This window comes from Apium graveolens, chromosome 11 (assembly GCF_009905375.1).
Source record: "Apium graveolens cultivar Ventura chromosome 11, ASM990537v1, whole genome shotgun sequence".
Lineage (NCBI taxonomy): Eukaryota > Viridiplantae > Streptophyta > Magnoliopsida > Apiales > Apiaceae > Apium > Apium graveolens.
Genome location: NC_133657.1, coordinates 190,486,093 through 190,558,181, shown reverse-complemented (window position 1 = coordinate 190,558,181; position 72,089 = coordinate 190,486,093). Strand labels below are relative to the sequence as shown.

The window sequence follows — 72,089 nt, the reverse complement described above, 5'->3', positions numbered from 1 at the left end:
CAGGTGTCGTGATTAGACTCTTCTTCAATGTCTCAAACACTGCAAGGCACTTGTCATCAAATTTAAAAGGAACATCTTTTAATAGTAAACTGCACAAAGGCTTTGAAATTTTTGAGAAGTCCTTGATGAACGCTTGTAGAAACCCGCGTGACCAAGAAAACTGTGAATTCCCTTGACAGAAATAGGTGGGGGAAGATTCTCAATGACCCCCACCTTGGCCTTATCCACCTCAAGACCTTTACTAGAAACCTTGTGCCCGAGAATTATGCCTTGACGTACCATAAAGTGACATTTCTCCCTATTGAGAACTAAATTGGTTTCGACGCACCTCTTGAGAACATGTCCGAGATTTTGCGAGCATTCATCAAAAGAATCACCAAAGACTGAGAAGTCATCCATGAACACTTCCACATTCTGGCCAATCATATCAGAAAAGATGGCCATCATACATCATTGAAATGTGGTTGGTGCACCACAAAGACCAAAAGAAACTCGTCTAAAGGCGAACGTACCGAATGGACAAGTGAAGGTAGTTTTCTCCTGATCTTCTAGAGCGATACAAATCGGATTATAACCCGAATAACCATCCAGAAGACAATAGTACTTATGACCATCCAACCTGTCAAGCGTCTGATCAATGAAGGGTAAGGGAAAGTGATCCTTCCTAGTGGCCTTGTTTAGCTTCTTGTAGTTCATACAGACTCTCCACCCCGTGACTGTCCGTGTAGGAATAAGCTCATTCTTCTCATTTGCTACCACAGTGATACCACATTTCTTTGGTACACATTAAACCGGGCTTACCCATGAACTGTCAGAGATAGGATAAATGATCCCTGCATCTAGCCACTTCAGAATTTCCTTCTTTACTACATCCTTCATGATTGGATTAAGTCTTCTTTGCTGCTCGACTGTAGGTTTGCTACCTTCTTCTAGCAGAATTTTATGCATGCAGTAAGAAGGGATGATTCGCTTGATATCTGCTATAGTCCATCCAATTATCGATTTGAACTCTCTCAGAATTCTCAAAAGCTTTTTCTCATCGCTACCTGAAAGGTCAGATGCAATAATAACAGGCATAGTAGATGTATCACCTAAAAAAACATACCTCAAATGTTCAGATAAAGGCTTAAGCTCAAGAGTGAGAGCTTCCTCAATAGAAGGCTTGAGGCGTTTAGGAGCTTTGTTCAATTCTTCCATTCCAAGAGATTCAAAAGGCATATCGATCTTCCTTTTCCAAGGAGAAGCATTCAAATACTGCAGTTGCTCATCACCTTCGTCATCTTCACTGTCTGAATTTCCCAACAAGGCTTTTTCTAAGGCATCAGAACTTAGCATTTGATCAAGTTCTGATGTGACCACCGAATCGACCAACTTGACTTTTAAGTACTCCACATTATCAGTAGGAAATTTCATAGCATTGAACACATTGAAAGTCACATCCTGATCCAACACTCACATTATAAGCTCACCCCTTCTGTGCATCAATCAAGGTTCTACCAGTTGCCAAGAAAGGCCTTCCCAAGATTATAGGAATCTTCTTGTCCTCCTCGAAATCAAGAATGACGAAATCAGCAGGGAAGATGAGTTTATCCACCTTGACCAAGACATCCTCCACAATACCTCTCGGATATGTAATAGAACGATCGGCCAATTGCAAGGTCATGTAAGTTGGTTTGGGATCAGGTAAGTCCAATTGCTTGAAAATTGACAAAGGCATCAGATTGATGCTAGCTCCCAAGTCACACAAGCATCTGTCGAAAGATACTTTTCCAATAGTACATGGAATAGTGAAACTTCCTGGATCTTTAAGCTTCGGAGGCAACTTCTGCTGCAGCACAGCACTGCATTCCTCCATGAGAGCGATAGTCTCTAGATCATTTAGCTTCACCTTCCGTGAGAGAATACCTTTCATAAACTTTGCATAACTAGGCATCTTCCTGAGAGCCTCAGCGAAAGGTATGTTTATATGAAGTTTCTTGAACACCTCCAGAAACTTCTCAAATTGCTTGTCCAGCTTTTTCTTCTGCAGGCTCTTAGGAAAAGGCGGTGGAGGATAGATCTGTTTCTCCCCTGTATTACCCTCAGGAGGAGTGTGCTCAACAGTAGTCTTCCTTAGTTCCACTTCTTCATCCTGCTGCTCTACTTTTTTCTCAGCTCCAGCTTTTTCAGTCAACTCTTGAGTTTGTTCGGGATTAGCAACCTTTCCGGACCTCAAAGTGATTGCATTTACCTGCTCCTTAACTTCCTTCTTTCCTGGCACTTTAGTGTTACTAGGTAGTGTACCAGGTTGACGATTTAGCAAGGCATTGGCAATTTGCCCAATTTGATTTTCCAAAGTCTTGATATAAACCGCTTGGCTCTTACACATAAGCTTCAACTCCTCTAGTTCAGATTTTTTATTAGCTGGTTACAGCTAGAGTGTTGGATTTTTAAACGCAGCGGGGCATGGAAAAACACTTTTACACATACAAAATCCAAATAAAAGCATATAAATCGTGAATAAAAATTCGAGGGATCGAATCTAACCTTTAAAAATAATTCGGAGACAATGATCAGAGATCCTTAGCAGTTGCTCCTCAAGTGTGAAGCACTCCACCGGTATCCACCAAGAAAATGACTTTTAGGAGGAGGAGGTGGAGAGAATTTGGTTTTCTAAAACTTTTGGGTTTCTAGGGTTCAAATAAAATAGGGTCTATAATAGTGTATTTATAGGCAAAATTTTCAGCTGAAATTTTCCCATAAATAATATTATTATTATCCCATTTATTATTCTCATTAATAATTAAAACACCTTTTAATTATTAATCCTTTTTCTAAACACTTTAGAAATAATTCCCTCTCTTGATTTAATTTCCAAAAATTAAATCCTTTAATTAATAATATTAAGAACTTTTCTTAATTAATTTATAATCAATTAAATCTCATTTAATTAATTATTAAATTTGCCAATTAATTATTTATTTAACAAATAAATAATTATTAGCCATTATTAATTAATTCCTCCACCAATAAATCATTCTCTTTTTATGGTGTGACCCTGTAGGTTCAATATTAAGTCGGTAGTAGAAATAAATAATAATAAAACTATTTTATCATTATTTATATAAATTCTCTAATTTATTAAATATGATTAATTAATTAATCACATTTATTCTACATCGTGAGTGATGCTTTTCAACATATCGCGACTATCCGGATAATATGAATTCACTGCTTAGAATACCAAGAACCTGTCAGTGAATAGTTACCGTACAATAAACTCCTTCTACCCTACAATGTCCCGATTAAATACAAGGCATGGATCTCGTGTCAAGCCTATCTAATTCAATCACTTGCTTACCATCTATTATGCGTAGTTCTATGCAAATTAGAAACTCCTTTCTAATTTCATTTACTCTGGCCAGAGATTCCTGAACTAGCATAAGTGGATCAGCCTTGAACATTCGCTTCCTTCACTGGAAGGGGTAGATCCTTTATTGATCATACACTATCTTCGTGTACAAATTCCTATACCCAGAAGAGCCCTAATAATTGTCCCTGGAGACTAAGAACTAAACCAAAGCATAGTTCAGTGTACACAAGATGACTATGATGACCTCAAGTCTAAGGATACTTGTACAACTATCACTAAGCGAACAACTGCTGACACGTGAGTGAACTCCATCAGTTGTTCAGCTGGGCGAGTCATGTTCAGTGAACTTATTCCATAATAAGCACCTACATACTAGCTATAGTGTCACCACACAAATGTCTATGAGAACAGACATCCTTCATAATGAAGCAAGCATAGTATGTACCGATCTTTGCGGATTATTAATTACCAGTTAGTAATCCTATGACCAGGAACTATTTAAGTTTAGAGTTATCATCTTTTTAGGTCTCACTATTATGATCTCATCATAATCCATAAAAAACTTTACTCTAACTATGGTATATCTTATTTAAACACTTAAATAGATAAAGCCCGTAATAAAAACAAAACAAGTCTTTATTAATATCAATGAAATCAAAACAGATTATATAAAGAGTTATTCCTAAATCCTAATACCTGATTGGACTTAGGACATATTCCTTTCAATCTCCCACTAGTACTAAAGCCAATCACTCTGGTATCTAATACCCATCTTGACGATCAAAGTGACTTTCATAAAGTAGCTTTGTGAGTGGGTCTGCTATGTTGTTATGTGTGTCAACTCTAATTCAATACAATATAAGAAATGTTACCGCGCTCCCACTAACCCTTTTGTAGACGCATGGTTCATCTACGTTTTTGATAAAATCAAACTCTTTGATTATCTCATCAAAACGAATGTTCCATCTTTCGACAAGCTTGCTTTAAACCACATTAATCGCAAGCAAAATCCGAACTGATTTTAACAGGGCTACATGTAAAAGGTTTCATCAAAGTCAATCCATTGCCTTTGTTTGAATCCTTTTCCCAAAAGCCTGGCCTTATAGGTCTCCACCTGGCCATCTGCTATAATCTATATTTTGTATACCGTATACATAGATTCCATTCTGGATTTCATGGCACTATGCCATTTCTCTGAGTCAACACTACTCCTAGCCTCATTATAGGTCACAGGGTCATCATCATCAATGATCGACGACTCATTGTCATTCTCAATGACAAGGCCATAATACCTCTCAGGTTGGCGAGACACTCTCCCTGATCTATGAATGGGCTATTCCACAAAAGGTTGTTCAGTCAGAACAGGTGTTTCCACTTGATCTGTAGTAGTTTGTGCTTCTTGAACTTCATCAAGTTCAATTTTGCTCCCACTGTTTCCTTCAAGGATAAACTCCTTTTCCAAGAAGGTAGCATGTCTGGAGACAAACACCCGATGATCGGTGTAAAAGTGATACCCTAAAATCTCTTTAGGATATCCCACAAAACTACATTTTACGGATCGAGATTCCAGCTTATCTGGGTCAACTTACTTGACATAAGCTGGACATCCCCAAATCTTAACGTGTTTAAGACTCGGTTTCCTTTCTTTCCATATCTCATACGAAGTTTGAGGAACAGATTTGGAAAGCACCTTATTTAGTAAATATGCTGAGGTTTCCAATGCATAACCCCATAGGAATACTGGAAGATTTGCATAGCTCATCATGGACCGAACTATGTCTAACAAAGTTCGATTTCTCCTTTCAGATACCAATCTGAAGGAGTCCAGTGGGAGACTATACCATTTACTTAGAGATAATCTAGAAACACTCCATTAAAGTATTTACCACCTCAATCTGATCGAAGAGTTATAATACTATGTTTGGTTGTTTCTCCACTTCATACTTATATTCTTTGAACTTTTCAAAGGCCTCAGACTTGTGTTTCATCAAACACATATCCGAATCCAGATCTATCATCTATGAAAGTAATGAAGTATGAAAATCCACCCATGGCTTGCGTAGACATTGGTCCACATACATCTGTGTGTACCTTTTCTTTTATTAGTTTGTTCAATCTGAAGTAAATTATGTCACATATATACAGACCATTATTTAAAGCACCACATCCATAAAGAATATTATCTCTAAGAATAGAACATTCATTATTCTCAATAATAAATGAAAAATCCACCCAAGTCTAACATGGGAATAATATTCCTCACAATCGAGGGAACAAAATAACAATTATTTCAAACAATAGTCTTGCCCGTAGGCCTATGTAAATGAAATGATTCTACATCTTCAGCAGCAACTCTTGCTCCATTTCACATCAGTAGAATCACCTCCTCTTCCTCAAGAGTCCTACTTCTCCTTGGTCCCTGCAACAAATTGCAGATTTGAGAACAACAGGCGGTATCGAATACCCAAGTAGAAATGATATATTCACTTCTATCATGAACATACCTGAATCAGAAGCGGTAGTCTCACTACCCTTCTTCTTCAATTCTGCAAGGTAAACCTTGCAGTTCCACTTCCAGTGCCCCACCTTTTTACAGTGAAAGCAAACAACTTTGCTCTTGGGGTCTTCGGCTTTTGGTGGAACCGGCGTTTTCTCACCTACTTTCTTCTTCTTGGAAGAGTTCCTCTTCCTTTTCTTAGGATTGGAACCTTCACCAATTAGAAGAACAGAACTCTTCTTAGGGGAAAAATTCGATTCCGCAGTCTTCAACATGTTGTGGAGTCCAGGCAGGCTGACATCCAACTTATTCATGTGAAAGTTCACAACAAACTGCGAGAACGAACTCGGAAGCGATTGCAAGACCAAGTCTTGGCTCAGCTCCCCATCCATGGCAAAACCAAGTTGTCCAAGACGTTCAATCAAATTGATCATCTTAAGTACATGGTCATTCACAGATGATCCCTCAGACATCCTACAACCGAACAACTCCTTCGATATCTCATATCGAGCTGTCCTCCCTGCCACATCATACAACTCTTGTAGATGCATTAGGATAGTGTGAGCATCCATATGCTCATGTTGCTTCTGTAGCTCAATGTTCATGGAAGCTAGCATGATGCATTGAGCAACATTTGCATCATCTATCCACTTACGATACACAACGTGTTCATCATTATGTGCATCACTAGCAGGTTCAGTAGGCTTAGGTGAGTCAATCACGTATTCCAGCTTCTCAATCCTGAGAATAATTCTCAAGTTTCGAAGCCAGTCAGCATAATTAGGACCAGTCAATTTGTGAGCATCTAGTATGCTCCTGAGTGATAGTGCAGAAGACATAACGTACAAAGTAAATCTGTAAATGATAAACACATAACAACACTTAGCAAATATTCGATTTCATTTTAAAACACTATATGAATCGGGTCTTTATTCATAAGTGGCTCCCACTAGTTTATCTAATTTATTCAACCCTCTACGTGAAAAATTAAGCATTCATAATGCTAGTGGGAATAGGGATCCTACATTCCATTACACGACCCCGGCTGTAGCACGAACCGCCATGCAATGTTCAATAGGCAGACAACTCTTGTCAATTACATCTCATGTTATTCCCTAATCAAACTTTAGCCTCTTGAATAATTGAGTCTCGGCTGTAGCACGACAAACTCAATATTCTAAGTCAAGTCTAACCCAACATTCCGTACAGTTGAATCAGTCCCCAAAGGCCCACGGCTGTAGTACGTACCGACCTTTAGATTCTTATTCAATGTACACATCTCTATGTAATAGACAAGTATTTCTTATTTCGAAATCAAAGCCCTCGACTGTAGCACGAACCGACAATGATTCAAAAATAAGAACTACTTTTCTATCATGTTGGAAGGCTATGACCGACACAAGCCCGTTGTGTCATTGGCCAATTACTACTTGATATTATTTAATTTTAGAGGGATTATATTACGTTACAATCATAATCATATTATAAAGAGATTCTTCCTTTTAAATTAAATATTTCAAATCAATAATCAATAATCAGACGATTCCCAGATCGGGTGGAGCATTGTCAAGAGGCGTCACTTAATAACCCTTTCTTACAGATAGAAATCTGTTGTTGACAGAATCATCCTTTCTCTCATATCGAAAATTCATATTCAATTACGTGTTTCATAAACATAAGAATCTCATGATTGTATTCATAATATTATTATTTAGGTTATGAAACAATTTCACTATACTAGGTTGTCTAACAAACGCCTTATGTTTATTCAAGTTCACCTAAATCTATCATCGCATGATAAACTAAGCATATATCACATATATAAACATGAATAAACATCAAGGTAGGCATGTTACATCATCTAGCACATTCGTCTAAGCAATATACATCTCTATGTATCACATGAAGTATTTAAAAGCAATTTAAACAGTTAAAAAACAACTTTAAAACACTTCATGGAAATATAAACAGTTCAAAACTTTTATATAAACTAAAATTGATCACTCCATTAGACCCGTCTCGAAAAAACGAATCCAACGGTATATTGCACGCCTAAAACGGAGTTACGAAACTCCCAGAAAATCAATTTTAAAATCAACAGAGGGCTGTAACGCATTCCAGTGATGCGTTACACCCCTTTTAAGCCATTAAAGGGTGTAACGCATTCCGTGAATGCGCCACAGGTGTGTAACGCATTCCCGGAATGCGTTACACCCCTATATATATTTTTTTTTTATTCAGCAGCCGCCATTCTTCTCGATTAACGTGCGTGACATCTCCTGACAGCCGCCTGACATGTCTGTCTTGTTTGTTTTCTCCGTGCACCAGCAGTCAGATAATATAAACACAGCAGATGTATATAAACATATATATATACTATATATACATATATTTACTTATTTAATTACGAATTTAATTGTAAGAACTTCAAAAATTCATAATAAAAAATCTATACATCCTAAAATTATGAAAAAAATACCCAGACGATCTACAACACTTGTAGAACCCAGATCAACATTCAAAATTATTATGAGAAACGATTTCTCATCAGACAAAATTTATCCATGATATAACTTGTAAAAATCATAATTAATTCATACAAGCACATAAAATTCTGAAATTTTTACCACATATCTATATGCATACAACCTATGCTCTGATACCATTGTTGGATTTTTAAACGCAGCGGGGCGTGGAAAAACACTTTTACACATACAAAATCCAAATAAAAGCATATAAATCGTGAATAAAAATTCGAGGGATCGAATCTAACCTTTAAAAATAATTCGGAGACAACGATCAGAGATCCTTAGCAGTTGCTCCTCAAGTGTGAAGCACTCCACCGGTATCCACCAAGAAAACGACTTTTAGGAGGAGGAGGAGGTGGAGAGAATTTGGTTTTCTAAAACTTTTGGGTTTCTAGGGTTCAAATAAAATAGGGTCTATAATAGTGTATTTATAGGCAAAATTTTCAGCTGAAATTTTCCCATAAATAATATTATTATTATCCCATTTATTATTCTCATTAATAATTAAAACACCTTTTAATTATTAATACTTTTTCTAAACACTTTAGAAATAATTCCCTCTCTTGATTTAATTTCCAAAAATTAAATCCTTTAATTAATAATATTAAGAACTTTTCTTAATTAATTTATAATCAATTAAATCTCATTTAATTAATTATTAAATTTGCCAATTAATTATTTATTTAACAAATAAATAATTATTAGCCATTATTAATTAATTCCTCCACCAATAAATCATTCTCTTTTTATGGTGTGACCCTGTAGATTCAATATTAAGCCGGTAGTAGAAATAAATAATAATAAAACTATTTTATCATTATTTTTATAAATTCTCTAATTTATTAAATATGATTAATTAATTAATCACATTTATTCTACATCGTGAGTGATGCTTTTCAATATATCGCGACTATCCGGATAATATGAATTCACTGCTTAGAATACCAAGAACCTGTCAGTGAATAGTTACCGTACAATAAACTCCTTCTACCCTACAATGTCCTGATTAAATACAAGGCATGGATCTCGTGTCAAGCCTATCTAATTCAATCACTTGCTTACCATCTATTATGCGTAGTTCTATGCAAATTAGAAACTCCTTTCTAATTTCATTTACTCTGGCCAGAGATTCCTGAACTAGCATAAGTGGATCAGCCTTGAACATTCGCTTCCTTCACTGGAAGGGGTAGATCCTTTATTGATCATACACTATCTTCGTGTACAAATTCCTATACCCAGAAGAGCCCTAATAATTGTCCCTGGAGACTAAGAACTAAACCAAAGCATAGTTCAGTGTACACAAGATGACTATGATGACCTCAAGTCTAAGGATACTTGTACAACTATCACTAAGCGAACAACTGCTGACACATGAGTGAACTCCATCAGTTGTTCAGCTGGGCGAGTCATGTTCAGTGAACTTATTCCATAATAAGCACCTACATACTAGCTATAGTGTCACCACACAAATGTCTATGAGAACAGACATCCTTCATAATGAAGCAAGCATAGTATGTACCGATCTTTGCGGATTATTAATTACCAGTTAGTAATCCTATGACCAGGAACTATTTAAGTTTAGAGTTATCATCTTTTTAGGTCTCACTATTATGATCTCATCATAATCCATAAAAAACTTTACTCTAACTATGGTATATCTTATTTAAACACTTAAATAGATAAAGCCCGTAATAAAAACAAAACAAGTCTTTATTAATATCAATGAAATCAAAACAGATTATATAAAGAGTTATTCCTAAATCCTAATACCTGATTGGACTTAGGACATATTCCTTTCATAGAGTTGTTGTTTTGGTGCATACTGCGGTTGCTGAAAACCAGGGGGTTATACTGTTTAGCTGAATACTGATGATAAGGATGTTGAACCGCATTCTGAGCATTGCTCCAACTGAAATTAGGATGATTGCGGTTGTTTGGATGATAGGTGGCTGGCACAGGTTGCTGCGATCGCTGGAAGTTGCTCACGAACTGAGCTGATTCATTCGAAATTGCGCACTGATCAGTCTCATGGGCACCAGCACAAAGCTCACAGACACTAGTGATTTGATTAACTCCATAATTAGCCAAAGTGTCGACATTCATTGTCAAAGCCTTAAGTTGGGCAGCTATAGCAGTTGCTGCATCCAACTCCAGAATTCCTGCAACTTTTCCCTGAGTCAGTCTCTGGGAAGGATTCTGGTACTCATTAGCAGCCATCAGTTCAATAAGTTCGTACCTTCATCATAGCTCTTAGCCCACAAGGCTCCTCCTGATGCTGCATCAAGCATAGGCCTAGAAGTAGGACCCAATCCATTGTAAAAACAGTTGATAATCATCCAATCAGACATGCCATGGTGTGGGCACTTCCTTAGCATCTCCTTATATCGATCACAAGCCTCACACAGAGATTTTCCAGTTTGCTGCGCAAACTAGATAAGAGCAATCCTGATTGCTGCATTCTTCGCCATGGGAAAAACTTTAGTGAGAAATTTTTGAGCAAGATCTTCTCAAGTTGTGATAGACCCTGCCGGTAGAGAGTGTAACCAGCACTTAGCTTTGTCCCTCAAAGAGAATGGGAAGAGTCGCAGCTTGATAGCATCTTTAGTCACACCATTGAACTTGAAAGTGTCGCAGATCTCGATGAAATCCCTGATGTGATGTTGGGGTCTTCGGTAGGAGAACCCCCAAACTGAACTGAGTTCTGTATCATCTGGATCGTGCTTGACTTGATCTCAAAAGTGTTAGCCACGATGGCTGGTCTAATGATGTTAGACTGAATGTCATTAATCTTAGGCTTAGAAGTCCATCAAAGCCTTCGGATTTTCTGCTTGATCACCCATAGCTACTACAATTGGCTCTTTAACTTTCTCTTCTTCTTCTACCTTCTTTTCTTCCTCAAAAACTTCCCTACGAACTACCACAAGTTCTTCCTCGGCTTTATCCAGTGTTCTCTTACGAGTACGCGAATGCGTATGCATACACCCTCACTAAATCACCTGAAATAAAACAAGAAAACAAATAAGTAACAATGTTCGAGTCAATGAACTTTAACGACCACTGATGGAAAGCACATAAACTAGTAATTAACACTGCAGTCCCCGACAGCGGGGCCAAAAACTTGTTAGTCGCTAAACACGCGCTAATATTACACGCAAGTATACGAGTTCGCAAGTAGTATAAGATATAAATCAAATTCGATCCCACAGAGACTATATTGGTTAACTATCTAAATTACGCACCTAAGCAACAATGTATGGTTATTATTCAATGATAAGACGATAACAAATTGAGAATATTTATAACTAAGAATTACGCTAGCTATTATAACTACGAGAATAAGATAGACTGAGTTAATATATATGACAAACATGAGATCCTAACTATATTAAATACTTCATTTAATAGCCTTATTATTCTCAACCATAACATGCAATGGTGATGACTCTAATCAGACAACACGAAACTGATAAACGTCAACTTTCGTTGCATGAGTACCATTCTACCAGACATCCACAAAAGAGATAGAAGCTGAATAGGCACCAATTATATTGAGGCCCTATATGTCTATAAAATTTGACAACATAACGTGTTAAGCACAAGTTATCTATCTTGATTACATAGGGCAAGTACGATGGTCAAAATTACCTACGAATCATGCATAAATATACATGAACCTATGCTAGCATGGCAAGTTCTAAATCCTTAAATTCACTTTCGCTTCATTAAGAATTAAAATACTATCTTATAAGTTCGCGACGCTCACAAGACGAATAAGCACAACCAATACTAGGATATCATAAAATCACCACATACTAAGGCATCAAACAATTTAACTAAAGAAATCCATAAATAAATCCGCTAGAACCCCACGATAACGATTAGCCCATAATCGAACTCATCGCCAACGTGGGTTCCAATGAAAACATGATATAGCAAACGTAGTCTTTATACAAATAAATAAAACAAAGTACACACACGAATATAGGTTCAGCAAAACAAGAAACAAGCATCCAAATTACAACTCAAAACAAAGATTCACAAGAATAAACTAGTTCGTCTTCGCCTTTGTTGAATTATGCCAAAAGGTCTCTTGCCATCCTCTCCTTCCTTGATGTCTTAAAACTCTGAATATCTGAATATATATATATTGAAAAAACGACCTAAGTTATGTTTATATAGCAGTCCATGCATCCCAGGAGTCCAGAATTCGAATTGTAAAAGAATCAGGATTTCTTTTATCCCACGCGGGGGCGTGCTGACTTTCTGTTTCCCCGGCGCGGCCGCGCGCAATACCAGCGTGGGCGAGCCTGCCTTCTGCCAAAATTTTATTTTTTTCTTCTTCTTTATTCCTTGCAGCTTCGAGCCAATCTTTCAAGCTATTATTTCAATACATCCTAAACACCATATTAGCATCAAAATAATGCTAATTCACCTGATTCACAAAGTAAAGCCTGAAATACAAAAACACTTGAAACACGTTAAAACACAAATAACTTAAGTACAAATACACCAACTCAAAGCTTATTAGAGCATAAATAAGTGTCATAAATGCCACTTAACAGTAAGCAGAAGCAAAAATAGTCTTTACCTGATGCTTGTAAATATTTAAACTCTATAAATCTCCTAATGTATAAAAGTTATAATTGTGTCAATTTTTATGTATTAATATTATTTTCCATTATAACTTGGGGTTAGTCTTGTTAACAGGCATGAATTTGTGTTAAGCAATCTTCTCACAAATTGGGGGAGATTGTTGTGCAAGACATGCATGTACAACAACAAGACTAAGTCAAATTAACCCTAAGTAAGTTGTATTGTAATCTTAGTTTGAATTTTGTATTATAACATTTAAAGTCTGTAAAAATATCAAAGAGTAGACTAGAGTTTTTTTCTTTAAACAATATCAAATCTAAGAATTCTATCTGGAAGAAGATCAAGAAGATCATGCCTCAGAAGAATTATGAAGAAGCTTGGAGTTGAATGAATCTGTTTTGAGAAAAATATTCTAAGTCAAGATCTCTACAAGTCACAGATTTAGTGTTATAGAGAAGTCATTCGAGAACTCCAGAATGATTTATAGAGAAGTCAGGAAAACTACTAGAGAACTCTGAGATATCAACAAGCCAAATTGAAGACATGAAGATTGGAGATATCGACAAGTCATTTCTTCACTAGAGAACTCAGAGATATCGACACGTCAAATATCATTAGAGAACTCTGAGATATTGATAAGTCAACTATCACTAGAGAACTCTGAGATATCGACAAGTCAAATATCACTGGAGAACTCTGAGTTATCGACAAGTCAATTAGTCACTAGAGAACTCAGAGATGTCTATAAGCCAAAGTGAAGACATGAAGTAGAGAGATCTCGACAAGCTAAATTCTCTTATAGAGAATTCAGAGACCTCTACATGTCAAATAAACTATAGAGTAATGAGAGATCTTGTTAGGTAATGAATCACACACAGAGGGGGAGTGAATTTGTTTTTTCTGATTTTAGGCTTTTCTTGAAAGATAATGGTTGAACAGTAAATTAAATCTTGTATAAAAAGGTGTTCATGCAGAAATAAAACTTGCATAAAATAAAGAACACAGATCTTCAAAACTCACTTAATTTTTGTATTAAAAATTAAGATGTTTTGCTATAAAATTTCTAAGCTCTTTGAAGTTAAAGAGCTCAGCTTCTTCTCGAGAGTGTTACAAGAATTTTTGATCTAAATTGTTACTTCTAACTAGAGGACCAGTGTTAACTTTATAGCTCAGTTAACTGCTGGTTTACAGTGGATAATAAATATGCTATTAGCTTTTCTAAACTGTCACTTGTCATTTCTATTTATAGAAAAGCAAATCTTCCATTTCTGGCTTAGCATATCTTTAGCATCCCGTGTTTACTTTAATCCTCATCTGTCATTTAATTTTTGTCATTGATCTTGCACATACTTCAAGCTGCTTTTTGTAGACTTGTCAATCCAGCTGTTGGATTATTTGTTAGTTGTTTATCTAGGATATTAAACTGATCTGCAATTCTGTACTTTGAGACTATACTTCGAGATCTCCAGTTTGATTCATTTGAACACTTGATATCTCGATAAGTACAAAGGCTTATCGAGATCTCTAGTACTCCATGATGAGTTTGGCTTGTAGAGGTCTTCAGCTCATCGAGATCTCTAGTCTTCATAACTTCACTTGACTTTTAGATATCTCTGAGTTCTCGAATGGATATAGACTTGTCGATAACTCTGAGTTCTCTAGTGAAGGAATGACTTATCGATATATTTTTGAGTTCTCGAGTAGCTTTCCTGACTTTTCTACTCCCGGTGGATATTGCTTATCCGTTGAGTAGATATTGCTCATCCGTCGAGTAGATGTATAGCTTATCCGTCGAGTAGATATTGCTCATCCATCGAGTAGATGTTATTTATCCATCGAGTGGATATATAGCTCATCCATCAAGTAGATATTTCTTATCCGTCGGTACTCTCTGGAGTTTGAATGACTTCTCGATAAGTCATTCTGGAGTTCTCGAATGACTTCTCTATAACATTAAATTTGTGACTTGTAGAGATCTTGAATTAGAACATTTTTCTCCAAACAGATGTATTCAACTCCAAGCTTCTTCAAAATTCTTCTGAGGCATGATCTTCTTGATCTTCTTCCAGATAGAATCTTTAGGCTTGATACTGTTTTAGGAAAAAGACTTCAGTCTGCTCCTTTGAATTTTTACAGACTTTAAGTGTTACAAGTACAGAATACAAATTTAGATAACAATACAACTTACTCAGGGTTAACAAGTTATCTTAGTCTTGTTAAAGTACATGCATGTCTTTTACAACAATCTCCCCCAATTTGTGAGAAGATTGCTTCACACAAATTCATGCCTATTAACAAGACTAACCCCAAGTTTAAAACTGATGGAAGATAAGATTAAAACATAAAGCTTGATAAAATTACAACTTGTACAACATAAGATTCACCAAGTTCCAGGATTATATGAATCAGGTAAAGACAGTTTTTACATCTGCTTCCTCTCTAAGTTTATCCTTCAAGTGAAGAATTTCAAGTTCTTTTATGATGAGTGTTCCACTTAGAGCTTCCATAAGTTTTTGCCTTGCTGCCTTAGGGTACCCTTCGTCCAGATACTCTAAATTGAATCTTGAGAATCCACCAACTTTAATGTTTAGAAATCTACCATCTTTAGAAATTCTGCTCATTCCTTTTGCTTTCAACTCTTCTGATCTTTTTATAAACATATCTATTTCTTCATCATGTTTCCTTATTCTTTCTTCAGCTTCGGCCTTATCTCTTTTCTTTGTTTCCTCCCTTTCAATCAACCATTCAGCCACAGATGATCTCCAAGTCCTTGTAACAGTGTCATTGCCTTTTAACAAACTTAGCACTCTCTTAATTTCTGCAGGAGTCAAAGAATCCATTAAGTCTTTGTTTAGAAGAGTGAATGTACCATCCTTAAAATACACTCTAACTTCTCTCAGTGATACAACCCAGACTTTGACACTTTCCTCAGCTGAAGTTTGGAAATGATCTTCATCTGTGATGCACCAATTTAGAAGTAGAAAGTTAGATTTTTTGAAGCAATTCCAGATGGCCCTTTCAGTGACTTCCACTTCCTTTACAGGCTTGACTTTCTTAGGCTTTCTTCCCACAGATTTGAGATTGAATTTTAGTGAAGGTTTGGCTAAAGGTAGGGTTGTTATTTTCTTGAAGTTTGTGAGGCTTGAGGTGATTGGAATTTTTAGGAAGGAGTTGGCAGTTTATTTGTAAAGAAATTTTGGATTAGGTGTTTGGGAAGATTTGATGTTAGAGACAGTTGATGTTGTGAGTTGAGCTGAGGTTTGAGGTGGTTGTGTCTGGATATTTAGGGTTGTTTGAGTTTTTGAGTCATCATGAGGTTTTCTGCTCTTCCTTTCCCTTTTTCTCCTCGTGTCTTCATCTTTCTTGTCATCATCCTTCTTCTTTACATCCCTGTTTCCAGATGGCTTAGTAGACTGACTTCAATTTAAGCCATAAAATTTTGATCATCTTTCTTCTGCTCATCATCGTCCAAATCATCCTTGTTGATTTTTGTTTTAGGCAAGTTTGCTTCTGCATTATCCAGATATCTTCTCAACAGTTTTATCATCTCCTCATCTTCAACAGTCTTGTTCCTTTTTACTTTCAGCTCAGTTTCAAGAGTCATGATGAGCCTTTTATTTGCCATGACACATTGTTTAGGAACTTGAAATTGTTTGAAATGTTTGGTAGTAGAACAAATGTATGTCACTCCCTTGCTAGGCTGTAGATAAGCCTCTGGGAAAGCAACTACTTGTGCATTCTTCAATTCTGTTAGCAAGAGTATCTTCATGAATCACAATTTTGACTTTGCTTATCAAAACATCTAATTCAGATTCCCTCCTAGAGATAAGATAGTTACGGGACACCTGCATACATCTGTCTACCCCTGAGTTATTGATGTTGACCACTATCCTTCTTTCCTTGAAATTGTCTTTAGTTACCAAGATCACTCTTATTGAGTTTATTGTCCTGTCCAATGCTTTCTTGTAGGTGAAGAAATTGTTATTGAGAGAAATCTAGGTGCCTTAAGCAGTTCATCAAATTCTCTGCTTTGACCGGGACCCTCGGCTGCTTTAAAAAGTCTCTCCATTCCAATATCAATTTTTCGATTTAAACTCTCTTCAGTACTTTGGACTTGTTGAGATCACCTTGACTGTGCCAACCTAGCCTCTATCTCCCCATTAGTCTTGTTGACAGGTATGAGAAAGGGAGTAGGGATTTCAGGTCTTACTTGTTTAGGCAAACAAGGTAGTGGTATGTTGAGTTTACCCATGATGGCTCCTAAAGCTATGGAATTTTGCATTTGAAGATGCTTATGGGAGTCCACCAGAGTTTAGATGTCTGTTTGTTGGCCCTTGACAAGATATGTCAAAACCTGAACTTATGCAGTGAGAGAGGAGTTGGAGTCTTGCAATGCTGTGACTTGATCCTATAGAGACTGAATGTGCAGATTTGTTGAGATGGATCCAGGCTGATAAGAGCTACTAGAGGTGCCAAAGTGTTATTCTATATCCTCTTTGATCCCTTTCATCAGCAATGCTGAAGGCTTATATCTGCTTGGTGAAGTTGATCCAGCTGGACTTTGGTCTCATTTGTGTGAGTAATTTGTTGCTAGATCACTGTATGAAGATTTGTGAAGGATAGTTTGAGATTTTTGACTTCCCTCTCAATAGAGGCAAGATCCATCCTAGCAATTTGCTCATAAAAATGCTTGAATTTCGAAGAGTTCTGCTCTAGAGATGGTATGATCTTGTCCATTTTCTCATTCACCAGTTTTATGATTCTGTCTTCATGACCAGTGAGCTTGATTTCAAGAGCCTTACCAAACAGATGAAATGCTTTGAGCTGAGCTTTGTATACATCTGTAATGGCATCATAGACAGCTCCTGGACTCAAGTCTTTTGCATTGCTGCCCAGAATAGTAACATACTCTTCTCTAAATTTGGCCAAAACTTGATTTATCTCCAAGGCAAAGTCCTCAGACAGCCATGCATCCACATTCCCATCTAGCTCAGCATCATTGACAATTTTCTCCTTTTGCTCCTCAACTTCTTCGTTATAAGCAAGCATAATGGCTTGATAATCTTGGTTGCTCATGTTTGAAGTTAAAAGATGTTGTGAGATGTTAGCCAATCCAGAGATCTGCTCTACCATTAGATCATCTACAGGCGTTGGTTGAGAGGCAGATTCGTGTAGCCACTGAGAGAGTATGTGAGGCTGTTGAGATTGAGAGCTTGATGGTTCATCAGAAACTCCTGTGACTGAAATCATAGTTTGCCACATATTTCTCTGTGGTTATGACAGTAGGTTATCCTCCACTTGTAGTGGGAACCTCCAATTGAATTGGAGGGGATTTGACTGGGTTACTGCCATGTGCACCAGCCTCAAACCATTGTGTGTCTTGCAACACACTGGCACTTGAATGTGCTAAGCTTGCCTTCCCTATGACAGGAACATGGGTAATTGTACTCCTAGCTTCAACTATAGAGGCAATTTCTGCTAGGGTTGTGAGGGGAGTTGTTCCTTCATAAGGAACCTCCAATTGAATTGGAGAGGATTTAGATAGCTCCCCCTCAGGAGTACTACCCTCAAACCTTTCAGTCTGTGAGGACTGTTTTGCACATGAAGGTGCATTAGAGATATCCATGGAGTCTTCAGTAAAGACTGATGAACCCCCCATGTTTGTGATGGTATCATCAAGGTCTACCCCAGCATGTAGCCTTTCACCATCTGAATGAGGTGTCTGGGTGGTGAGCAAAGCTTCTTGAGCTAAGTCACTTGATTTTTGGTGCACTTGAGAAATGGAGTCAAATGAATTGGAATAGAAGTAATATTAGATAGAAGAAATTGTTGCTCAGTTGTGAGTGTTGGAAGCTCCCCCTGAATAGATGAGGGAGCTTCAAAAGATGTGCTCTCACAGTGAGTGCCTTCCTTATTTCTCCTACCATACACTTGAATTTCTTCTTGTGCAGGCTGTGCAGACTCACTCCTGGTTATTTTTACAACTGCATCATGTTGGGAGGATGTAGAGGAAGATAGAGTGGTCAGCTCAGTTTGTTTACTTCTTTTGGATCTTTTGACCAGAGTGGTACTCTTTCAGCTTTCTCCTCACCACTCTCATTTATCGCAGCTAGGTTTATCCCCTTTCTCTTCTTTTTACTGGCCTCACCTTTTTGAGAAGATGAGGTAGTTGGTTTCCTAGCTTCTAAAGGTTGTGAAAGAATGATTGCAGCTTGGGAAGATCCCTGTTGGTGATCATGTGTTTGTACTTCCATAGGTTCGGGAATCATAGCTGTACTAGATTGTGCATTTGATCTTATGTCAGGCATAGGATAAGGATAAGTCCTAAATCTTTCCAAAATAAATGGAGTGATTTTCAGACTTACACTGACCTTATTCTTTGTAGTAAGTGAGCCAAATATTATCTTGGATACTTGCTTACAATTGCCTATCTTAGTACTATCTATACCATTCAACAGATGTATGTTAGCTACTTTATTATTTAAAGTGGACATAATAAATCTAGGAAAGAATATTTCCTTACCTCTAGTTGTTAGGGGCATAATCAGCCTGATTGCAAGTTCTTCCAAGATCAGTAGACCAACATTCAGGTGTCTGTTGTGGGCAATTGAATACACCAGCTTTTGCACAACACTTAAGATATTGTCATATCCAGTTTTTCTGCAAGTAAATGCCATTACTACAGAGTCAAAGATGAATGACCACTCTTTCCTTGGATTGGTTTTTTTTAAGCTTGACAGGTTGATTCTCCCACCATAATTGATGAAGTCCATAAACTCAGTCAGCTCATCGGGAGTTGGCACATCCACTAGTTTCTCAATTGGCAGCCCCAAAGCTCTATTCACATCTTGATCATTGAATTCTATTTATTGGCCTCCAATTGTGCATGTCACCACCAGAGAGAGAGAATCGTTGTTACATCAGTCCTCACTACAGCTGTAGTCCAGAAATCATGCAGCACATCTAGATACAGTACTAGATTTGCAGTCAAGGCACCTGCAAGATAGGATTCAGACAGCAGTTTTACAAACCCCTTGAAACTATCAGGAGCTTGGTTTGCATCAGTGAAAGCAAGATAATTAGTTCCTTTCTCTTATATAGATGCCCTAGCAACATTTTGAGCCATAGTTGATTGATGAGAATGAAAGGGTAGGAAAGATTTCTGAGAAAGAGTGAAAAATGAGAGAGAACACAGTTATGGATTGAAAACTAGGTCACTTTAGATATCGAAAGCTGTAAGTAAGTATGTATCGAGAAGTCTGGGTATTTATAGTAAAAGAAGATGACTTGTCGAGAACTCAAAAATAGATATATGGAGTTTGTCTATCGAGAAGTCATTTAGAGAAGTGAAGTACATATCGAGAAGTTATTTTAATTCACTCTTAAAGAGAACTCAAATTTAACTGATCGAAATGTCAAATAAATACCCAGTTTGTCCCTAAAAGTGGACTGAATTAATTCTAACTTTTACTTGAATAAATTCAAAATAAAATTAGAATACATTTTCCAAAAGTATTTTACTAAAATAATTTATCAATTTAAATTATCTCAGTTCTGAGTTATTGATTAGTTAAAGTTTGTACTCATAGAGAACTCTGTGAATGAATACTACTAGAGAACTCTATAAGGACTTATCGATAAGTCATTTTGAACCTATCGAGAAATCACTCGAGAAGTCAGTAAGTTGACTTATCGAAGACTCACTCGAGAATTCCTAAAATGACTTGTCGAGAAGTTACTTTATACTTATCGAGAACTCAGTTCTCTAGATACTTTTGGTTATTGTAATTATGCCTTGAGTTAATTTTACATATTAAGGATGTAAATTAACACCTAAGCAGTTTACTCAGAATTTGAAAAATTCCAAGTTAAATGAATTTGAAAGACAAAGATATAAAGAATTCTGAAATATTTATAATTCATATTTCAGTTAATTTCCAATTTAATCAAATTAATTTTGATTTACTGGAGATTAATCTGTTGCACAACATTAGCTGAGTTCTTGCCTTAGGATGAAAAATTGAGCAAACCAATTTCATTTACAAGTTTAGTGAAAGTTTCTTCATCCAAAGGTTTAGTAAAAATGTCAGCTAGTTGTTTTTCTGTTGGTGCAAGAAGTTTTAATGCTAAATCAGGATACATGTCTTAGAAAGACAGAATTTATATCTTTGAAACCAACAGCTCCATAAATGATTCCCTTGGAATGTCATAATTCCAAGTTGAGCTTCCTTCCAGTATCTGAAGATCCCCTTTCTCCCCTTGAGGCTGTGCAATCAAACTCAGGTGTATGAGATGAGCTTCAATTTGCCATGATTATCTTGTTGGGTAGTTTCGTCATTTTCTTAGTATGACAAACTTTACAAACTTCAACTTGAGCAAGCTTGTTTATTTCTCCTGATACCTCAGTGTAGAAGCAACAAATACCATTCTTATTTATTGAGTCAAAATCTTCAACAAACAAGCTTCCTTTCCTTGCTCCCCTAAGAGCAACTTCACCAGTTTTCTTGCTGATAACAGTGCATTCTCCTTGTAGAATAAGACTTGAGACCATTGTCTATAATATGCTAATTCTGAAAAGACTCACTTCAAGATCAGCTACCAGTGCTACATTAATCAAAGATAACATTTTCAAAACATTATTGCCATATCCCATTTTGAATCCTTTGATGTTATCTCCAAAGGTCACAAATGGGCCAACTTTCTCCTCAAATTGTGATAGCAAGGCTTTATCACCAGTCATATGCCTGGAACATCCACTATCTATGATCCAGATGAATTTCTTCACTTGCCCTGCACACAATAAGTCTTAAGTGTATTTGGAAACCCAAGCAATGTTGGGTAGTTTCTTCTTAGTAACTTTTTCAGGAGAAGTAGAATGAGTAATTTTAGAATAAACAGAATTCAGTGATTGTTGTGCATGTTTTCCTTCTGATGTAGACTCATTTCTTGATTCTTTAAGATCTACTCTCAGTTTATGGCAACTCTTCATTACCTTCATGTTGCAAGGAATGCAGCCAAACTTGTCATATAATGAATAGGGATCATTAGCATTAGCTTCATTGTATTTGCAAGCTCTTTCAGTTGGCTTTCTAACAACCTTTTTACAAAGGTGAGTTAGATGATTTGAAGAGCCACATTTTTCACACTTCTTTCTAGGAGCATTTGCAATATAGGAAAAATTATTTCTTTTGTTTATCCCTATTTTTCCATTTCTATTTCTCTTTTTCTTTCTTGCATCTACAGCTTTGGTTTCTTGAACAGGAGTCTTGGAACTGTGTTTGTTCATGAGCTTCTCTTCAGTTTTTGAAGTCTGAACTGATTCTTCAGTTTTCTTTTCTTTATCTACATCAGCAATTTCTTGCTTGATTATCAATTCTTCTTCACTGAAGTTGACTACACATGCTTTGAATGTAGGTGCATTAACCTCTTTGAAAAAGGTTGGAGCATTCTCAGTCTTCTTGGCTTTCCCTTTGTCACCTACAGTCATCTTTTTGTCACTCATGTCTTCATAGTCGAGGCCAATAGCAATGTTTGCACATGGCTTATTCTTCTCATGATACTGTTCAACCAGTTCAGATGCATTTCTGAAAGATTTCATCTTTACTTCATTCTTTTCTAGTTTCTCCCTTAACTCTGCTTCAATTTCATTTGCACACTTGAGCTTGTTCTTGAGATAGGCATTTTCTTATTTTAAAGCTTCAAGCTCAACCATCAACAATTCAGTTTCTTGCTTCTCACTCTCAAGCTTCTTATTTATCTTTGTTAATCTGATAACTTCTTCATTAGCAGCAACCATGCTTGTGTGAATGTGAAATATTTCTGTGCTCATCTTTTCAACAGTTTCCTTGTATTGATTTACATTTAAATCAATAGTGGTAAGAATTGGTGTTTGTCCTTTTGATGAGGATGATTCACCTTGCTCCAAGGCCATTAGAGCATAGTTTCCAACTTCCTCATCTTCATCATTATCTGAATCATCCCAACTCCTTCCCTCTGCAATGTAAGATTTGCTCTGTTGCTTTTTCAGAAGAGCTTCATACTTTGCTTCCAGTTCAAGATAAGCTTTGTCTTTCTTTGCCTTTTTGGGTTTCCAGCATTCTGTAGCAAAGTGGCCTAGTTCATTGAAGCACCTTATATTAGATCTGTCAACAGATCCAGTTTTGTAACCACTCTTGCTGTCAGAATTGTACTTCCCCTTCTCTTTCCAGCTATTGTCTTTGTTGAAGGATTGTCCTTTATTCCTGAAGTACCTTGGCTTCTTTACTCTAATGTTAGAGAATTTTCTAGCTAGATAAGCCATAGACTGATCTAGCTCCTCCAGTTCTTCAAGAGTGTAAAACTCATCATTTTCCAACTCTAAGATGACTTGCTCTTGTGAATCATTTGCTCTTTGCTCACTTGATAAGGCATTTAAAGTTTGGTATCTTAGTTCATTATTTAATGAGTGGCTTTCATTAAAAATTAAAGCACATGAGGCATCCACCACATGTCATTGACCAGACTTCGGCGATTGCCTTTAAATCATCTCTAGTTCATATGTTTTAAGAAACCCATACAGAACTTCCAGAGTTATTCTGCTCAAGTCTCTTCCTTCCCTGATTGCTGAGATCTTTTGTTCCAAATGGTCAGGGAGAGTAAGCAAGAACTTTAGATTCACTTCTTCAGCTTCGTAGTATTTGTCATGAAGCTGCAAGTCATTTATCAGTTTGTTGAATCTTTAAAACACACCAGTAATGCTTTCCTTAGGCTTAGCCATGAAACCCTCATATTATGAAATCAGTATCCTTCTTTGATTTGATCTAACCTTCTCAGTTCCTTCACACAGTATCTCAATCTTTTCCCATATCTACTTGGAAGTATCACAGTTGATAATATTGTTGTACATCACATTGTCAAGTGACTCAATCAATATCATTTGCAAGCTGCTATCCAGGGAAACTTTCTCCTTTTCAGGATCTGTATACTCAGCAGGATCTTTTGGAGCATAATGAGCTGGTATGATAATGTCTCCATATGTAGATTCCTTAACTCTTACCACAGGAATGAAGGGTCCATTCTCGAGGATCTGAATGTAGAATGGATTTGTCATCCTGATAAACAGCATCATTTTCTTTTTCCAAATATTGTAGTTAGCTTTATCAAAGGTAGGAATTTTGATGCTACTGATTTTCTGTGTATTCATTCTTCCAAGATCTTGAATTTGTTTGCTTTCAGATTTTGCTCTTATACCACTTGTTAGGTAATGAAACACACACAGAGGAGGGGGGGGTGCATGTGTTTTTCTAATTTTAGGCTTTTCTTGAAAGATAATGGTTGAACAAAGTAAATTAAATCTTGTATAGAATGGTGTTCATGTAAAAATTAAACTTGCATAAAATAAAGAACATGGATCTTCAAAACTCACTTAATTTTTGTATTAAAAATTAAGATGTTTTGCTACAAAATTTCTAAACTCTTTGAAGTTAAAGAGCTCAGCTTCTTCTCGAGAGTGTTACAAGAATTTTTGATCTAAATTGTTACTTCTAACTAGAGGACAGTGTTAACTTTATATCTCAGTTTTGTGCTGGTTTACACAGAGAATAATAAATATGCTATTAGTTTTTCTAAACTGTCACTTGTCATTTCTATTTATAAAAAAACAAATCTTCCATTTATGGCTTAGCATATCTTTAGCATCCCGTGTTTACTTTAATCCTCCTCTGTCAGTTAATATTTGCCATTGATCTTACACACACTTCAAGCTGCTTTTTGTAGACTTGTCAATCCAGCTGTTGGATTGTTTATTGATTGTTTATCTTGGATATTAAACTGATCTGCAATTCTGTACTTTGAGACTGTACTTCGAGATCTCCAGTTTGATTCATTTGAACACTTGATATCTCGATAAGTACAAAGGCTTATCGAGATCTCTAGTACTCCATGATGAGTTTGGCTTGTAGAGGTCTTCAACTCATCGGGATCTCTAGTCTTTATAACTTCACTTGACTTGTAGATATCTCCGAGTTCTCGAATGAATATAGACTTGTCGAAAACTCTGAGTTCTCTAGTGAAGGAATGACTTGTCGATATATTTTTGAGTTCTTGAGTAGCTTTCCTGACTTCTCTACTCCCGGTGGATATTGCTTATCCGTTGAGTAGATATTGCTCATCCGTCGAGTAGATGTATGGCTTATCCGTCGAGTAGATATTGCTCATCTATCGGGTAGATGTTATTCATTCATGGAGTGGATATATAGCTCATCCGTCAAGTAGATATTGCTTATCCGATGGTACTCTCTGGAGTTTGAATGACTTCTCGATAAGTCATTCTGGAGTTCTCGAATGACTTCTCTATAACATTAAATCTGTGACTTGTAGAGATCTTGACTTAGTACATTTTTCTCCAAACAGATTTATTCAACTCCAAGCTTCTTCAAAATTCTTCTGAGGCATGATCTTCTTGATCTTCTTCCAGATAGAATCTTTAGGCTTGATACTGTTTTAGGAAAAAAACTCCAGTCTGCTCCTTTGCATTTTTATAGACTTTAAGTGTTACAAGTACAAAATACAAATTTAGATAACAATACAACTTACTTAGGGTTGACAAGTTGTCTTAGTCTTGTTAAAGTACAGGCATGTCTTTTACAACAGATTTCGATAAGCCATTATATTTATCGAGATGTCAAGTTCTCTATATACCAAACTAGAGATCTCGAGGCAAAACTCAAAGTACAAAGTGCAGATATGTTCAATATCCAAGACTAACAATCAACAAACAATCCAACCAGTTAGATTGACAAGTCTATAAAAAGCAGCTTGAAGAGTGTGCAAGATCAAAGGTGAAGATTAACTAACAAAGGAAGATCAAAGTTAACACAGTATGCAAAGATATGCTAAGCCAGAAATGGAAGATATACTTTTCCTAAAATGGAATGATTAGTGACAGTTTACTAAAGTGAATAGCATCTCTTATTATACACTGTGTAAACCATTAGTTAACTATTATATAAAGTTAACACTGGCCCTTTATTAGAAGTAACAATTTTAGATCAGAAAAATCTTGTATTCTCTCAGGAAGTAGGTAAGCTCTTTATCAACAAAGAGCCTAGAAATTTTGTAGCAAAATATTCTTAATTTTAATATAAAATTAAGTGAGTTTTGAAAGATATGTGTTCCTTACTGTTATTTTTTAATTTCAGTCTTAACATATTTCACTACAAGATTTGATTTATTTTGTTCACAACCATAAATACTTCAATAAAAGCAGAAAAACATAAAAACACATTTAACCCCCCCCCCTTATGTGTAATTCATTATCTAACAGGAATCAAGCCAAAGTAGTTCTTGGAGAACATGAAATCTAATAGGCTTAGATTTTTCATCCCGAGACCTAGTAGAAAACCTATTGGAAACCGTCTTCTACTAGCTTTAGGAATGTCCGCCGATGAGGCTTAACCACAAAAGTCCAAGACTCGTTGCAGTTTTGAGACTTCGCGAATAAGGTATCTCCCCGGGTGAGGTTAACCCCTCACTACCAGCTGTTTATCTAGTTAGTGGACGCATGTAGAGTTTACCCAAAATATTGAACGCATCCTTGTCCCCCGAATAATGAGCCTCTACCGGATTGCAGGACAAGTGATCCCAAGATTTCGGGTGCAAAGTACAGTGTACTCCAAAGTCTCCCAACGAGGACACTCGTTGACTACAGAGACAAAACTCTCAAAGCACACACCAGACTTCATCTCACATCCCTAACGAGGACACGCATTTACTACATGAGGAGGCCTTCCGTCCAGGCATAACACTGGAGGTCCCTGACCACGGACACCGCCTTCTTGTGGTTGCATTATAGGAAGGAGTTCTTCAATAGAATACATACAGAAGATATGTTAGTAATAATAATTGATTTTCTTCTTGAAGTATCCAAAGAATTCGTCCAAGAAGCATGTTGAAGTTCCATTCAAAAACCATGTTCATCATCAGGGCGGGCCCTAACCTTTGTATAGGTTGGGGTGCCCTTAACTACATAAGGCGCGCCCTAACTTCTTGGGAAGATAATCACGGGGTTTTAAATTAGTGTGAGTCTCTAAATCTTATGATTGATATTAATTGAATATTATTATGACAATGTGAATAGTTGATATGTGTTTGATATGTGGAGTAATAAGGAATAACTAATATTGCACCTCTCTTTCTTTCTGTGATTCCGAGGACGGAATTCGCTTAAGGAGGGTAGATTATAATGACCCGGAATTTTTAAAATTTGTTGATTATTATAAAATTAATTTCCCTAAAAAAAGAAAGGAATAAAATTTAATATTTTATTCCAGCTTAAATAGTTTTCAAAAAATTATATTTAAATTTCGGGTTATTGTGTTGTTGATGTGTAAATTTCTTTCTAAACTAAATTTTATATATTGTCTCTAAAGATCCAGATATTGGTTATGTGAGTATAATAATTATTTGATTAAGCGGTATGTGTGGATTGATCGTATAATTAGTTAGGGTAATTTATGAAGATTATATAAGTATATGGGAGTTTCTGTGAAATTATATGTTAAGTGATTTTCCATAATTGCGGCTTATATGTGCCACAATTGTGAAATTTGATTATTAATATTCTAGGAATGAGTCATATATTATTTAGATATTTTTAAGTGAAATATTAATTGTTATATGATGTTATAAATGATTTGCGGAATTATTTGATAATTTTTCTAATTAATTATTAATTATTTGTGATTATTTGGAAACTCGTAATTTCAATGGTGTAGGAAATCTACAACCCAGAATATTTCCAAAAAATGATTACTATACTAATTTGGTAATTCCGAGCACTTTTCGTGTTTGGAATTTTTCGATCCGGAGTACGGTTTTATCTGCAAAGATTCCGGGTCGGTTTTGCGGGTATTAATATATTATTTTTATCGTCTCGATATACATGAAATCTGGGTATTATCGTTATCCGAGATATTTTTATTAAAATACTATCTTATCTTCTCGTTGTACATGCAATACTATCTTATCTTCTCGTAGTACGTGCAATACTATCTTATCCTCTCGTAGTACGTGTAACCAAAAGCGTTGAGCCCCATCACTGTATTTAAAAGCCCGGTTTTCATGTTTATCCTAAAACGGGGACCGTTTGGATCAGTTTTTATTTATTCTTAGCTATTAAGTATTGGATTTTTATATTGACATGATCCAACGGGGTTCTAATTTCTCATAAATATAAATAGCCTTCATAGTATTGTATTTTATACAAATAAACATAATTATACAGTAGAATTTCATAATTATCCATATAAATGAACAGTGTTCTTCATGTTCTTCATAATCAAACGAGGATTTGTAGACTTTACTGGAATCCGATAGAGGCGTATAAATAGTCAAATTGAAGCTCTCGACGAGACGGTCGTATCCGTATCAGAATCATCGTATAAGGTCTTATTTATCCATTTCGTATTTTCATTTTTTGTTTATTAAAATTTAAATTCATTTTTTTATTTATAGCGGTTGTTTGGTTGTTTTGTTGATTGATTAACATTCCTGAGATCTGCAGGATTGATTTCATATATAAACTTGTTGATTTTGGTTTAATATTGAATGAAACCGAGTTCTTGGATTTTTGAAAAATTTCAAATCAATTTTTCAGAGTATTCTTGAGTTATTGATGATTGTTCATTACCTGAATAGATTGTAGAGATTGCATGCTTTAATTTGGTGTATAGAACGTTTGATTTGGTTAAGAAATAAAGAAAATCGTATTGTTGGCCGAATTATGGTTGAAGGTCGCCGGAGTTGGGCCGATTTCGGCTGGAGAAGTCGACTGAAGAATCATTTGATGTCGGTTATTGTTTGAATGAACTCCTGAAAGGCTATGGAATCATTTCCAGCAAAAAGGAGGTTCATTTGGAAACCCAGTTGTTCTTCCCAAACCGAATTCTGACCCATTTTAGACCCGAGTTTGATCCTTCAAAACCCAAAATCCCTTTCTGAAAACTATTTTTTACATTTTTCTTTTAAAAATAAATCAAAATTCTATTTTAAATTTATAAAATCATTTTTAATTCCTAAACTAATTTGGTTAATTATTTTAATAATTAACCGATTTATTTTAATTCCGGAAAATTATTTTCTTTATTATTTTCAAAAATTCAAAATTTTGATTTAATTATTTATAATTTATTTTAGTTAATTATTTATTGATTTAATCAATTGATTAATTTATTTAATCAATTATATTTATCTATAAATAGTTAAATAAAATGTAATTATTTATAATTAAGCCAAATAATGATTTAAAAATCATTTTGTGCTTTTAAAAATTTTATATAAAGGTATTTAAATTCAATTAATATTATTATTAATTAAATTATTCTTATTTTATTCGTAATAAATAGACCGTTCATCCGTTTAATACGAAACGAAAGCTTCTAAACTCATAAAAAAATTCCGCTTCTATTAAAAATACTTTCGAGACATAAAATCTTCGTTTCGAAAGGTCGCTTGATTTTGTTAACATTTCTGAGTCGCATAAATATCAAAAAACTGTATTTTGACTCGATTTCAGTTTTAAACATACTGAGTCGGATGTTGTAATAAACTGAGTCATATGTTATATGAATTATGTGATACATGAATTAAGTGTTTGCATATTATATGAATTATGTGCTGATGAGAGTGTCTGGTTTAATCGTAACTTCTGATCCGTAATTCGGATTCAGACGAAACGAAAAGTGATTAGAAACTTATATTGTCTATTTTAATATTTTTGTAATAAAATGATTGAGTCGGAGGTGTGAGTACATGTCATTGGATATGCATAATATGATTATATGTGATCTGATTATGTATTAATTGATGAGTATGTGAAGTAGATGTTTATTTCTTGTGTTAAGAACGTGATAAGTGAATTGAGTAACATAACGTAGTGTCCAGTTTGATGTTGGAATTCAGTTTGATTGATTGATTGTTGATTGAAATAGAATTATAGGGTGATAGTCTAATAAATGGACGAGATAATGTCAGATTTTTGATATGATTTGTACTCGTATTGATAGAATAGTTGTGATAGAGTCAAAGCATCATTATGTGTTAAGTAATATTTGATAAGCTCAAAAGAGTTATATGAACTGAGTTATGTTTATGTATTAGCTAATAATTGATAAGTCGGAAGGGTTATATAGGTTGACTTGTGATTATGTGTTAAGTGATTATGTGTTAAGTGTTTATAGGTATACCTGATAAGTATATGCGAAGGGTTACAGATATGAGGTTTGATAGTTATAAGTGAAATTCGATCGACTGTTTAATGATTATAGTATGGTGTTATTCTCGTAAAAGATCTGGATGAGATGTGCAATATCGAAGACGTACAGAAGGTCAAATGGTGTCGCAAAGCGAACAAGGAATAAGTCAAGAAAGCAATAATGTGTAGTGAATAGAGTATAGTCAGAGGCTATCTGTGAGTTACGATATGCATAGATTATGAAATTGGAAAGATAAGATTGAGCTGTGAGTTTGGAATCGGATTTAAGGAAAGTTCCTAAATCATTTCTTATATATGTTGCAAAGATTTGCTATTTCTTTCATGATTATGACATTATGCTTTATGCGGAGAACCACACCTGGTAAACCTTTAATTCTGAGAAATAAATTCATGATTTCTTTCTACCTTCAAGTTCTGAAAAGCCAGACACTTTATCATATCCTTTGAACACATACCCAACGATACTACTTTAAAATCACCAAATACCTTTCATTCGATGAATACACACCCTTGTATACCTGATTTCTCCTCACACATACCAAACATTTGTTATTACAAAGTCGAAACTCTTTCATAAAGGAATTAGTTATCAAATGCAATGTTGTTTTAGTTAAATATTTTTACAACTGTGGATTATGATTCAGTTTATGAATGTGAATGTTTTTATTGAATTGAATTATTAGAATTGGATTTTTTTTATAAAATATGTAGACCAGATTCGTGGTTAGACCAGATTCGTGGTCAAATGTAGGCAAATGCGTGCCTTGGATCCATTATAAAGAATAGGGTTGTGTGCCATATTCGGGGTTAGTGTCTGACTGATCAACAGCCTAACCTTCGGTTTTTAGTAAAATGGTGTAAGTCCAATTCAATAATTCATCTGAATGATTAAATTTCCCAGTTTTCAATTGATACAAAGATTGATGAATCTTTTTATATACTACCCTGAGATTGTGAACACTTGTTAAACTATTTCAAATTATTGTTGCTATATTGGTACTTGTTGAGCATTGTTGCTCACCCTTCCTTTTCTTATAATCATTTCAGAAAGGCTTAAAGATTAGTTGCTCGAGTTCAATAGCAACTACGGCTAAGGCTAGGCAAAGAATATGAGTGGTTAAGTTATCCAGAGGTCATAGAAGGTATCCAGAGAATCTGATGAGGAAGAAGGTTCACATTAGAGTTATTTATTGAGATTCAAGTATAAATATTGTTTGTAAATAAAGCAGTAGTGATTCTTCTTATCGAAGATGACTTGAGATTGTAAAAGATGTTTTTTATTAATAATAGTAGTTGATTCTAATTTCAATGTTGTAACCTGTATGCGATCCTGTTTTTAGGGGGTTAAACTATTTCCTTTGAAATTCTTTTCAAATATTCAGGTTTTTGAATTCTTTGATTTCTATTATCTTTTCACAAATACAGGTTTACAAAAGTATTTTAAAAATGGTTTTCGTGTGACGACGTCAAATCCAGACCCCCGAATTTGAGGGACGTCACATATAGGGCTCTCCCTATTTTGTCACCATGAAGAAGCGCCCAATCCGTAGGTTGGCGCCACCTTAGCCAACAATCTTTTAAATAATTTTTTTTAGATCCTTCGTGTCCTTAGGCAGCGCCCTAATATTTAGGATGATTGTATTGTATATTCTGTCAATGGCGCGTCCTTTCTTTTCAGGTTATAGAGCTTGCTCTATTTTGTCTAATTCTTGATAATCCTGCGCGCATTCTATCCAATTGACCCTACTTTTACCTAGATAATTATTTTACAAATTTTGGGCATAAAAAATATGGTCATTATATATACTAGCCTATGACGCGTGCGATGCATGAATTGCTTTTAACATTTAAATAATTATTTATAATAATTTTATGTTAAAATTATTTATATTTTGATATATATTTTCAGTAGTTGGAAAATAAATTTAAGAACATAATAAGTTAAGTTTTGTGATAATTTGAGAATTGACTGAAAATAAATAATATAAAATGTTATTGACGGGACTCAAGCCTGAACCTGTAAAAATTGTTAAAATAAAAAAATATAAAAGTTTAAATATAATAAGCTGTTGATGGGGTTCGAATCATGAATTCATGAAAACACTTTAAATATTAATATAATATTATTTTATTATTGTATTCAACGGTGTTCATTTATCCGACTTTAAATCTGACAGTTATTATTTATCGTAACAAATAACTTGTTATCGTATCACACAACTGTATCTAATAACCGATCAATAATTACTGAATAGAGGGTGTCGTGGTTATATCGATATTATAATTTTTTACAAAACTGAGTTTTGCTAGACATATCAATGATATGATATCAAGGATGGCGTATGTTTTGCATGCTAACAACTAGTCAAGAGAAAAGTGGATGGCTGTTTCCTCTAGTCAAAAGGAGTAATGGGGTACAAATTTACCGGAAATGAAAGCGCAAAGACCATCGAATGATTCATACCACATTTTGCAGTCGTAACACGTTATATGATATTGAGGGCTGCTGCCTTAAATGGCCCCCCTTATCGCCAGTCCATCTCCACCTCAAATATTTGTTTTGTGGTCGTACAAATAATGTAGTTTGATAATTTAAATTATTATTATTTTGTATAAAAATAAATTTTCTATAAATGATATCAGTTATTAAGATAATTTTTTTGGTTAATATTACTCAATTGAAGTTATATTTAAAAAATGAGGAACAATTAACACATGATATTTAACATTAAAAATAATTTCAGGAGCGATACGTATGATAAGTTAAAATTGAAAATTTGATAAATTAATACAAAAGTCTCAACAATTATTTTTTTTAAAAGGTAATTACAGTAACGACGAAATATATATGATAAGTTGAAATCGGAAATTTGACAAGATTTAACAATAATTTAGTTTATGATTTATAAAATAAAATTATTTACGTTCTTGCTGATTTTCAAAATAATTAAACTGAAATCAAAAATTACATTTCAAATAAAGTTGGGATCGATTTGAATCTAAATGGTGACACATGATTTCAAGTTTTCTTCTCACAATTTTTTCTCACTAACTTCTTTTTCTGTTATGCAGTGAAGATTCTAAGCTAGTGTTTGAAAAACTGACTTGAAAAGATTATTAATTCAAAGAATAGAAAGTCTCCGCAGCCTTTCCCACTTGAAAATCTCATGTATTTGAACATTGTTTGGTTTAACTAACTACGCGTCTAGTGTCTAACGTACTACGTACATGGAGACGGTTGACTATTATGATCCATGAATTATTTTATGAAATTATTTACTTTGTTTATTCGGCCTTAACAGATAACAAAAATTGTCAAAGCTGACCTACAGAGTGTTAGCAGGGTTGCTTTAGCTAAATTATACCATTAAATTTCCATGATTTAATATTTTAAAGAATTGTATTCATTTATTAAAATTAAATATACTGTGTTTTTTTGTTAAATTAAAATCAATATTTTACCCTAATTTAATCAATTGATTGTTAGGAAACTGGAACCATGTTTTAAAATTCAAGCCGTTACTATCTATTATTGGAAGGAAAGTGCTAAATTCATAAAATATAAAATTTTACGAAAAATAATATGTGTTATGTTTTGATTGGAATGATCCCATATATTTTGCATTAATTTTATGCACATACCACTGCTATAGAATCAATAATTTCCATTTGTAGCTTATGTTGATAATAATATGAGTGGTGCTAGGTGTACATAATTTTGTACAAAAAAAATTATACAGAATGACATGGCACTAAATGTGGCGTATTTTAATTGGTGTTGTTGATTTGAATGCAAGGACTCATTCCAATTAAAATCCACCCCATATTTTTATGTACAAAATTTGGTACACAGCTCTGTATATCAAACATTTTCTTTATAATATATATTGTCAGTCGTTAGACTAGCTAGCAAGTTTTCTTTTTGCTCCTATAATTTTCCATGGAAGTGTTGGTTGAATTGCTTGGAAATAACTTTAGGAAGACATAATGACCCCAGTTTATTTGTTTTTCCACAAATCGAGCCCTACCAAAAGTACTATAAAAACACACCAATATCTCACTCTACATATCATTACCATCAAACTCAAACTCCTATCATTACACAAAACCTCTGCTCTGCTCATACAAAGAAAACTCTGCTCTCACTTTACAAATATGGTCCACGAGAAGAAAATAGTTGAGGAAGTCTCTGGCTGGCTCAGAGTTTACGACGATGGCTCTGTCGACAGGACATGGACCGGCCCACCCGAGGTCAGTTTTATGGCTCAACCGGTCATGTCTCATGAAAAATTTATCGACGGAGTTGCTGTCAAGGACGTAGATACGGACTCTGGAGTTCGAGTCCGTATCTACTTACCAGAAAAAAATACTACAGATTCCGAAACTTTGCCTATTGTCCTCCATTTCCACGGAGGCGGCTTTTGCATTAGCGAAGCCAGTTGGTACATGTACTATGCTGTGTACACTAGACTAGCTCGTACCTCACGCTCCATAATCGTCTCGGTTTATCTCCCGAGAGCTCCAGAGCATCGTCTCCCTGCAGCTTCCAATGAAAGCTACTTTGCACTCCTCTGGCTCCGTTCTTTAGCCAGAGGAAAGCTACAAGAGCCCTGGCTCAATGCACATGCAGATTTCACCAGAGTGTACCTAATTGGAGACAGCTCTGGTGGGAATCTTGTGCACGAAGTTGCAGCTCGTGCAGGGACCGAGGATCTTAGTCCCCTGCGTCTAGCAGGAGGAATCCCGATTCATCCGGGATTCGTCCGTGCTACGAGAAGCAAATCTGAATTAGAGCAGCCACAATCTCCATTCTTGACACTAGACATGCTGGACAAATTCTTGAATTTCGCATTGCCACTTGGATCGACGAAGGACCACCCGATTACGTGTCCAATGGGGGACGCTGCGCCCCCCATCAGTAGCCTAAAAATGCCGCCAATGATGCTATGCATTGCGGAAACTGATCTGATCATAGACACTGAGATGGAATATTATGAGGCCATGAAAAAAGCAGGGAAAGATGTGGAATTGTTCCTTAGTGGTGGAGTGGGTCACAGTTTCTACTTGAACAAACTTGCAGTTGATTTTGATCCATCAACAGCTGCAAGGACTGAAGAGTTGTTTGTAGCCATAACTGAGTTCATTAAAAGGCACTAAGTGAAGCGATATGTGTAATGTGTGCATTAGATTGTTGTCAATCTAAGTATAGCTTGCAAGTTGCAACTACATTGTTGTTGCATCTTTTATCAGGTGTTTGGATAATAATCATCTTTGTTTCAATATAAATTATGATATAAGTAGTTTCAAGAAAAGTTAAAATACTACTCGTACTTTTGTGATGACTGATGAAATACAGCCTAGCTTCAAGAAAGATTGTCGTAAAATTGAGCCTTACATCAGAGTTCTCAAAATTAATTTACGTGTAAAATATGTGTCGTGCTTTTGAAACTTCGGTGCCCATTATATGGTAACGCAACGCCTGGCTGCCTAGAGCTTTTTATTTTCTCTCTTGACAACGTTGTTAACAACGTATCTTATTCTCGTTATTTTTTGATGTCTTTTGATGGTTACTTCAACAGTTCAATAGATATTTATCATTCTAAACGCATTTAAAAACACCTTTATCTTGACTTTTAATTTAAATTTAAGAACAGATCAAATAAATATGAGGTTGTGTACTCTGGTTATTGCTTTCTTGTTTTTTTGAGAAGTACAATATGGGCTAGCCATGAACTTTGGTCGAAATTAGCTTATAGTATTCTCGTGTATATATACTAGTTTAAAATTCGTGTTATGCACGGGTTAACTTTTAATAATATGTAGTTTTTTTAATTTAATTTAAAATATTTTTTTTGAGAAATAAATTTTATTTATTAACATTTTAAATATATATGATTGATAATAATTATAATTGAGCGCGCGCATATATATATATATATATAAGTTAGTAATATTTTTGTAATCACTCATTTTCAAAAAATAATATTAACAATTGAAATATATATTTTTATTGATATTTATAGGGGTGTCCATTTGACTTTTGATCGGTCAACTTGACTAAAGTTTACATAGACTATGTAATTGAGAAAAATAAAAAAATATATATATCATTAGAAAGTACATTTAGTCTAGTTTAAAATGTAACTTTCAGATTTAGAAAAAAATGATCGATAATTTTTAATAAAGAGTAAAAAATTGGTCAATCTGACTTATAGAAAAGCAAAATGGACATGTAATTCGGGACAGAATGAGTAAACGGTAAATTTTAGCTCATATCAACAGTAAACAGATTATTTTATTTTGAATCCCATCTTATTTTAGTCTGTATCAATTGTATATAATATTTTTTTATTTTCCTAAGCCCAATTATACCAACCAAATCCAATTAATTATATTCATATTAATTTATTTTAGTTTAATTTTTTAAATTACGGGTCAATGGTAAAATTTTTATGTTAGCCCGGATATAATTACAAATTATAGTTGGTCTAATTATTTTATGTTTTTAATTTTTCTTTATCATGGATCAGTTATATGAATTTTGTTAGCCCCGGTGAATAATATGTATTGATTTGTTTTAGTACAACGCTGCTATTAATAGAGAATAAAATAAACCCCGATTGCATAATTAATATCGCATTAATTACACACAATTTGGGCTGCACATAAGGCCCGTGTAGAAAAGCCCAAAATCCCTGAATATTGATTATTTTCGTAATTGATAGATATGGGAAGCTAATAAATAGAGTCCAAATAAGGATATAATTCCATGAAAATTGGCCTTCAAGAGACCTCATGGGATAAGTAATCAATTTTCTACATTCTAGGACTCCAAAGTCCATTCTAAATCTGAGACTTGTTCACCAAGTCTCCTAATCCTAGTCTACTTCAAGGCATCTTATGCCTACATAAGGGGTCTCACCCCACCAACCAAGAACTGCATTTTTGACTTGATCCTTAGCACACAGCAAGGTACATAGGCATCTTGTGAAGACAGAATTGAGTTACGAAACACGAGAGCAGTCAAATAGAGGCTTGAATCTCACGAACCCTAGTAATAAATACACCTTAGTTTTTTATCCATAACATTTGACTCCATTTGTGGGAAAGCAATAACAAGCATGGTGAACACACGGAGCAGAAACAACAATGGAACTGGTGATCCTATCCAATCGCAAACGATCTCATAGGTGGTGGAGATACCCCCGCACTCAACATATGCATCCACTCAAGGAGGGATCTCAGTAGGGGCGTCTGAAGCCCAACCTCAAGGGACAAATCCCCCAATCCAAGATCCGCCCCAATGAACGAATCCCCAATTCTAGTAGCTGCATGCGAGCATAAACCATCGGCCTGTTAATTATGGATACTCGACGATCGTAAGCTCTGGAACCACCAACCCACCTTATGGGATGCCTATATATCCCGAGATTGAAGGAGGTGGACCCTCTAATCAAGCTAAAGGATCACTACGGGCACCTTTATATGTCTGTGGTTTAGAACCTAGTTCTGAGAATCCTGAGTTCTTAGAGCCTTATTCTGCTAGAGATTCTAACTCATCGGATGACGACGTAGCTCCAAGGAGGAGACGTGCTGGTAAGGAACCGGTGTTTGGCAACTATCAACAGCCCATGAACACTCAAAGAATGATTTCCCAAGACGTACAAGAAAGGATCAGGGCATATGAAGCTGGGATTCAAAACTAAAGTGCGATTTAGAGATACACTTAACATCGAGACCTCCCTCGATGGCAAGAAAAAGGAATCCTCCTCCTGTTATACACTTGTAAGGTCTGACACCAAGAAGGAGGGCTCTAGTGCCAAGAGCTGATTCTAGTGATTTGATGCCTTTAGGAGATTCTGATGATCCAACTCCACCATTCACTGAAAAGATAATGAATGCCCACATCTCAAGAAAATTTAAGATGCCCACCATCAAAGCATATGATTGTACTGGTGACCCGGCTAATCATGTCAGGACTTTCTCTAACGCCCTGTTGTTACAGCCCGTGAATGATGCTATCAATTGTGTTGTGAATGTGTCGTGAACTTGATGATTTCATTAACAAAACACCTTAGTAGATTTTACTTAGTGAGGAATGTAGCACTCGATGGATAAGAAATATAGACCCGATGGATGACTCAATATAGTCCTGACGGATGATAATTTATTATCCATCGAATGAGTAGCTTGTATAATAATGAGTCTGTAGCACATTTCTGCATACACCTTGTTTAGATTCTGTAGTAGCATATAAGTCATGTTGACTTTAATTAGATATGCAGAATAGGTTCATTAATTGTACATAGATGATGTCTTGTAATTTTGCATAAATGAAATGAAGTCAAGTGCCAAATAGCTACCCGACGGATAAACAACAATGCTACTCGACGGATGATCAACAAGGCAACCCGACAGATAATTAATTCAAACATCTGTTGACAGTGACAACACAGTCACATGCGTCGAGTGTATGCAAAAGGAATATGGAAGTCTATTCAACTGGTTTTTGAGAACAAAGAAGCATTACCATTTCCATGCCATTATGAAGATATTCAAAGATGTTGGAATAGAGTAATGAAGCAACATAGTATTAGACTTGATAGGTTTTGTTTTATTATCTTGTCTTATTGTTGTGTAATCTTGGTGATATATAAACCAAGAGTAGCAATTAAAACAACAAGAAGACTAAGCAAGAAAACTCTCAGAGAAACATTTATAAGCTGTATTCTTAGCATTTCTCTGTAAGTTTAGTTGTTCTCATTTGTAAGCAACTGTGAGCTACTCAAGCTTCACAGAGTTCTCTCGATATATATATATATATATATATAGGGTTAAGTTCTATGGAGACCGCTTTTTTTTGGAGACCTTGGAGACCACTTATGTTCTGCAAGTTAAATATTGCATAAAAACATTACAACATATATTATTTTACGAATCATGTTCTACAAATATCCTTATTTAATTCAAAATCTTCAATATCATATATGTACTGCATGTAAAATATACAAAAAATATTTTATTCTGCAAAACATGTTAAGTTCGTAGAATATTTGTTCAGCTTGCAGAACATATACATTCTACTTATTAAACTTAAATGATCTTCAATAATTTTAATGAATTAGTTATACTCGTAAAACATACTTCGCAAAATAATATATTTTATAGTGTTTTGATTGCAGAACATATGTGGTCTCCAAGGTCTCCGATGAAAATGTGGTCTCCATAGAACTTTCTTCATATATATTTATATATATATATATATGAAAGGCATATATCATAGCCTATTTGTTTATTCGAGGATTTAACTCAACTCAAATAAGAATGTAACAAGTAAATAGTGGTTCTATCGTCAAAGAGATCTCTCTAAGTAACATCTGTCAAAGGATTAAGAAACAAGGTTCATCTACAGACTTGAGGAATTACTTCACTGGAAGAAGTTCAAGAAATTGATCAAGCCTCAGTGATATAAATCAAGATTATGGATTTAATCAAGTGACAGAGATCTTGCCAGGGTATCAGATAATTACAGGGATTTAATCTGAAGAAAATCAAGATTATCAAAGTCAAGACATGAAGAAACGTCACGAAAGTTAGTCACTCATGAACCAGACAGTACATCGAGTGTCAACATTGAAGTGGTGGAATTGATTCATAATTGTCAGTGATTTCAAGAAGATTTTCAGAAGAATGGTTGTTGTTGAAGAGTAGTATTAATTCTCTATTAATTAATTAAGTCATATAGTTTAATTAAGAAAATAAATTATATCTACAAAGATTAATTTATTGATTAATTGAATTAATTGATTAATTAATTCTGAATTAATATCATGATTTTTCAGAATTGATTTTGAATTTATATTCAATATTAATTCAGCAAGACAGTCATTTGAACTGGTATGACAATCAATTGTCATACCGAAAGTCATACAAGTTCATTCAATAGTCTTGCCGAAAGTCATGCTAGTTCAGGAGATAGTCATACCGATTGTCTTCCTAGTATAAATGATTGTCATGCCGATTGTCATGGTAGTACAACAGATTGTCTCACCGAAAGTTCTATCAGCTGTGGGATCGTCATGCCAGTTTATTTCAGTTCTGTTGATTATTGTTTAAAAGAGAGAAGCAGCAGACAGTCATTATTATTCACAACAGAAATCAACCAACCAAGAACAGCAGCCGCAGAACAAATATTTCATCTCTCTGCTGAATTCAAGATCATTCATTTCTAGTTTTAAAGTTAAATCCAAACAACTAGAAATCATTCTCTTGTTCTTGTGTAACTATCTAGCGGATCAAAATCCCTAGAACTTAATCTTAAATTGCGTTTAGCATTTGATTCTTTTTATTGCAAAAATAGAAAAAGTTCATGTCGAATTTATTCTAGATTTGTGATAATTAATTTGAGATTAATCCCTTGTAATCGATACAGTTGTTGTAACACCTTTCAAGTTTAATAATATTTTTATTTAACTTGAAATTTGTTTCAATTTTTTATTCCACACTAAATTCAATTAAACGGTATAGTTTGTTTTTAACCCCCCTTCTACAAACATATTGGGGCCTAACAATTGGTATCAGAGCCTTTTGATTAACGAACAAATCAAGATCCTAGACTTTTGTGATTTTTCAACTCCTTGAATTTTTATTTATTCAAAAATTCATAATGACTTCACAAAAAGTTGGAACCGTTAAAATTCCACTATTTGATAAAGAAAATTATATTATGTGGAAGAAGAAGATGCTCTTGTTTTTACAAGTTGCAAATCCTAAATATCTGAACTTGTTAAAGAAAGGTCCAAAAATTCTGATGGTTATTGAACCAGAGGTGATAGAAGATGATGTTGTACTTACCAAGGCTAGAACCTATGCAAAAGAGCCTGAGGATTTTACTCCTGCTGAAAAGGAAGAAGCCTCCTTGGATGCCAGCCTTCAATTAATTTTAGTTGATTCCCTTGATTTCTTGATGAACAGACATGTGATGAACTGTAAATATTCCAAACACATCTGGGAAACTATTGAGGTTATTAATGAAGGTACAGAGGAAGTTAGGGAGAACAAGTTAGAGATCCTAACCTCTGAGTATGAACATTTTAAATCCAATCCAGGAGAAGGAATTACTGAAGTATTTGAGAGGTACAATGCATTGATCAACAACCTGAACATAAATGGAAAATATTATTCAATGAGGGAGGTCAACAAAAAGTTCCTTTTAACACTGTCAACTCATCTTGAACATAGAATCACTGCCATAAGAGAAGCTAGAGATCTGAGTGAGATTTCTTTGGATAGACTCTATGGTGTGTTAAAAACCTATGAGTTGGAGCAGATTCAGCAAAAGGAAGTCTATGGGAAAGATAGAGTGGTCAGCACATCTACTGCTCTAGTAGCTGAAGGTCAACAACAACAACAACAATCTCAACAGTCAGAGAGAATGGTACAGTATTCCAAGGCTGAGGAAAATGTATTAGTAGCAGAATATGATCCTCCTACTACAAATCAATCCAGTGATGATTTTTACTCCTTGGAAGAGCTGGAGCAATTGGAAGATGAGTCAATGGCCCAGATTGTCAAGAGATTCTCCAATGTCATATTCAAGAGAAATCCCAAGTTCAAGCACAAGTCCAACTACAACAGATTCCAGACAGGTGGATCTTCATCATCTAACACCAGTAGTGGTGGATACAAAACATGGATGGTTGATCGGAGCACCATTAGATGCTATAACTGCAATGAGTTGGGACACTTTGCCACAGAATGCAGGAAGCCAAAGCAAGTAAGGAAGAACTCTTATGATTCAAATCAGAAGAGTAACTCTGAAAGGGCTTATCTGGCAAAGGGAAGAAGCTGGGATGATACTGATAGTGAATATGAAGAAGAAGGGAATCTTGCTCTTATGGCATTGATGGAAATACTTCATCATCAAGAAAAGAGGTAAAATTTACTGATGCTGAATTAGTTTATCATCTAGGAGGTTCCTTAGATTGTGCTCGTCATGATAATGAACTGTTAAGTCAGCAGATCAAAGACCTTGAAAAAGAGGTCAATGAATTAAGACTTCTGCACATTAATCAAGACAAATTAAAAGAACAAGTATCTTTTCTAGAGAATAGAGTTAACTGTTATAGACAACTCGAAACTATTCTCAAAGACAATATCACAGATCTTGAGACTAAGGTTTAAGCTTATTTTAATTCTTGTTCGAAGGCTAAAGAGTTCTATAGTAAGCAAGCTGTTAATCAAACATCTGGAATAGGTTTTTATTACAATGTTGTTATTCGAGAATTAGGCATAAACTCCCCTCCTCATGTCTGTGTTAAAGGTAGGGAAGTACCACATGTGCTTAAGGGTGTTGATAAACCCCTCTATAAAGGATCAATTGCTGAACCATTTGATGAGACCTCCTTTATTATTCAAGAAGAAATACGTGCTGAAGATCGTGCTAATGAGAAGGTTGTTTCCAAGTCAAGTGTGTCGAAAGTTCCAGTCAAAGTTGTGATAGCAACTGAGACTAACTCAGACATACATGAGTTGGATAACAAAAATGCCATGTCTACCATGCATAATTTTCCTGTTGTTAATCCCTCTCATAAAGTATGTGGTGTTCCTGATTGTATGTCTTGTGCTTTCAATTTGATGTATGCTTATTTTAATGGTAAGCATGTTTCTAGTGATAAGACTACTCCTCGTCAGCATGTGAATAATATGAAGCATGATAGGTCTAAGACTGTTAGTCCTTCTAAGGCTAGAAAGGAGACATTTGTGCCTAAGCCTAAAAGGAAATTTGGTAAGGCTGTTTACAAGGTCAAATGTCCAGTCATTGAGAAAGTTGAGAACATTAAAGTTAAGAATGTTGTTTTTCCTGACAAAGGTCAATTCTACAAGTATGCCGGGCCCAATCAAGTTTGGGTTCCGAAGAAGGTTTAATCCATTTATGTTGCAGGGCATTAAACAGGTGAAACCGCTAGTGTGGATTCTTGACAGTGGATCGTCAAGACATATGACCGGAGATAGAGCCCTGCTATCAAATGTGGTTGAGAAAGCTCGCCTAGTGGTTACCTTTGGAGATAACAGCAAAGGTTTAACTGAGGGATATGGCTGTTTGCAAGCTGGTAATGTTATCATTGAACTTAAACTTCTTTCAACATTAGTGATTTCTTATTTCATTTAAAATCTTTTGAAATCACTATTGTACATCATTTCTCTCAAAAGATTAAAATGTATAATTTTCATTCATTATAGATCTTAAGTACATTTTATCTCTATATTGCCATATGTTCTGTGATACAGGTTCAGTCTCCAATGGCTTTCTTTCATTGACAGTCATGAGGTTGAAAACCCACAACTTCTATCCCATATCGTAAAGACAAACACAGAAACAGAACCAACCAAAACTCTCTTATCACTAAAATAAAGTATGAATGAGCGTGAGGGAGATAGTGCCTTAGTGCACCAATAAGGAAGGTTCTGAAGTCAACCCAGCAGCTCTGTCTCCTACAAAGATGATTAGTATTTAAACTGAGACAACTGCTAGCCCCCATATATCTTCTCAAAAAGATGTAATGGCTGAAAAGACACAAAAACAGTTACTAGATTCATTCTCTCAACAGGGTGCGTCTATTGAAATTTTCCTGTCAGCCAAGGCATCTGATGTAGTGTCACCACCTCAAACATAAACAATTCTTGAGGCACAATGAAAGGTTACACACACAAAGGAGGAGTTGACAAAAATAAGAGTTTCGACCATTTTAAGGTCAGATTCGATTGTTCAAGGTTCTTTAATGGACCAATTGCCTTTACATGTGTTAGGAGAGGATACTGACCCAATAGCCATATGTGACGCCCTCCAAACCCGGGGTCTAGATTTGGGGGTCACTCGCCAATAAACTATAATAAAATGATCACAGCGGATTAATAAAATAAATACGACCCCTTGCATGCAACTGGATCGATTACAGGTTATAGTATGGAACAGGCACTGATACAAACCAATCTTTATTACAAACCATAGTCTAATTAATTTTACAACTTATTCAAATTTTATTACAAACCTTTAAACTATTCAAGCGTCCCAAACTATCTACCTGGAAAACACACCAAACTATTTACAAGCACTCGACTTCTGGTCAAACGTGGGACTCAAGCCTGCTCTGGCTTAGCTGAAATATTAAAATAATAAACAAGTATGAGCGAAAGAAATGCTCAGCAAGCAGTATAAAGTTTGTAAATGAACAACAATAACAATATCTGAGTAAAATCAGAAGCTGATATAAACTTTAAAGTTTAAGCGACAGTTTAATAAAACACAATTATGCACTATGTTGTTTCTGATGATCAGTCATGAAGCAACACCGGTATCCCGCAGCCATACCGTAAATATAGGTATCGATATCCCGCAGCCATACCGTACCTATTGGATATCCATGAAGAAGGCATATATTCGCCTAGCAAGATATTACACTTTCGTATAATAACTCACGCTGGACCGGTGCCTCGGCCCCTTATGCTAACCAAGAATCAATTCACGAAACAATTTTTGATTAAAGGAGTCGAATCAATGACATCCTTATCTATTCAACTCCCCATGTCACATGGTCCGGAGTTGTCTAAACAACTGATGGCGAAATAACTAGAACAATTAGTTATTTGCTAATCTCAATTCAATATTCCACTGTATAGAGTGATTTATAGCGAAACACATAAAACGTTTAACTATTCTGAACTTAGAATAGTATGGAAATCGAAAGAATAAAGTTCAGAGTCAATATCAATTGAATGATAAATGAAGATAGAGGTACTTGCATAATATAATTCAAAATAAACGTCACCTGAACCATAAGTGAAGTTAGGGGTACTTGCCTGGTATGCTCAATAACTTCTTACTTTAACTCTGCTTCTAACTGATGGCTACTATCTTCGTCTAACACTTGACTGCACTCCTTGCTACTCGATTCTATAAACAAAAGGACTATCTTAATTGACAGATCTAAACTCAATCGACGTAACTATACGTCTTGACATCTACCCGATCGTTTATAACTAGCATGGCATTTTAAAAACTGTAACATACAACATGTATATCACGTATCACGTAATCATGGTATTCATATAACACGTACTCACATATTTTATGTAACACATAAGTCAAATCATTAAAAGGTACGTCTCAGTGCATTCAGAATGAAAATTAGGTCAATATTAGTATTTACCGATCAAATACCGACTTAAACTGATACACAAATCAAATAACATTGCAATACAAAGGAAATTAGGTCTCAAAAGTATTTTTATTAAAAGCGCAATATTTTTCTGAATCTGTACGCGTTTGTTTCGTATTAAACGGACAAACGGTTGATTTATTATGAATTTTTGAACATTTTTCGGAATAAAACGGGTCTCCGAATCATTTAATAATTAAATAATAAGGCTCGAACACTCGAAAATAATTTAAAATAATATTTTAAAGCTCGAAGCTATTTTTCGGAATTTTTAAATCAAAAATAAATAATTAAATCTATTTATTAAATCAATTTAAAATCAATTAATAATTAATTAAGTTAATTAATCAATTAATATTAAATTAATTGATTAATTAAAATAATTAAAAACTAACTAAAATTAATTAATAAAATAAATCAGATTTATTTTTGAATTAAAAATGAATTTTGGAATTAAAATAATAATTTTAGGAATTAAAAATGAATTTAGAGATTAAATAATGGATTTTTTGAATTATTAATAAAAAGTAAAACCCAAAAACATGTTACAGGTTTTGTTTTAGGGGAGAATAGGATCAAACCCGGGTTTTTTAAACCGGGTTACGAAGAACACGGCCGGGTCCGGGTTGAACACCGGCCGGTTTCTGGAATAATCCCAGATTCCGGCGGCGTTTGGCCGGACTCCGGCGAGCTTTATTTGAGCCGCAAACACCACGGCTTCTATCAGGATCAATTCCTTATCGTTCTGGTAGCCCAGATATCAACCTAATAGCAGCAGTCAACACCAGATTCAAGAACTCCGATCAAACACCATTAAAACCGATGAGACCTTGAAGTTTTCCGGCGAATAATTCGATCCTACTCAATTCTCAACAAAACTCAACGTTTTATGGCTCAAATTAAACCTCTAAACATCTACAATCCATCCATGTCATCACAAACAATCAAAAACCACTAAATCATAAACCCCCAAAATTCGAATATTACCCTTAAAAATCGATTTTACAAATTATTAATCCTCTGATAATTTTGTTGAGCAATTAGGAAAGAGGATGTTGAGAGCTTCAAAACGGATATTCATACTTGTGATTTGGTGTTCAATAACACCTTCAAAATTGGCTTTGATTTTCAGAATTCTCCAAGAACACCAAGAACACATATTCAAGAAATTTTCAGAAATTAAAACCTTAATTTCTATATGATATCGAACTCTATTTTTGAAGTATAATATACCAAATTGACCAGAAAAACATGCTCTACAACATGGAAGCATCAAATCACATCAACAACATCAAGAACAAAAATTCATAATTTAATTATCAAATAATTCGAATATAAATAATTAAATAAGAAAATTACTGTGATTTCTGGGCAGAAACTGATGATTGATTCAGAAAGAAGATTTCGAGAGCTTCGTTTTGATATGCTGCACGCCCGAATCGGAGTTCGATAACGCCTTCGTTCGTGTGTTTGATTCTCGGGAACGTTTCGGTTTTCTCGGGTTTTTCTCTGTATTTACGGTGTTTTAACTGGTTGCAAATGAAAAACGGAATAAACGAAATAAGAAATAGGCTATTTATATTTATGGAATATTGGATCGTTCTGGATCGTTTTGGATCATTTTGGATCATTAAATTAGTTGCTTAGCCGCTAAGTAACTGCAATAACGATCCGATTCAATACCAAAATTGGATAATTATCAAAACCGGGCTTTTTATAAAACACCATATACGAACATAACGTAAAAATATCCCGTCTTTCGAGATTACGGGTTTTATTGATTACCGAAATAACTATCGTATCGAAATTATTGCGCCGGGCCGCGCACGGGTCAAACCGTAATCCGGATCGAAAAAGTCAAAACACGGAAAATGTCCGGAATTACCAGATTAGGTTAGGAAGGAGTTTTCGGAAGAGTTTCGGGTTGTAAAAACGCAAAACGGTTGAAGTTTGGAAGATTCCCGGCTTTATAAAATAATTTTATAATTATTCTGAAAATAATTAATAATTCATAAATCATTATAAAATCATATAACACTCCAAAAATTACCAGAAAAATACCACAATTATCTATATTTTATTCTGGACATATAAAAATTCAAATATTCAAATAATGTCACATATAACATTCAGATATCTATTCTACTTTTCAGATAATTCACCAAAAATTTACATAAAATCACATAAACAATTCCAAATAATAATAATAATATTTGAAAATATATGGGATATTACAATCTACCCCCCTTAACAGGATTCTGTCCTCAGAATCAGCCTAGGAAAATAAATAAGGATACTTGGATTGCATTTCGCTTTCCAATTCCCAAGTCGACTCTTCAACCTTGGGATTCCTCCACAAGACTCGCACTAAAGATACAGACTTATTCCTAAGTACTCTTTCTTTCTTATCTAAAATCTGCACTGGTTGCTCTACAAAAGATAAATCTGGCTGGATCTCGATCGGCTCGTATTCAATCACATGATTCGAATCAGGCAAATAATGCTTCAACATTGACACGTGGAATACGTTGTGAATATGCTGCATGTGAGGTGGTAACGCTAATTCGTAAGCAACCTTTCCCACACGCTTCAAAATCTCAAAAGGGCCAACATAACGCGGACTCAGCTTTCCTTTCTTTCCAAATCTTGATAAACTTTTCCAAGGAGAAACTTTTAATAACACTGCCTCTCCAACTTCAAATTCCATATCTTTTCTGGTAGGATCAGTATATTTGCGTTGACGATCTTGAGCTGCTGTTAATCTTTTCCGAATGAGTTCTATTTTCTCCTTCGTCTGTTGAATCAATTCTGGACCCAAAATCTTTCTTTCACCAACTTCTTCCCAACATATTGGAGATCTGCATCTTCTACCGTACAAAGCTTCGTAAGGTGGCATTCCAATACTGGCATGATAGCTGTTGTTGTAGGAGAATTCAACTAATGGCAAATGCTCGTCCCAACTCCCTTCAAAATCTAGTGCACATACCCTCAGCATATCTTCAATAGTCTGAATCGTCCTTTCACTCTGACCGTCTGTCTGCGGATGATACGCGGTACTCATGTTCAACTTCGTTCCGAGACAATCTTGAAAACTTCTCCAAAATCTTGAATTAAATCGAGGATCTCTGTCTGAAACTATAGATACTGGAACTCCGTGTCTTGTCACAATTTCTTTAAGATATAACCGTACCAATTTATCCATTGAGAATCTCTCGTTGATAGGAAGAAAATGCGCTGACTTCGTCAATCTGTCGATAATAACCCAAATAGCATCATGATTCGCCTTGGTCCTCGGTAATCCAACTACGAAATCCATCGCTATATGCTCCCATTTCCATTCTGGAATGTCCAATGGTTGTATCAGTCCACGGGGCCTTTGATGTTCCGCTTTGACCCGCTGGCAAGTGTAACATTTACTTACCCATTCTGCAATTTCTTTCTTCATGCTTGGCCACCAAAAGTTTTCTCTTAAGTCTCTATACATCTTCGTACTCCCGGGATGAATTGAGTATCTAGAGTTGTGAGCGTCTCGAAGAATTTCATCTTTCAGCTCGGCTATGTTGGGTATCCATATTCTGGAAGAAAATCTTAATATCCCTTTATCATCCTTTTGATTCCCTATTTCTTCTCCTGTCAAACTGTCTCGTTCATGGCTCATTACTTCTTCCTGACATCTTCTTATTTTCTCTAATAATTCTGGTTGAAAAGACATTGCACACAACACCTCTGTAGACATACTTGGAATACTAACCTCTATTTCCAGCTTCTCAAATTCCCTGATCAATTCTTCTGATGAAATTATCATGTTTAACCTTTCTTTTCTGCTCAGAGCGTCGGCCACCACATTTGCTTTGCCTGGATGATAGTTAATAGTACAGTCGTAATCCTTGATTAGTTCTAGCCATCTCCTCTGCCTCATGTTCAATTCCTTCTGGGTAAAGATATACTTCAAACTCTTGTGGTCCGGGTAGATCTCGCACTTTTCCCCATAAAGATAATGCCTCCAAATCTTCAATGCAAATACTATAGCTGCCAATTCCAGATCATGCGTTGGATACTTTTCTTCATGTGGTTTCAATTGTCTTGAAGCGTAGGCTATCACCTTGTCATGCTGCATCAAAACACATCCCAGTCCTTTGTACGATGCGTCACTATAAATTACAAAATTTCCTTGATCATCTGGCAAGACTAGCACTGGAGAAGATACTAATCTATTCTTTAATTCCTGGAAACTTTCTTCGCATTTCTCATCCCATTCAAATTTCTGATTCTTCCTGGTGAGCTTTGTCAATGGCGTAGCTATCTTCGCAAAATCTTGCACGAATCTTCTATAGTAACCTGCCAGTCCCATGAAACTTCTTACTTCCGTTGGTGTTTTTGGCCTCTCCCAGTTGATTACGGCTTCAATCTTTGTTGGATCCACTTCCACTCCTTTATTGCTAATCACGTGCCCAAGAAATCGTACTTCTTTTAACCAAAATTCACACTTGGAAAACTTTGCGTATAACTTCTCATGTCGCAGTATCTCCAGAACTATCCTCAAATGCTCTACATGCTCCTCTTCTGTTTTAGAATAGATCAAGATGTCGTCTATAAACACGATCACGAATTTATCCAAATACTTCTTAAATACTCGATTCATTAGATCCATGAAAGCTGCTGGTGCGTTGGTTAATCCAAATGCCATCACTAGAAACTCATAATGCCCATATCTGGTTCTAAATGCGGTCTTCGGAATGTCTTCAGGCTTGATCTTTAATTGATGATATCCGGATCTTAAATCAATCTTAGAAAACCATACAGCGCCTCTCAATTGGTCAAACAAATCATCGATCCTTGGTAACGGATACTTGTTCTTAATGGTTAGCTTATTCAGTTCTCGATAGTCGATGCACAGTCGCATACTCCCATCCTTCTTTTTGACAAACAATACTGGTGCGCCCCATGGGGATACACTGGGTCTTATAACTCCTTTCTCCAAAAGATCTTGCAGCTGAGTTGCCAATTCTTTCATTTCCACTGGTGCCATCCGGTATGGGGCTTTAGAAACTGGTTCTGTTCCGGGTGCTAGATCAATCGCAAATTCAATTTCTCTGTCGGGAGGTAATCCTGGTAGATCATCTGGAAAGACATCTGAAAATTCGTTGACAATTGGAATCGCTTCTAATGTTGGAACTTCCTTGCTGGTGTCTATCACATGGGCCAAATATGCTTCGCAATTCTGACGCAATAACTTCTTCACTTGAGCGATCGTTAAGAACTTCTTCTCTTGCTTATTTCCTCGGAATATCACCTTCTTCTTATTATCCAAGGTCTGAAGTCTCACTTTCCTATTCTTACAATCAATTTGGGCGTTATTTTCTGACAACCAATCCATTCCTAAAATAACATCAAATTCTCCCAACTTAAAAGGTATTAAGTCGGCATAGAAATGATGTCCTCCTATCTCAACATCGCACCTCGGGCACACTCGATCGACAAAAACTTGGTCCTTATTAGCTAACTCTATCGTTAACGCTGGTTCTAACAATTTAACTTCACAATGCAGTTTATCGACAAAACTTTGAGAAATAAATGACCTCGTAGCTCCAGAATCAAATAGAACTTTAACATCGACGGAGTTTACTGGAAGCGTACCTGCAACCACGTCAGAACTCTGAACAGCATCCTGCATAGTCATATTGAATGTTCTGGCTTTTGGCTGGTTCTTGACTGGTGGTCCTTCAATCCTTGGCACACCTTGAGATGATGATCCTGCAATCCTTGGAACATTTACACTTTGTACTTGCTCTTTGCAGTTGTTGGCATAATGTCCTGTCTTCCCACATCGGAAACACGTAACTTCTTGCATTTGATTGCGGCACTCATGGGCATGATGTCCTTTCATATTACACTTGTAGCACACAGAATTAGCTTTACAAATCCCAGAATGTTTCCTGCCACAAAACTTGCAATCTGGCATTGGTGGACGATTGGACCTCTGCTGATTTGAATTCTGAAAACGGTTGACCGGTCCTCCATTTCCTGATTGTGGTCTCTTGAATCCCACATTCCTATTACCCTGAAATCCTGGCCTTTTGTTGAAACGGCCCTGAAAATTACTTGACTGCTGACCTCCCTCTGAGGTTTCCATTTTCCTTTTCTTCCCATCCTTTCCTTTCTGTGACATATCACTCCTACTCTCAATCACCATTGCCTTCTGAACCACTGCCACATATGAAGTCAACTCAAACATGGCCACTCTGTTCTGAATCCAAAACTTCAATCCCTGTTCGAATCTTCTTGCTTTCTTTTCATCTGTATCAACCTGGTCTGGCACGAACCTTGCTAACTCAGTAAACTTAGCCTCGTACTCAGCCACAGTAAGATCACCCTGGGTCAGATTCAAGAACTTAATCTCCATTTGATTCTTCATATACCTCGGGAAATACTTCTCCAGGAACAACTCTGTGAATCTCTCCCAAGTTATAAACTCACCTCCTTCCAATGCTCGCGTAGATTCCCACCAATAGTTCGCCTCACCCTTCAGAAAATAACTTGCAAACTTGGTCTTCTGCTCAGTTCCTGCTCCGACTAATTCAAAAGCCTTTTCCATTTCCTTGAGCCATGCATTGGCTTCCACAGGATCAGCACTTCCCTTAAACTCAGGTGGCTTCACTGCTTGAAACTGCTTAAAAGTCACTACAGATGGTGCTGCTCGCTGCTGCTGTTGCTGCTGCGTAAGATGTAACATCTGCTGCTGCATCAGTCCCAACATCTGGATAATCGCTGGATCTGTACGACTCTCGGTACTACCCTCTCCTGAATTATTCCTTTTCTTTGGTGCCATTATTCTGGTAAGAAACAAGCAATATATATAATAATCTGTCAAGCATTGTGTCAAATATGGAGCAATTCCTTAGCATATTAAAGTTCGCAAACACTATCTCTTCTCAAAATATCATAAACTTGCTACCATATTAACACAAGCGACATGATTATCACATAATCCTGCTTATTATCTCGAGAATAATAACATAAAGAAAATTTACTCCGAATTATCCAAACCTTATAAATCCTTACTTAAAATCTCAACTAAACCAACAGAATAACATGGCAATGACACAAGGCCTAACGCTAAACGCAAAACAGGAAACCTAAACAACTTAACTATAACCCAGCCCAATATCCTAAATTTAATCCTATAAAAGCTAAATTACACGCGCCTATCTTATGTGATCTTCCTATGACTCATCTATGACAATCCTACGCCTGTTTCAGTGACCATAACCTGTAGCTCTGATACCAACCTGTGACGCCCTCCAAACCCGGGGTCTAGATTTGGGGGTCACTCGCCAATAAACTATAATAAAATGATCACAGCGGATTAATAAAATAAATACGACCCCTTGCATGCAACTGGATCGATTACAGGTTATAGTATGGAACAGGCACTGATACAAACCAATCTTTATTACAAACCATAGTCTAATTAATTTTACAACTTATTCAAATTTTATTACAAACCTTTAAACTATTCAAGCGTCCCAAACTATCTACCTGGAAAACACACCAAACTATTTACAAGCACTCGACTTCTGGTCAAACGTGGGACTCAAGCCTGCTCTGGCTTAGCTGAAATATTAAAATAATAAACAAGTATGAGCGAAAGAAATGCTCAGCAAGCAGTATAAAGTTTGTAAATGAACAACAATAACAATATCTGAGTAAAATCAGAAGCTGATATAAACTTTAAAGTTTAAGCGACAGTTTAATAAAACACAATTATGCACTATGTTGTTTCTGATGATCAGTCATGAAGCAACACCGGTATCCCGCAGCCATACCGTAAATATAGGTATCGATATCCCGCAGCCATACCGTACCTATTGGATATCCATGAAGAAGGCATATATTCGCCTAGCAAGATATTACACTTTCGTATAATAACTCACGCTGGACCGGTGCCTCGGCCCCTTATGCTAACCAAGAATCAATTCACGAAACAATTTTTGATTAAAGGAGTCGAATCAATGACATCCTTATCTATTCAACTCCCCATGTCACATGGTCCGGAGTTGTCTAAACAACTGATGGCGAAATAACTAGAACAATTAGTTATTTGCTAATCTCAATTCAATATTCCACTGTATAGAGTGATTTATAGCGAAACACATAAAACGTTTAACTATTCTGAACTTAGAATAGTATGGAAATCGAAAGAATAAAGTTCAGAGTCAATATCAATTGAATGATAAATGAAGATAGAGGTACTTGCATAATATAATTCAAAATAAACGTCACCTGAACCATAAGTGAAGTTAGGGGTACTTGCCTGGTATGCTCAATAACTTCTTACTTTAACTCTGCTTCTAACTGATGGCTACTATCTTCGTCTAACACTTGACTGCACTCCTTGCTACTCGATTCTATAAACAAAAGGACTATCTTAATTGACAGATCTAAACTCAATCGACGTAACTATACGTCTTGACATCTACCCGATCGTTTATAACTAGCATGGCATTTTAAAAACTGTAACATACAACATGTATATCACGTATCACGTAATCATGGTATTCATATAACACGTACTCACATATTTTATGTAACACATAAGTCAAATCATTAAAAGGTACGTCTCAGTGCATTCAGAATGAAAATTAGGTCAATATTAGTATTTACCGATCAAATACCGACTTAAACTGATACACAAATCAAATAACATTGCAATACAAAGGAAATTAGGTCTCAAAAGTATTTTTATTAAAAGCGCAATATTTTTCTGAATCTGTACGCGTTTGTTTCGTATTAAACGGACAAACGGTTGATTTATTATGAATTTTTGAACATTTTTCGGAATAAAACGGGTCTCCGAATCATTTAATAATTAAATAATAAGGCTCGAACACTCGAAAATAATTTAAAATAATATTTTAAAGCTCGAAGCTATTTTTCGGAATTTTTAAATCAAAAATAAATAATTAAATCTATTTATTAAATCAATTTAAAATCAATTAATAATTAATTAAGTTAATTAATCAATTAATATTAAATTAATTGATTAATTAAAATAATTAAAAACTAACTAAAATTAATTAATAAAATAAATCAGATTTATTTTTGAATTAAAAATGAATTTTGGAATTAAAATAATAATTTTAGGAATTAAAAATGAATTTAGAGATTAAATAATGGATTTTTTGAATTATTAATAAAAAGTAAAACCCAAAAACATGTTACAGGTTTTGTTTTAGGGGAGAATAGGATCAAACCCGGGTTTTTTAAACCGGGTTACGAAGAACACGGCCGGGTCCGGGTTGAACACCGGCCGGTTTCTGGAATAATCCCAGATTCCGGCGGCGTTTGGCCGGACTCCGGCGAGCTTTATTTGAGCCGCAAACACCACGGCTTCTATCAGGATCAATTCCTTATCGTTCTGGTAGCCCAGATATCAACCTAATAGCAGCAGTCAACACCAGATTCAAGAACTCCGATCAAACACCATTAAAACCGATGAGACCTTGAAGTTTTCCGGCGAATAATTCGATCCTACTCAATTCTCAACAAAACTCAACGTTTTATGGCTCAAATTAAACCTCTAAACATCTACAATCCATCCATGTCATCACAAACAATCAAAAACCACTAAATCATAAACCCCCAAAATTCGAATATTACCCTTAAAAATCGATTTTACAAATTATTAATCCTCTGATAATTTTGTTGAGCAATTAGGAAAGAGGATGTTGAGAGCTTCAAAACGGATATTCATACTTGTGATTTGGTGTTCAATAACACCTTCAAAATTGGCTTTGATTTTCAGAATTCTCCAAGAACACCAAGAACACATATTCAAGAAATTTTCAGAAATTAAAACCTTAATTTCTATATGATATCGAACTCTATTTTTGAAGTATAATATACCAAATTGACCAGAAAAACATGCTCTACAACATGGAAGCATCAAATCACATCAACAACATCAAGAACAAAAATTCATAATTTAATTATCAAATAATTCGAATATAAATAATTAAATAAGAAAATTACTGTGATTTCTGGGCAGAAACTGATGATTGATTCAGAAAGAAGATTTCGAGAGCTTCGTTTTGATATGCTGCACGCCCGAATCGGAGTTCGATAACGCCTTCGTTCGTGTGTTTGATTCTCGGGAACGTTTCGGTTTTCTCGGGTTTTTCTCTGTATTTACGGTGTTTTAACTGGTTGCAAATGAAAAACGGAATAAACGAAATAAGAAATAGGCTATTTATATTTATGGAATATTGGATCGTTCTGGATCGTTTTGGATCATTTTGGATCATTAAATTAGTTGCTTAGCCGCTAAGTAACTGCAATAACGATCCGATTCAATACCAAAATTGGATAATTATCAAAACCGGGCTTTTTATAAAACACCATATACGAACATAACGTAAAAATATCCCGTCTTTCGAGATTACGGGTTTTATTGATTACCGAAATAACTATCGTATCGAAATTATTGCGCCGGGCCGCGCACGGGTCAAACCGTAATCCGGATCGAAAAAGTCAAAACACGGAAAATGTCCGGAATTACCAGATTAGGTTAGGAAGGAGTTTTCGGAAGAGTTTCGGGTTGTAAAAACGCAAAACGGTTGAAGTTTGGAAGATTCCCGGCTTTATAAAATAATTTTATAATTATTCTGAAAATAATTAATAATTCATAAATCATTATAAAATCATATAACACTCCAAAAATTACCAGAAAAATACCACAATTATCTATATTTTATTCTGGACATATAAAAATTCAAATATTCAAATAATGTCACATATAACATTCAGATATCTATTCTACTTTTCAGATAATTCACCAAAAATTTACATAAAATCACATAAACAATTCCAAATAATAATAATAATATTTGAAAATATATGGGATATTACACCATATGTCAGTGGTCAGTGTCTACCTCCCAAGGATTAAATCCCCTGGATGCATCTGTGGATAATGGATCTGACATAGGCGCAAATCGGTAACTTGTTGACAATGATTCATATATTACCTGATGAGTCACAAGGAAATGTCTTCACAGACATTAGAAGGGAACATTGATCTTTATGCTAAATTCGTTGGATCATTGTTTACCTTCCCAGAATTCAAATCTGGAACCCCAAAGGGAAACTAACAACTTGTAGATTATGACTCAGATTCATCTGACGAGTTTAACAAGGATGGGGATTTGCGAACTCCCATTGCACCACATGTGACCTCCTTAATGATGGCTAAGGTGATTTTCCTTGCAGGTACAGCTGAATTTTGGAGCTATGAGAGGAGTGATACACTTGTGAGAATGAGTGTAAACACGAGTGGAGAGAAGAGTGAAACACATGTGAGGTACACTAAACAGAATCACACACTCTCAATAAGGAAGAAAGAGAAACTACTTGTTATTTCTTTTCCAACCAAGTAAAACATGAGAACTCCTTCAGACAACGATATACATTCCTTCTCTAAGGGGGAGATAAAAGCTTAAGTAATACTTTGGAGGATTCCTCAACTAAGGGGGAGAAATAGCAGGGAGGAAAGAAAAAGAAAAAGGTAAAGCATATGTACACTACACCACACCATTGTTGTTTGTAACTACGAATCCTATTGTACGGGAGAGGTGGTAAACACAAGGTGATCTCCTTTAAGAAGTTGATTCTCATAGGGGGAGAAGCAAGAGAGATATGCGCTTCTCATCAGGAAATGTGGTTGTACAAAAGAAGATGAAACTACTTGAAGATATGTTCAGTCTAGAGGAACATCTATTTGGAATCTGGAAAATGTTAAATATAATCCAGAACTTTTCTGCTATTTACTTTGTATTTCTGTTTACATCTTTTTCTTATTTGTTAGTTGAGTTATCCTCTAGTTATTTGTTGTTATTGTCTAACAAACAAATAGGGGGAGATTGAAAGGCATATGTCATAGCCTATTTGTTTATTCGAGGATTTAACTCAACTCAAATAAGAATGTAACAAGTAAATAATGGTTCTATCGTCAAAGAGATCTCTCAAAGTAACATCTGTCAAAGGATTCAGAAATAAGGTTCATCTACAGACTTGAGGAATTACTTCACTGGAAGAAGTTCAAGAAATTGATCAAGCCTCAGTGATATAAATCAAGATTGTGGATTTAATCAAGTGACAGAGATCTTGTCAGGGTATCAGATAATTACAGGGATTTAATCTGAAGAAAATCAAGATTATCAAAGTCAAGACATGAAGAAACGTCACGGAAGTTAGTCACTCATGAACCAGACAGTACATCGAGTGTCAACATTGAAGTGGTGGAATTGATTCATAATTGTCAGTGATTTCAAGAAGATTTTCAGAAGAATGGTTGTCGTTGAAGAGTAGTATTAATTCTCTATTAATTAATTAAGTCATATAGTTTAATTAAGAAAATAAATTATATCTACAAAGATTAATTTATTGATTAATTGAATTAATTGATTAATTAATTCTGAATTAATATCATGATTTTTCAGAATTGATTTTGAATTTATATTCAATATTAATTCAGCAAGACAATCATTTGAACTGGTATGACAATCAATTGTCATACCGAAAGTCATACAAGTTCATTCAATAGTCTTGCCGAAAGTCATGCTAGTTCAGGAGATAGTCATACCGATTGTCATCCTAGTACAAATGATTATCATGCTGATTGTCATGGTAGTACAACAGATTGTCTCACCGAAAGTTCTACCAGCTGCGGGATTGTCATGCCAGTTTATTTCAGTTATGTTGATTATTATTTAAAAGACAGAAGCAGCAGACATTCATTATTATTCACAACAGAAATCAACTAACCAAGAACGGAAGCCGCAGAACAAATATATCATCTCTCTGCTGAATTCAAGATCATTCATTTCTAGTTTTAAAGTTAAATCCAAACAACTAGAAATCATTCTCTTGTTCTTGTGTAACTATCTAGCGGATCAAAATCCCTAGAACTCAATCTCAAATTGCGTTTAGCATTTGATTCTTTTTATTGCAAAAATAGAAAAAGTTCATGTCGAATTTATTCTAGATTTGTGATAATTAATTTTAGATTAAATCCTTGTAATCGATATCGTTGTTGTAACACCTTTCAAGTTTAATAATATTTTTATTTAACTTGAATTTCGTTTTAATTTTTTATTCCGCACTAAATTCGATTAAACGGTATAGTTTGTATTCAACCCCCCCTTCAACAAACATATTGGGACCTAACAACATATATATATATATATATATATATATATATATCTGGTGGATACATTCAAATCCACCAGAAAGTTTTAAAGACTTGTGTTTTTATTACTTTGTGTTTTGATTTATATTCAAATTGTTATTCCGCACTTTGCAAATCAAAACACTGTTATATATATATATATATATATATATTAAGTTAGAACATTTTATATTTTTGAAAAAGGTTCAAGAATTCCATTCAACCCCCCTTTCTATAATTCTTGTTGCATTGTTAGGGACTAACAATTGGTATCAGAGCAAGCTCTTGAAGAACAAAGAGTTTAAAGATCACAACAAACAGCAAGATGAACAAGAAGGATGTTGTAGTCAAGATTCCTTTTCTGGACAAAGATAATTACCATCACTGGAAGGTAAAGATGCATCTTCATTTACTTTCTCTATATGAGGCCTATGTAGATTGCATAGAGAGAGGCCCTCATGTACCAATGAGAGCTGCAACTAGAAATGAGCCATCAGTCCCCAAGCCAAGACATGAATGGTCAGATCCTGATATTGAATAAGTCAGGAAGGACAAGAAGGTCATGAATATTCGGTTCAATGGAGTTGATGGTGACATGTTTGACAACATCATCAATTGCAAAACTGCCAAGGAAGTTTGGGATACAATACAGATTATCTGTGATGGCACTGAACAAGTCAGGGAAAATAAGATGCAGCTGCTAATTCAACAATATGAGCACTTTCATAGTGAAGATAGTGAGTCTCCCACTGACATTTTTAGTAGGTTTTAAAAACTACTAAATACTCTGAAGTTGCATGGAAGAGTCTATCAGACAAAAGACTCCAATCTTAAGTTCCTTAGATCTCTTCCAAAGGAATGGAAACCAATGACAATCTCTTTGAGAAACTCTCAAGATTACAAGGAGTTTACTTTGGAGAGACTGTATGGCATCCTGAAAACTTATGAGCTTGAAATAGAGCAAGATGAGAGTATGGAGAAAGAAAGGAAGAAAGGAGGGTCCATTGCACTAGTTGCTGAGTTAGAGAAAGAGAAGGAGATGAAGATAGAAGTTGTTGAGTCAACTTCAAAGGTCTTTGAAAACAGGGGCAAGGGGCTGGTAGCAGAAAATGAAGATTCTTTGAGCCAAGATGATATGGATGATATTGATGAACATCTATCATTTCTTTCCAAAAGATTTTCCAAGCTCAATTTCAAGAAGAACTTTGGAGCAGCTAATCCAAATAGAAACATGGTGGATAAATCAAAATTCAAATATTTCAAATGTGGCTTAGTAGGGCACTTTTCCGGTAATTGTAGAAAGTCATATTCCAGCAAGAAGAAGTTTGAGCCTATGGATTATAAACAGAAATATTTTGAGTTGCTCAAACAAAAGGAAAGGGATTTCATTACACAAGAAAATGACTGGGCAGTAGATGGTCTGGATGAGGATGAGGATGTCAGCTATGTCAATCTAGCCCTAATGGCCAAGACTGATGAAACAGAGACAAGTTCTTCAAGTAATCAGGTAATGACCACTAACCTAGCACATTTATCTAAAACTGAGTGTAATGATGCAATAAATGACATGTCTACAGAATTATATCATTTGCGTATTACACTTAAGTCTCTTACTAAGGAAAATGCTAAAATCAAAGAAAACAATTTGTTTTTAAGTGAGAGGAATAATGTGCTAGAATCTCAGTTCATTGAATTTGAAAAATTGAGAATTGAGTGTAAAATTGCTAAGGATAAATTAACTGAGCCCTTGAAGAAAGAAGAGATCTTGAAGAAGCGGCTTGAACGAGAACAGGAGGTGATTAAGGCATGGAAAACATCTAGAGATATTCATGCTCAAATCACCAAAGTTCAAGGTATTGAGTCCTTTTGTGATGCATCCTGGAAGAAGAATAAGGAGAAGCTGGAATCCAATTTGGTTGAAGGATTGCTAACAGATGTGGACTCAACGGATGATGAGAGTCATCCGTCGGATAACCAAAAGGATTATCCGTCGAGTGACATAAATCATCATCCGTCGGCTGTGAGCAAACCTGTGAGTAAAGCCAAACTTGCCAAGTTAAATGAAAAGTATGGATCAGTTTCCAAAAACTTCATTTCAGGAGAATCTAGTCAAGTGAAAAAGGAGAAGAAAGTGAATGTTGGTCATCTATCTATCAAGCAATTGAATGACAGACTAGAAAAGATTGAGGTTAAAATAGAGGCTAAAAAGAAAAACAATAGAATTGGTAAAGTAGGGATTAACAAGCATAACAACTACATACCTAATAAGTATACTCCAAGAAAAATCTGTGTTAAGTGTGGTAGTGTAAATCATCTGTCTGTTAATTACAAAACTGCCATGCCTCCTTCCATATCTGTGCCACCTCCCTTTCCCAACATGAATGTCATGCCTTCTATGCCTATGAATGTTATGTCTACACAAATTATGAATGCACAATCTTCTAATATGCCATTTGCACCTAATCCGTATTATGCTGCATTTAGTATGCCTCAAATGCCATTTAGCATGCCCTACTGGAATAACATGTTTACTAATAGCATGCCATTTCATGTTAATCAAAATGTGCATGATAATTCTGTTGTAATGAATGGTTTCAAAGGTTCAACTCAAATGACTAAGGATGAATCTGATATCCCCAAGTCAAATGAGATAAAGCCTAAGACACAGAAAAAGAAAGCTAACAAGGCAGGACCCAAGGAAACTTGGGTACCAAAATCAACTTGATTTGATTTTAATGTGTGCAGGGAAATAGAAAGAATCTATGGTACTTGGATAGTGGTTGTTCAAGACACATGACTGGTGATTTTACCCTGCTCACAGAGTTCAAGAAGAGAGCTGGCCCAAGTATCACTTTTGGAGATGACAGCAAGGGTTATATTGTGGGATCTTACTTGATTTCAAAAGATAATGTCATCATTGAGGAGGTTGCTTTAGTGGATGGTCTCAAGCACAATTTGTTGAGTATCAGCCAGCTGTGTGACAAAGGCAATTCAGTAACCTTCAACTCAGAAGCATGTATTGTAACTAACAAAATGAGCAACAAAGTGGTTCTCACTGGGGTGAGAAAAGGAAATGTGTACTTAGCTGACTTCAACTCATAAAATACAGAATCTGTTACTTGTCTTCTCAGTAAAGCAAGTCAAGATGAAAGTTGGCTATGGCACAAGAAGCTATCCCATCTAAACTTCAAGACCATGAATGAACTTGTAAAGAAAGAACTGGTTAGAGGCATTCCTCAAGTGGAGTTTTCTAAGGATGGACTGTGTGATGCTTGCCAAAAGGGAAAGCAAATTAAAGCATCATTCAGAAAGAAGCTTGATTCAACAATTGAAGAACCTTTGCAACTGCTACACATGGATTTGTTTGGACCAGTCAATGTGTTGTCCATCTCAAGGAAAAGATTTTTCCTAGTAATTGTAGATGATTTCTCAAAGTTCTCTTGGACATATTTCCTTAAGTCTAAAGATGAGGCTAGTGAAATCATCATCAATCACATAAGGAAAGTCAACAATCATCCTGATTTCAAAGTTAGAAGAATCAGGAGTGACAATGGAACTGAGTTCAAGAATTCTGACATGAGAGTATTCTGTGAAGAAAATGGGATTTTGCATGAGTTTTCAGAAGCAAGAACTCCATAACAAAATGGAGTGGTAGAAATAAAGAACAGATCACTTATTGAAGCTGCAAGGACAATGCTTGAAGAGTCTAAGTTACCAACATATTTCTGGGATGAAGCTATAAATACTGCATGCTACACTCGGAATATTTTTCTGGTTAATCAAGCAAAATGCATGACTCTCTATCAATTGTTCAAGAACAAAAAGCCAACTCTAAATTTTCTTCATGTCTTTGGCTGCAAATGTTATATCTTGAGAAATCAAACTGATCAGAATGGGAAATTTGATGCCAAAGCAGATGAAGGAATTTTTATTGGATATGCTGTTGGTAAAGCATATAGAGTCTACAATCTAAGAACCAATATTGTTGTGGAATCAATACTTGTTGTGTTTGATGATAAAAAGATTGAAGGACTGCAAGATGGAGATTACCATGAGAGCCTCAAATTTGACAATGTGGAGATGGTTAGTGATGACAGTGATGATGAAAGTGGTCAAGAAACAGTATCAAAGGATAATGCAGAAAAATCCACTACCAATGAAGCACAAAATTCAACATATGTCGAGTTGCATAATGCTTCATCCGTCGGGAGACAATCTGCTTTATCCGTCGGGAGACAACCAGCTTCATCCGTCGGTACTCTAAATTCACCATCCGTCGGGTCATCAAAAGAAGTTGGAGGTTAGATCACTTACAGAAAGTTCGCCTTTCTCAAATCAAAGATCCATTAACTCAGGGGGAGTTTCTAATAATCAAAACTCAATCACACATCAAGACAATAATGAGGCATCTTCATCTAGAGCTAATCTACCTCAACAAAGGAAATGGACAAAGGATCACCCCTTTGAGCTCATCATTGGTGATGTATCTTCTAGAGTTCAAACAAGGAGAGCAACTCAAGAAGAATGTCTATATAACAGCTTCCTCTCTAAGGAAGAACCAAAGAAGGTAGAAGAAGCTTTGTTGGATCCAGATTGGATTTTAGCTATGCAGGAGGAGCTAAACCAATTTGAAAGGAATAAGGTATGGAAGCTGGTACACAAGCCTAAAGGGAAGAATCCAATAGACACCAAATGGGTATTCAGAAACAAGATGGATGAAAATGGCATAGTAGTCAGGAACAAATCTAGATTGATTACTAAGGGCTATTGTCGACAAGAAGGAATAGATTTTGATTAAACATGTGCTCTTGTTGCAAGACTTGAAGCCATCAGAATCTTCTTAGCCTATGCAGCCCATGCCAATTTCAAGGTCTATCAAATGGATGTCAAAAGTGCCTTTCTGAATGGAGATTTGGAGGAGGAAGTCTATGTCAGTCAGCCTCCTGGTTTTGAAAATCAAAATTTTCCAGAATATGTTTACTATCTTTTGAAAGCACTTTATGGACTGAAGCAAGCACCTAGAGCCTGGTATGACACTTTCTTAAAGTTTCTTTTAGAGAATCACTTCACTAGAGGTACTGTAGACAAAACTTTATTCTTTAGAAATGTTAATGGCTCTAGTATACTTGTTCAAATTTATGTAGATGACATTATTTTTGGCTCTATAGATGAAAAAAATTGCAAAAAGTTTGTCAAATTGATGCAAAGTAAGTATGAAATGAGCATGATGGGAGAACTAACTTACTTTCTTGGTTTGCAAGTTAAGCAAGTTAGTGATGAAATATTTATTAGTCAAACTAAATATATTTATGATCTTTTAAAGAAGTTTGATCTAATGGATTGCACATCTGCAAAAACTCTCATGGCCACTGCAACTAAGTTTAAATTAAACACTATTGAAAAGTCTGTGGATATTTCAAGTTATAGGGACATGGTTGGTTCACTTCTGTACTTAACAGCTAGTAGGCCAGATATAATGTTTGCTACATGTCTTTGTGCTAGATTTCAGGCTGATCCTAGAGAATCTCACTTAGTAGCTATTAAGAGAATTTTCAGATATCTCAAAGGAACACCAAAACTTGGCATTTGGTACCCCAGAGATTCCGGTTTTGATCTAACTGGTTATTCAGATGCAGATTATGCAGGTTACAGAATTGATATAAAAAGTACAACAGGAACCTGTCAATTTCTAGGAAACAAGCTTGTGTCCTGGTTCAGTAAAAAGCAAAATTCAGTTTCTACCTCTACAGCTGAAGCTGAGTATATTCCTGCTAGCAGTTGCTGTGCACAGATTTTGTGGATGAAAAACCAATTGCTAGACTATGGTCTGCAAGTTAAAAGGATTCCTATTTTCTATGATAACACAAGTGCAATTGCCATCACTGAAAATCCAGTACAGCATTCAAGAACAAAGCACATAGACATCAAGTACCACTTCATAAGGGAACATGTAATGAATGGTACTGTGGAACTACATATTGTTCCAAGTGAAAAGTAGCTTGCAGATATTTTTACCAAGCCACTGGATGAATCCACCTTTTCAAGGTTGGTAAGTGAGCTAGGTATGCTAAATTACTCTTTAATCTTTATAAGATATTTTGCAAGTTGAATTACAGCCAGAAATTTAATTGGTTTTTCAGTCTTGGATGAAATTTTGGCTAAGTCAAAATTTACATCTCGACGGATGATCATTATCCATCGAGTTTGATCATCCGTCGGTATACATTTTGTTTATAAAATCAATTATTCTTCTGAAATATTTTATGACTCGACGGATAACTATTTATTCTCATCCGTCAAATTATCTGAATGCTAGCCGTTAATTTCCTGAACATTATCCATCGAGTATACTTACAGTTTGTAAGCATAACACGACGGATAATTGATAGAATTTTTACAGTTTATTTTTAAACGACTATTTTGGGCAATTCCTATTGGTCACTTTATTTTTCTTTATTATTTTTTACAGTTATTTTTTTGAGATAGTATAAAAGCATAATTCATTTTCATTGCTTTTCTTTTATCATTCTCAAATCATCTGCTCTAACTTCTTTCTTTCTCAAAAGCACTTACTCTCTCTCTACAAGTTTTTACTCTCTAACAATGGCACCAGTCGTCAAGATAATGTCTCAAACTGGATTTATCTATGAGAAGAACAACTTCACTGCTCTTGTGAACAAGGGGATTCAACATTCTGGTGACAACCACAAGATGATGGATTTTGTGAAGAACTGTAAACTTAACTATGCCATGCTGGAATCACCCACCATCTACTGTGAGATTGTTGAAGAGATGTGGACGACTGCAACATACAACTCAGCTGATAAGACTATCACTTTTACTATTAAAGGTAATAAATTCTGTGTTAATAGTGACATTATTAAAGCATGTTTCAAGATTCCTGATAATACTGTAACTTCACCACACACAGACACTGAAATTGTTAATATGCTTAACTCCATGGTCTATGCACTCTCTACTTCTAAATTAAGTGAAATTAGGAGGTTGGGTCTTAGGAAGGAATGGACTATTCTGTGTGATGTAGTTACTAAGGTGTTTTCTGGTTAAATTAGTAATTTTGATTCTGTCAATATCTTTATGCTTAACATGCTTTACATGCTAGTTACTGATAAAATTTTCAACTTTAGTGATCTTGTCATATTTGAGTTGGGGTTTAAGTTAGGGGAGTTAAGTAAGAGAGGTAAAAATGTTTACTATGCTAGATTTTTATTGATGATTGCTAACCACCTCTCTGAGGATATTGTGCTTGAGAACCCAACCAACAAATTAGATCGTTGGGTTCAAGAAAGGAGAATCATTGCAGAGTTGAACAGGGCAAACCATCACAAAGAGGTGTCACTCTTCTATTTTCCTGTTATGGAGGCACCTCAGGTAAGTGAGGTAATTTCATTTATCCCTACTCTTCTAATCTCATACACTTCTTTGTATTCTAGTGCAGTTATGGCAACTGTGTCATTGATCCAACAGTTGCCCACCCAAGCTGCCAAATCCAAAATTTTAAAAAGCAAGACAAAGAAAGCCCCCTCTGGTGTCTCTCAAAAGATGTCAGTTGTAAAATCTACCAAACCAAAAGAGGGGAGTGTGAAGGTGGGTAAGAAAGGTGAGGGACAGGGTGAACACCAAAGAAACCCTAAGGATAAGGTTGGAGAGGTGAGTGTTTCCCAGCCCAGCCACTCTGCAGTTTCTCAACAATCTACAGTGCTTAATAAGGATATAAGCTCATTGCTAGTTACATCCTCCCAAAAGGATGTGACTATTGAACAAAGCTCTCAGCCAAGAGCACAGGCCAAAAGGGTAAGGGACACAAGCTCATCCCAAACCTATACTAGAAAGAAGAAACCAAAGACACTTGGGGATGCACAGGGTTCACACACTGTGCAAACTGGTGCCAAAGACACAGTCACTGCACCTTCTCAAAGTCAGTTTGATGTGGCTCCAATAAATGTGGAGTCACAGCCAAAATCTTTAATAATAGAAGCACCTGAAATACCAAACTCTCCCACACACTCTTTAGATGTGGATATGATAAACACATCACTTCTAAATTATCCATCTTTAACTCTCCTGGAGAAGCCAAAAATCCAAGCAAGTGAGCAACATCTTTTAGATGATTTATTGGCTAACTTGCCATTTCTTTCTGAGAATGTTGAGACATCTGTGCTAAAATTTTTATCAATCTGCACAGAGTCTACAATAGTCTCCACTCTAAACTCATTTATTTCTACTCTCTCGATGGATATTGTTCATCCGTCGAGTAGTGATTGTATCCCGACGGATAAGCTTAAAAGCAGTTATCCGTCGGATAGTCAAACTACTAACCCGGCGGATATCCCTTATCTGTTGAGTGTCTCTGCACAGCTTCAAATTTCATCAATTATCACAAGTGCAGAAGACTTAGTGGTAGTGCAATCACTTCTAGGCTTGAGGGAAGGGAGTGAAATGAGTGAGAGTCTGGGTTGCTCCCAGGAAAAATGAGAGGAAAAGAGTGACCAAATGCAATCCTGTTCTTCAGGATTGGCAAAAGTGAGTGTGAGGAGTCCCACCTTAGATGGTGAAGGTGAGGGTGTGAGGGTGGGGAGCCAAGGTGAGACCTTGATGTAATAAAAGAGAGATCAAGAGAGAAATGCAGGTACATGAGTGATAAGGGTGGAAACCATTGTAAGTGAGTCAATGATGCAGAAAGGAAAAGGCTATTTCAGCAAGAATATCAAGCTGTTATAGATTCTATTTCCCTAGATGCTGAGGCATTTACTCACCCTGTGACAGCTTACCAAACTCTAGCTGTACAGGGCAATGAGGAGGCTGAAAGATTGCTGAATTTGGTGCATACAACACAATCTTTACAAAGAGCAAAGGATGCAATCACTGTTATGCCTTCCAACATTGGCAGTGATTTGGAACTGGATAAGACTTCTTTTGGGGATGATGGTGGTGATGATGAGAAAGATAGCATGGACATAGGGGGAGATGCAGATACTCCTGCCTGGATGCTCATAAAAGAATGCTCCTACTCACATCTCCAATCAACACTTTTCAAGCTGATTCATGACACCCAAGCAGTCATTCAGGCATCTTCCAATGTCAGCACAAAGCAACTACTCAAAGCACATCTTGAAGCTCTCCAGCTACATAAGATTCAAGCCCTCCAACATAGTCAAAGTGTGGATGCCATCAAGCAGGAAATCTCTGAAGTCAAGCAGGATGTTATAGAAAGGATGGATGTTAGACTCCCTGCAACCACCATGACTAAAATTGCTCACAAACTCAAGAAGGAGGCTGATCTAAACAGGAAGTTGAGGCCATAGACTGAAGACTATCAGCTCTAGAGAAGTCAATGGCCAAGATACTAGACAATTAAGAAGCTCAAACTGCATTACTTCAACAACTGGTGGCAGCTCAACTCCCTCCCACACAACTTTATGATAACAAAAAGAGGGAGAAGGGATCAAGTGAGGGGGAGAAATAGCTTAACATTCAAGTCAGTAAAGTAATTGTTCCTGCAATTGCTTTCAACAAGCCACCAACAACAAACAGTATTGATCTCATAAATGAAGCAGCAGCCACATTGAGAGCAGCTGAGAAGAAGCAGTTGAGTCCAATCAACTGGGAGAAAATTGATGAGAATATACAAAAGAAATTTGGGTTAGTAAAGAAGCCAGAAAAATCAGCCATTCATCACTCTCAAGTCAGGCAATTATCTGTGAATGAAATGAGCATGAAGAATCTGGAAAAAGGACAACCATCTTGCATCAAGTCTCCAAAGGCTAAGCTAATTTTGAAGCCAATGGTGAATTATCCAAGATCTTCACTAAAGAACCCCTCGGACATAGTGTATGAGACACCAAAGCCTGATGAAAAGAAACTGTTGGCTAGGTCCATAGCATTCTACAAGGATCCAGCTGATTCAACATTGAAAAGAAGAATTGCTAAAGTTTTCAGGAATGGTAAAGAAATTTGTGTGATGGCTGGACATCCTCAATTTGCTGAAGCAAAGAGAGAAGAAAAGGCAAGATTGAAGCAGGAAAAGAAGCAAGCTACTCTAGATGCTAAAAAGGTCAAACAAAAGAAGGAGCAAGCTGCTATCTTGGTCAAGCTACAAGCTGTGAAACCAACACAACAAGTTTCTGCACAACCATCTGAAACAGTTGAATCTCAAGATCAAGTAATGCAAAATGAACCTTCACTGAAAAAGAAGCCAAGGTACAAGCAAAGAATAAAGAGAAAATTGGATTTCAGTGATGAGGAGATAGAAGGGTACTTTCCCAAAGAGTCTATTTCTATAACTCAAACATCCATGCCCTCTGTGGCACAAGAAGAATTCAAGATAGATCCAACCAAGAATTTGTATGGTGAACCTATCATTCCAAAGGATGAGCCAATAGACTGGGATAGTCTGCCAATACCTGAACTCAATCTACCTCACTTCATGAAGCCAAAGAAGACAAAGATAAGGACAGTCAAGAAAGTGAAGCCATCAACTCTCAGATCCAAGTCTTTGTTCAAAGCTCAAACCAAAGTCAACAAGGGAGACATCATGTACATCTGTGACATCAAGGAATTCTCAGATTTAAACCTCTATCTAGATGAACTGGAAAAAGTTATAGGGATTGATGCTTACAGGAATCTACCTGAAAGGTTAGTATTCAAGTACAAGGGAGGAAACGAGATACAATGGCCACTTTACAGGATCCTTCAAGAAAGCCAATATGTGTTGATAAAGGTTTATTCATCCTTCAAGAAGAACTTTGGATTCAATGTGACAGCTAGAAGACTTGTTCTAAAGAAGATTGAAGAACTGCGGAGTATTAGAGCTAAAGATGCACTCCCAAAGACTCTAACTATTCCTTACACAGGGAGTAGAGTACATCTAAGGCCCTACTGGCTGATGGAGTTCATGGATGACAAAAGAGTTAGAAGATTCTTCAGATTAGAAGACCAATTGAGGATCTCTAATAATGAGACTCTTTTGGAAATGCAAGAAATGTTAAACCTCTCAGAATCTGATGAACTGAAATTCCACAGACAGCTCCAAAATCAGATAGAAGAAAACAACAGAAAGCTTGGAAAGAGATCCAAATCTTCAAGGAAATAGATTAATCTTCTCAGGCTAGAGGAGCACCTTGAAAATGACTGTGAGCAAATCTTTGTATATTTTGTTATTTGAAGCACTTAATAGTTTTATCTACTTCCAATTAAATTTGTATTTTTAGGGTGTTTTGTTATCATCAAGTTTCTATTAATTTATGGCTACAATTCTAGTAGACATAAATTGGGGGAGATTGTTGTGAATGTGTTGTGAACTTGATGATTTCATTAACAAAACACCTTAGTAGATTTTACTTAGTGAGGAATGTAGCACTCGATGGATAAGAAATATATTCCCGACGGATGACTCAATATAGTCCCGACGGATAATGATTTATTATCCATCGAGTGAGCAACTTGTGTAATAATGAGTCTGTAGCACATTTCTGCATACACCTTATTTAGATTCTGTAGTAGCATATAAGTCATGTTGACTTTAATTAGATATGCAGAATAGGTTGATTAATTATACATAGATGATGTCTTATAATTCTGCATAAATGAAATGAAGTCAAGTGCCAAATAGCTACCCGACGGATAAACAACAATACTACTCGACGGATGATCAACAAGGCAACCCGACGGATGATCATGTACCCGACGGATAATTAATTCAAACATCTGTTGACAGTGACAACACAGTCACATGCGTCGAGTGTATGCAAAAGGAATGTGGAAGCCTATTCAACTGGGTTTTTGAGAACAAAGAAGCATTACCATTTCCATGCTATTATGAAGATATTCAAAGATGCTGAAATAGAGTAATGAAGCAGCATAGTATTAGACTTGATAGGTTTTGTTTTATTATCTTGTCTTATTACTGTGTAATCTTGTTGATATATAAACCAAGAGTAGCAATTAGAACAACAAGAAGACTAAGCAAGAAAACTCTCAGAGAAACATTTGTAAGCTGTATTCTTAGCATTTCTCTTTAAGTTTAGTTGTTCTCATTTATAAGCAGCTGTGAGCTACTCAAGCTTCATAGAATTTTTTTGATATATATATATATATATATATCTGGTGGATACATTCAAATCCACCAGAAAGTTTTAAAGACTTGTGTTTTTATTACTTTGTGTTTTGATTTATATTCAACTTGTTATTCCGCACTTTGCAAATCAAAACACTATTATATATATATATATATATATATTAAGTTAGAACATTTTATATTTTTGAAAAAGGTTCAAGAATTCCAATCAATCCCCCTTCTGTAATTCTTGTTGAATTGTTAGGGACTAACAATTGGTATCAGAGCAAACTCTTGAAGAACAAAGAGTTTAAAGATCACAACAAACAGCAAAATGAACAAGAAGGATGTTGGACTCAAGATTCCTTTTCTGGAAAAAAATAATTACCATCACTGGAAGCTAGATAAGAGCAAATATTATCGATTTCACAAGGATATTGGTCATGACACCGATGAATGCCGAAAACTAAAGGATGAAATTGAATTCCTTAACCGAAAAGGGAGATTAAGTAAGTATACTGGAGACGGAGAAAGAAACAATAATGGAAGAAGGAACTTTGATAATCATAGGAGGGACCAAGATGATCAGGGGCGGAATCCTCAACCCCGAGGACCAGTGATAAACACAATATTTGGAGGACCAACTGTTGCTGGTTCGTCTAAAAACTCAAGGAAAACTTATGTTAGGGAAGTCATGCATATAGTGGGAGAAGCTCCTAAAAGGGCTGGAATAAGAGTAGCAATGGTATTTGATGATTTCGACTTGGAAGGGGTCAAATTTCCCTATGACAATCCCCTAGTCATAACACCCATAATAGGGAACAACCCGGTGAAAAGAGTCCTTGTAGATAATGGAGTATCGGTAGATATCTTACTCTATGATGCCTTTATAAGGATGTGTTACAATGACTCTCAATTAACCCCAACTGATATGCCGATATATGGTTTCGATGACGTCAATTGCCCCGTGGAAGAGATAATTAAGCTACCTCTAATAATGGGTCAGGAGCCAAGACAAGCCACGCATATGTTGAACTTTGTGGTAGTGAAGGCTGGATCAACATATAATGCGATCATGAGAAGGACAGGTATACATGCCTTCAAGGCAGTCCCCTCGTCCTACCATTCCGTGATCAAGTTTCCAACCCGAGATGGAATAGGAAAAGAAAGGGAGGCCAGAAGATGGCCAGAAGCTGTTATATAGCCTCGTTGAAGGCATATGAAGTAAGGGGGCAAGTCTTGCCTATGGAAGACATGGATATCCGTGAGAATGATGAGAAACGAGAAAAACTAGCAGAAGACTTGATCCCGGTTCCTTTGGCTCCAGAGGACCCCGAAAAAGTAACTTT

At 35.7% G+C, this 72,089-nt stretch overlaps 1 protein-coding gene and 1 non-coding gene across 2 annotated transcripts; both read left to right on the top strand.

The window, feature by feature from the left end:
• The first annotated feature begins 10,723 nt into the window (after positions 1-10,723).
• On the top strand, positions 10,724-10,830 carry LOC141698790 (small nucleolar RNA R71). The gene has a single exon (XR_012565292.1). It is a non-coding gene; the product is annotated as a small nucleolar RNA R71 (small nucleolar RNA).
• A 23,451-nt stretch (positions 10,831-34,281) lies between these two features.
• On the top strand, positions 34,282-35,560 carry LOC141697953 (putative carboxylesterase 17). The gene has a single exon (XM_074502529.1). The coding sequence runs from the start codon at positions 34,377-34,379 to the stop codon at positions 35,376-35,378; it is 1,002 nt and encodes a 333-aa protein (XP_074358630.1). The 5' UTR covers positions 34,282-34,376; the 3' UTR covers positions 35,379-35,560.
• Positions 35,561-72,089: the final 36,529 nt, after the last annotated feature.

What these genes read in the sequence shown, in the direction of transcription:
- LOC141697953 (XM_074502529.1), top strand. Translation starts at nt 34,377, where the DNA reads ATGGTCCACGAGAAGAAAATAGTTGAGGAAGTCTCTGGCTGGCTCAGA.